We start from the raw sequence: 60,948 nt of genomic DNA on the forward strand, positions 1-60,948 counted from the left end.
GCCTCCTGTGCTGGGCTCTAACCCTCAGACCACACACTGAGAACCTACAGAGACATCAAAGAGGAATTCCAAGAGTGAATTTGGTGTTAAATCCATTCTTGACAAAGACAGGAGAAGTTCCAGGTAGGGAGTAGAAGACAAAGAGACACGCAGGGTCTCAGCCTAAAGTCTTTGCATGGGGTGAAGGATAGGATGCCAAAAGTGCTTGTTGTGCCTTGAGCACAGCAGGACATAAAGGTGGAAAGCCAGAAAAATCCAAATTAGAAATGAAACTCAAATGTCTTAACTATGAAGGCACCATCTGTCTGGAATGGCTAACCAAGGATGTGGTAAATTCTCCAGCACTTGGAGACAAAGTCAAGATACCCTGGATCTCCCACAAGGTACAAGGCTCATTTCAGAGATCAGAGGGTGAAACACTGTGGTGTGTGTTATGCAAGAGGCCAGACCAGATCATCAGTCTGGTCTGCTCTGGCCTTCAGAATTATGAATCAATGCTGTAGCAAGGGTCTAGGAGAATTAGCAGGAGATAAGAAACAGAATAATTAAAACCCCACAGTTTTTCCAAGGTCTCACATCAAAGAGCAAACCTTTTTTTCATTTTAGCAGCAGCAGCAGAGACTTGGGGGAAGATATTGGGGAGGTTTGAGGTTGCTTTGCTATCCTATTTGGAAATTTGCCCACTGGATGACTTTGGCCCCAGAGATAAAGTTGGTCTTCATACTGGAAGTTCATGAGCTCATTCATGGGCAACATTTATTGGAAAATTATGGGAATTCCAAGGTGGACTTATCGTAAGCATTACTTGCTTCCAAAATGCATTCATCAGTCTTCAGGGGTGCAGTAAGGCATGGTCTTGCAAAGAACAGCTTTACATAAATGGCTTATTAACAAAGTCAGGATTAAGGCCAAACAGATGTCAGTATGACTGATTAGCTCAAAATATACACAGTTGTGAGATAAGAAATAGCTGTGTTTTTCTTCATCTTCTTGTGGTTGCATACTCAATAGATGATGGGAAATGACATGTTAGGTATGAGGTAAAATGACTCATCCACTGCTGCAACTCACAGAAGGCAAAGCAGAAGAATTCAGGAATTTTCAGTCAATGGGTATAAAGTAAGCAATGGCTATGATCCAGGAAACTCTGCCACGGAGATGGATCCCCCCCAAGGTGTGCAACCTCCCTTTCTTAGGACTGTGCAGGTGTAGGAATTTATTTTGGCAGCTGCAACCCCCTAAGCACTGACATTATTATCACTTGCATTATGCCACTTGCATTAAAATTCTGATAAGCCAAAAATATTAGAAAAGAAGAAACAGTTCTTCTCTCATGAGACCTTATGTATTAATTGGCCAGACCAAATGAGGAATAAAAACCCCTTTAATGGTTTATCAGTCAGAGGAAAGATCTGTGCTTGGTCCATGTCATCAGCCTGTGAAATATGGGATGTACTGACCCAATCTAGTGCTAGATGTCATAGAATTGCATTATCATGAACTGGCCATGTCCATCAATATTCAGTGAAAATTACTGATCAAGTTCATTTGCTACCCTGCTTTACAGAGAACACAGAAGTCAGGCAAGAGGCATGGAGATGAAAACAGCATCAAGTGTTAATTTTTGGTACTTCTTTTTGTGCTAGATGTAGTTGCTTACCCATTTTGCATTACAAGGTACTCTGTTTTAGTAAATATTTAGACCCATGAAACCAATTTCTAGCCATTCAAACAGTTAATTCTCTAAGTTTGGATTTGGATTTTTCAATTCAATTTTCAGTGCTATTTTTTCACTTCAATGATTTAAGAAATTAGCTATCCAAATCACTGCTGTACCACCCATTGTAGAGTACCTAATAAAGTCATTCCTTCCCCCAGCCTTTTTGTTGTGAAGATGAAGCAGCTAGGGATAAGGAAGATCTGTTTCAGATCACTTGGAAATGAAACTCCTTGTGATACATACTTCTTACAATATTTCTTCCCAGCAGGTAAGCAAATCGGTACAGCAAAAGCTGCACACTTAGGCTTCCTTGAAAGCTTGATGCTTTTTGGTGCAGATTGCGCTCTAAATGATTTAGTTAGCCTTTCAAAACCCTGCTTGGATCACTTGGGATCTTATTTTATCAGAAGATTAATCCATTTATGTTACCTGAACATTATGAGAATAGCATTCTCAAAATGGGAAAAGTTGCCTACTTGATTGCAACCCTGATCTGAATCTTCTGTCTGGTAGTGCTGTCCCTTATGTTGTCACAGCTAACATGCACACAATGACAATATTTTTTCCTGTCCTACCTTGGTTGCTTCCCATGCTCCTTGTGCCTGTCTGTGCTCTGTCTCAGATCCTGGCTTATGCACAAAATTAAAGGAAAGGTCTTGTGGTTTTTTTGCTTCTCTCTGTACTGTTCTCTGCCCTTTTACCACCACATGGCCTCTGCTTTCTCTCTCTGCTTTTAGTCAATAGCAAGTATCAAGATGAAAGTTAATGAATTAGCATGCTCCCCCTGCTTGTTCTCCTTGGGACTGCTAAATGTTTTCCTATCATACAGACATTACTGAGAAGCATTTAAAGTTAATCTAGGTTCCCAGAAATGCATGGTCTTGCTTTTATATATTTACACCTCTTTTTTTTTTAAAACTGTCTTCTCTAAGAGTTGAGGAAGATCTACTTTCTTAACAAGAATGTAAGCTATCTCGAGGGGATGGGAAGTGAGGATTTACTGATTAGTTTGAAATTCGTCTCATCCCCTCTTTAGATACCAAACTGAAGCGTTTAAGAGAGCTGTTGCTCTAAAGTCCTATCTAATCAGGCGGGATGAATGCAACACATTCAGTAGATAGTTGAGTTCTTAGCTGGACCTAACACCATCATTTTTAAAGGAAAAGTGGCTTGTAATACACATTCCCCAGCCACGCCTCCAGCAGATGTGAACAGGTAGTATCTCTTTCAAAGTCAGTGGAGCCGAGTCAACTTTTTTCAGCCCAGTCTCTGTCCTTGCAAACTTTCCTGTGGATAATATTGGTGTTCCTCACTTTTACCCTCTTTAGTCAGAACATTTTTGCCATTTTCACTATGATCTCTGGTATTTGAGGATCGCCATGTGCCAAAGTATCCCTGAACGTGACAAAAGTCTGCAGACTGTTGTCTTCATATGTTCCAGATTTCATGCACCTGATGAATAGGGCTGAGGTGAACAGCAACTTGTGAGCTGTGGTCTTTTAGCCATGAATGTGGACAGTGCTTTGGGTTCAGTCAGGGCTTTGACTCAGTCTGGAGGCTCTTCACAGGGTGCTGTCAGAAAGGACGTAGATGTTCCCATGGACAGGACAGGAGAAATTAGATGCCTCTGAAAATAATTGCCACAGTTTCACAACCAGGAGTGGTAATGATTTTGGGTCAGGCATTGTCTTGATAGTTCTGTGAGTGAAGACCAATTTTCTTTTCGAGACACTGTATATTTAGTTGTTTAATCAAGCTAAATTATTCCTTCTCTGCTCACCCATAGTTAGATCACGGCACAAAATTAAGCACAGCTTTTCATTCCACCTCCTCTTGCCTCTCTGTTTGACCTACACTTTGGGGAGCCATTAAGTTGTCTGAGATATTGATTTAATAAGGGTGGGAGAATTAAAAAGGACAAAGAGACACCTGACTAATTGGCATTTCCAAGAGATCTTTATAATCAGCCAATGGGGATTTTATAAGGTATGAAGTATTTGCTTTCACATAAATTTCCTCCACATTCTTTCTCTCATGTTTGCTTGGTAAACCTTCTGGAATAAAGATCACATCTGCCTCTCTGTAAGCTTTATACTTGGGAGGTAATTGAGTTGGCTCTTTGTTCTGAGAGCATGTACTGGTTTAATTGCACATATGTGTCTGTGAACACACTATCCCTGCTTCTCTCCTAAATTTGATTTGGAATAAATCCCATAAAGGGCTGTTTTCCAACATTAATGGATAAAAGGTCCATACCAAGGGGGAAAGTATTCAAACACTAAATTTAAAAAAGCTTAGTTTAAAAGTTATTCCTTTGGAGGAAGTCTCTTTGAAAATACACAGTTATGAGAGCAATTCCTTTCTCCCTACAGTGATTTAATTGTAAGTATCTTCTGTAAGTTTTGTGATGTGTACCCAATCTTTTTAGTTGTTTTGGGTTTTTTTTTGGATATGTGGTATAATAACATGACAATTTAATGGCATGACAGCAACACATTGACGCTGTTGCAAGAGCTACTTGTTACAGTTTGTCCTGCCATGCTGAGCAATAATGCAAACCTTTGGGAAGATAAGATGCTTACAGATGAAAATGAACACTGTGGTAATTTTGATTCCATTTCTGGGCTTAAGGTGCTGCCCTTAAGGTAGTGATGCAAGCAAGTATTCATCTTTAACATGTTGCTCTTGGGAACAGCAGAGCAAAGTGCTGGGAGGGAGGTGAAATGAGGGCCTGGGGATCTGTCCCTCAGGCTAAGAAGTCATGTTATTCGAGCCACATTAGGCAATATAGATTAGGTAAACTATACTTTGTAGTGCTGAGTGTCAGTTTGATAAATCACTGTCCTGTGGGCTTTTTATCCTTCTTTATTAATTTGAACTTTATTGTATGCCAAGGCTCAGCAACTTATTGTTATGAGCTGACAACCTGATATTTTTATTCAATTTCTGCTTAGCATTTGTTTAACACTAACTCAGATAAAACTGCCAAGAGCTGAGTTCCTCTTGAAAGAGGACATCAAGATTAGTCAGCTAAATTATGCATATTTTTGCCAAAGGATGTCACTCAAGCTACGACTCTCTCTGAGCTCAGGAAAGAGGGGAAAGGAGTCTAAGAGCCTGTCTCTTACTCAAGCTAGTGGGTCTATCCTGTGATGTACTTTCATATACCAGCAACCAAATCATGTTGCTTTGTGCCAAGTGATGTTTCTGTGGGGCATGAAGAGAAAAAGCCCTCTTTGTTCACTGATTCCTCAGTCATCTTCTGGTGGTTAAAAAAAAAATGCATTGTTCCTTTTTCTGTGTCTTTTGGAGAATTTGGAGAAGTTTAGTTCTTGGATCTACTTGGTCTATCCCAGTAGCAAGCAACATATGGTGTCAAACATTATTGTTATTCCAACCAAACTGCTTACCTGGAATTCACAGGGTGTTTGTAACCGAGTACTTGATGCTCACATGAGTGGTTAGGAGCAAGTAGGAGATATGAACATGAGGCTCTCAGCTGAGTGCTGTAACCACAGTTTTATAGGGTATAACAAGGAACCAGAATCTGGTTCCATGGAGTAGAGACATTTATAAAATACTCTCAGCAAAATCATGGTTCTCATTTCAAACTTTATTCCAGCTGTAGCTGCCTGAATTTCCAGATTTTACTTGGGTACCAGTATATTCTTTAAAGTTGTGCTGATACTCAAATACTGGTAGAGGATGTTGTACAAGCAGCCATTTTTGGTGTCGTTAAGTCAAAGACCAGCCTCTTCAGGAGCAGCAGATTTCTATGTCTTCTATGCCTCAGGTGACCAATACTGGCTGCTAATTAGAACTGATGGATTAAAGAATTCAAATTTCTGAGGAGGATGAGTAACATCTTTTCTTGTAGTGTGCTCTAAGTGAAGCTGTGGTTTAAACCAGAGTTTAGGTCAGAAGGAGAAATAATGTTTTCAGAATTTGGTTGGCATTTGTCTCCTTCAAGGTGTCGAGATTCATGGCAAAGTTCAGAGCTAGCCTAGATTCATGCCTTCTTTGAATCCTAGCTTACATGTGAGTTCTTTATTCATGCTCATAAAATGGCTGCTGCTTGGGTATGTGTAGCAAAGCAATGAAACACAAATTTGATTTTGGAATATTTGTCCAGGTGGAGCCTATCAACATTTTGCTTTAGAACTTTCAGCTTTGTCAGAGAATTGGAATTCTTGCCATATTTCTGTACCTCTTAAGTGTCTGCTATCTATGAAAGTGGTTTCATTTTTTCTTTTTTCTTTTTTTCCCCTCAGAAATAACCTGAAAACTGTCATTTTTAGTCAAAGAAGATACCCTGAAGCCTTCAGGTGCTCTGAGTTGCATCACCAAAGAGAATTTTTTGGCTGAATGTGCTACGAGCAAGTTTCCATTTCTGTTGCTGATAAATTTTTGATACACATTTTTTAAAAAGGCACTGTTCAGCTGACCTATATGTGGGCCTGGCACTATGTTGGCCTTGCATCAGAAGGGAAACCAATTTGTGAACCAGTGACTTGTCCAGGCAGAGAAGAAAACAGAATCCTGAATTTCGATTGTATGGGGATCCCTGGGATGCCACAGCCTCAGGAGAGCTGCAGATGCAGTAAAGCCTCCAGAACTCATCTCAGATCTATGGTGGGACTGAGTCTTCTCTTTCTCCTTCACTCACTTTCATGAACTTGATGAAGCTCTCAATACTCATCTCATGTGAAGTGGCCACAATTCTGCTTTCTCAAAGCAGGCATCCAAAGAACAAGATTTGTTCTTTCCATCTACAGAGACTGCAGAAGTATGGCAAGGGCTAAGACAACCCAAATAATGCTGACAGCTTAATTGCAGAGAATGTCTAGACCTTTAGGTTCCTGACATCCAGCAGTTTTCATCCAGAGAGTTTTGAAACTGGGCCAGATGCTTTTTGAGTGCAAATCCACATTGCATCACTGACTTTGACAGTGCAATGCCAATTTATGCCAGTAAAGAGTCTTGGTCCTGTTCAGTGCTATCAATACCAATGTGGAAATACAATGAGGAATGGCAGTTCAGAACAACAAGATGTAACAGAGGATCTAATTATCCACTATTCATGCACACCTTCTAATCTCTGCAGTGTGAAGCCCAGTAGGAGTGCTGGGGGGCCAAGTACTTTCTGATAACCACACCTCCTGGAATTGTGCAGCGCCATGGCTAATAAATCTGGGTGATGGCAAATGGCTAATCTTGGAAAATATTAAATCAGCCACTCCTGCAGCTGAACAGCCATCTTAGCTGGGATGTTTCATCCAGAATGATGCACTCCAAGAGGTTTTCACCCCCTAAACAGATGCTGCCCTAGCACAGGATGCTTTCCATTTTTATCTTGTTCATGCTGGATTTGTGTGTTGTAGATCAGATCTTCAGCTGCTGTAACCAGACCTGCCTAGTCAAAGGCTGTCAGGGCAGGGCTGATGCTTTCAGACGTAGTCTCCCACTTCTGTCTGTGTTGCAGGCTTCCCTCCTGCTGCAGGCTACACCAGCTGCGTGGCAGCCCCAAGCTGGAGGGGAGCCACAGCGATGTGCTGCATGTGGTACTGCGTCTCTAACCAGGCTTTGCAGGAAGGCGTTTCCCGGCCAGCGGGAACATTCCCCAGCTCCTAGTCCCCACTGCTGGGAAGAGTGGGATCACACAGATGGATCCATGTGGCCTGGGTACTCTGCAAGTCAGTGTAGCACTGAGGGGCAGGACAGGAAGAAATCCCACCTTTGTGTTACATCTGTACAGACATTGCTGTCCTAGTGTGTACTGGTTTTATTATTTTGGCTCTGCAGTTGGAGGTGAAGAGATTCAGACTGGACGTGTCAAGTTATTCACTGTGAGAGTGGTGAAGCCCTGGAATGGGTTGTCCAGGGAGGTGGTTGAAGCCCCACCCCTGGAGGTGTTTAAGCCCAGGCTGGATGAGGCTCTGGCCAGCCTGATCTAGTGTGAGGTGTCTCTGCCCATGGCAAGGGGGTTGGAACTCGATGATCCTTGTGGTCCCTTCCAACCCTAACTGATTCTATGATTTCAGGAAGATAAGTGATGCCTCTTCACCATGCAATAGGAACTGTTTACATTGCAATAATAGAGCTAAAGCTCCTTAGAAGTATTTTTTTAAAGCAGTGGATATGTAACAATGTTCTCCTTACATAATTATGTGCTCAAACTGTCCAATACTGACAAATGTTGGCACTTGGGGAATTCTGTGGGGAATTCTGTAGGGGCCATCTTCCCACTGGAAAGGGAGACAAATATAGCCACCTATACAGAGGCTCTTAAGCCCAGAGTTATCCTCTAGCCTGACCTCCAAAACAACACATTTACAAAATTCATTGCATCTCCTCAAGTTTTTTCCTGTCCATGATAATGAACAGCATTTTAGCCTTTCCTTAAATACTGCAGGGGAGAGAGAATTCAGTTAATCACATTCAATTACTGTGCAGTTTAAAGAAAATGCATGCCCACAATGTGAAGTTTGGCCAGCTTTGGCTTCTACCTAATGGATTTCATTATGCCTTTTACATTAGATATGACACCTACAGTTAAATATCTCCTTCTGATAGTTATAATGGTTACTTTGCCATCCAGGTATCTGTGAACTGTGATCATGTTACCTCTTAAACTTCTCCGGGATAAAGCAGATTATGCTGCTTTGGTCTCACTCTGATTTCCAGACCACAGGTCATTCTTGTAGCTCTTTTCTGAACTCCTTCCAAAATTTGAATACAGTTTTGTAAAGTTTGGGTGCCAGAACTGCATGTGGTATTTCAGCAATATTCTCACTGGAGCTATACACCGACTCTTTCAAACCCCCTTGCTTATTTATCTAAGGATCAGAATTGCTCTGGAGGGTCATGTTCAGCTGATTACCTAATGTGACCATGCTTTTTTTTCCAAGTTAATTACATGTGAATTTCTGGTTCATAGCATCATGGGAGATATAAAGCCTTTGCAAAGACATACAACTCGCATTTGGTTCTGCAAGTGCAAATAGTTGCTCCCCACATCACTTTTATCACTTTGTCTCTTTTGAGATATTTCAAACTCCTGGTTTTGGTTATTTTAATTTATTTTTTTTTTTTGGTTGGTTGGTTGGTTTGGTTTTGCCCATGTTTTAGATACTGATGTCATTAACAGGAGTAGTTGGCACCAAGAACACTGCCCCACTGAAGCCCAGATGGAATGCCTTCCTGAATGATAGTGATTCTGCTAACGTTACCTTTAGAAATACATGCATTATAAAGCTTTCAAACTATTTAACACTAATGGATTGTTATGTGGGGGTGAGTTAACCACCTTAAAATATCTAAATATTTTTCCTTTGTGCAGCTACTTCTGTCAGCCAAGCTGGCAATCCTCACTAGGACTGTAATCAAGTCCTGCAGATTTACAAATGTTGTCATTAATGACTGCTGTTTAACATCATCTCTAATTGCCAGTGGAATAGTAAGCATCAAGTTAGGCCCTGAATATATCATTCTACTTCCCTCTGAATCTGAAAGAGAAATATTTGTCAAGTACTTCTCCATTTCCCACGTTATGATTGATAATTTTATCATTCTCTTTTTCATATTCTTTTTTCATTCCATACAGTCCAAGACCAACTTTTCCACCTGGAAAGGATGCTTCTCTGGAAGTTGTTGAGGCAATGTATCTATTTCAACTGTAATATCAACCAAAAACCCTTCCAGGTTGGTAGGGGAATTGTGAGACAGCAGATGAGTCCTGCTCTGGAGATACCCAGTGTGAGCTTTTCAGCTTCTTCAAACCCTGATGGGATACAGTCTGTGTGTGGGCCTGCATGACGAGGCTGAAGAGAATGGGCATGCCTGTTCATGTGATGGTTTCTGCACAGCAACTGGATATGTTACCTCCAATGGATTGGTTTCCTTTCAGAGCGAAACCCCCAGGAGAAGTGACTCCTCCAAAACTGTCTCAGCCTTCCTCCCACGCCAGCTGCATGTGTAAGAGCCAGTAGTTAGGAGACTTCCCTGGGAAGTGTGTGCCCAGGTTTGAGTCCTTTCTTTGATTTGGAGTGGTTCCCTGACTGCCAAGTTGTACTGGCTCTTTCACTTTCTTCCAAGGAATACTTAATTGAAATCAGCTTCAAATAGGACAGAGCAAGAACGTGAATCTACAGCTCCCTTTTATCTCCAGGGAACTTCCTAACCACTGGACTGCATACTCTCATTCTCTCTAGCTCAGCTCATATGTAATTATTTACATGGAGTGGACAGGTTCCAAGGCAATGGGGCCAGAGGGTGAGAAAGAGTTAACTAAAGGAGTGGCAGGGAGAGAAAGCCTGGCTGTCCCTAGCTTTCTACTGGGGAAGTCCCTCTCCTGTCTGACAGTACTTGGGAGAACTTTCACCTCTGGAGGAGAATCACCAAGGCACTGGCCTGCTTACTGTTGGCCTCCCCTTCTCTTTCCTCTGCTTTGGAAATACAGTGGTTTTGTTCTGATGTATAATGAAAACAGATTTGAAAAACTTTTTAAAAAACACTCTTTTTTTTCTTCTTTTTCCTTTTTTGGACTGTGAAACAAAAATCTATTTCATGGCCAGCTCTGCATATCACATCTGAGAGGCAGAAACTGCAGCAGAAAGATTGATGAAGTCAGACCTGACAAAACCTGATTGTGCATTCCTTTCCCATTCATCAGCAAGCTCCTCTCCTTAATAAATGAAGACTTTTTTGGACTAGTTGCTCATTCTTAGGTTGAAGTATATTCTTTCATTTGTCCCCTTCAGGCATGCTGCTCCTATTAGCACAATCCAGCCCATTTCCTCCATTTCCATCTCCCCGCCCTTGTGCCAGTTCACTTGCTGAAGGAGAGATCAGAATATGCCAGGGAGGGTTGTTTCATGTGACACAAAGCAAGTCTAGTTCTTCTGCATCTCCATTTGTGCACCACCCATCTGATTCAGATGTGGTTAAACTTGCGCTTTCTGTTTTGAAGCCCTAGTTTTAGGAAATGCTGTAGATTCATTATGGGGATCTATGCAGGTCACACTTTGAGCTTTCACACTGCAGTCATTAAAGCTGCAAGCCTATTCTTTTCACTCAGTACATCAAAGAATAATACCAAAGATGTTCAAAGGTATTCAAAGTGTTTAGCATAGCTCTATCTTGCCTTTAGCAAAAAATTGAAAGTACTGTGGTGGAAAATTTGTCATCATATAGAAGTTGCTCACTCTCAAATATTTGCAATAGGGGCTGCATCTGTTCTTTACTTTTTATTCAGTGGGGTGTCCCCCCCTTTATTCCTTCCCCAGGATCTCTGTACTATTCCTAGATGCATTCTTTTTGCTTATCCCTGTTCTAATAAATTAACATGTACCAGTCCATTTATATTGAGCTGTCAGTGCCACACACACCTTCAGAACATTTCTTTTTAAATCCATGGCAAGAAGGTGTTTTTCTTATAAAAGTTTTGTTTGTTTGTTTTTGGCTGATAGAGGATATAGTTAATAACATTGCTGAGTCAAACTTGGCAAGTTGAGTTAAAGAAGAAGTTGCATTCACAAAGAAATCATTAAGATCAGATTTCTTAAGTGCAGAGCCATTTTCACTCTTTGGGAGAATTAGCTGGATTTTTCAGTATGCACTAAAAGTTTTCCAGCCACTAATGTGAGCTCACTCTAACACAGGGACATGGAGTAGAGAGGTCACTAGAGATGACCTAGGCAGTTAATCTTGAGGGACTATTTTCCTTTCACAGTTACTGCAGGGGAAAGGGCAAATCTGGCATTGCTTTTGAACAAATGCTGCTTTAATGCTCTGGGCATAGTAGGTGGTGTGCATGATCCCTTGTGACAGAGGTGATGTTACTGTGAAATCCATCTTGTCTGGCTGTATCTCATACCCCAAAATATTCAGGAGTGGTAGCAGGCATTGCTTGGAGACCGTTATTTTAGCAACAACCTGGACAAATTGCTTTGTGAAAGCTGTCCTTATTCTAAGGGTCTCCGTGCACCTTTAGTACAGTGAGAGAATGATGCTATATTTATTGCAGGGTGACTGAATATCAACCAAAACTGAGTAACTCAAACCTCAAACTTGAAGATTTGGTTCCAGGAATTTAACTTGTTCTGTTACAGAGAAGAAAATAAAATGAGAAATTCAATTTTACGCTGAAGGTGACCCATAATGTGGTTAGTAGAATGCTTCAGGTTAGTTTTGCTATTGAACTTTAATGCTTATGAATGCTTTTTGCAATTGAAATGATTTCAGCCTTGATGTTTATGAAACTGTGGAAGTGCTGAGTCAAAAACACTCACATTAATAAGGAAGCACTGGAAACCACTGGGATGGTGCCAGTGTCAACCAGTGTTATTAAGCTAAGAAGTTCTGTGGCAGGGCTGAGCTACAGAAGATCATAGCAAATTTATCTCTTATGATTAGTCATTTGATTCACAGCTTTGTCTTGGACTGAAAATGTCCACTTTCTTTTTATCAGCTAAGAAAAATGGTTGGATCTTTTTTGTTGGGGTTTTTGTTTGTTTCATGGTGTGCGCGTTTTGTTTGATTTTTTGTTTGGTTGGTTTTGTTTTGGTTGGTTGGTTGGGTTGGGGTCTTGTTTTAGAAAGGTTTGACCATATTTTCATGAAATCAGAGAAAGGGTCACTCCTTTACCAGGCATGTATCTCAGTAGCAGCTAGTGCCTACATTACTTACTGCTTTTTTCCATATGGTGCTGCTGGGAGCATTGGACGTGCTGGGCTTGTACAAGGGCTCCTTTACTCTGATGTTGTCTTCAGGTGCTGTACTACAAGAAAGATAAGTCTCCCATGCATCTTTGGAGTTTCCTCATGGGAGAAAACCAAGAATATGATAAAGAGAAGTGTTTTTGTCAGTGTAGTTTCATCTAAAATATAAACTTTAAAGAGACTAAATGCATTGGTCATCATCTAAAATAAAACATTAAAGAGATTAAATGTGTTGTTCATCTGTTGTTGGTGATGATTAATATGATTGTGTTTTGTTTGTTTGTTGTTTGGGTTTGGTGGTTGGTTTGTTGGTTTTTTTTCCCCTTGGAATTGGAGAATTCTGTTTATTAAGAGCTACTAAAAAAGCAATGGTAGTTTCTAGGTGACAGGTATCTCACTTCCTTTAGTCTCAACTTTGTTTTGGATGCAACTTCATCTTTCCCCACATGTGTTTTTCAGCAGTTGAAAAGCTTTGTCAGATGCAGTAGGAAGGGATTATTATTGTTCTTTCATTATGCAGCTATGAAAGCTTTCTGAGGTTTTTCTATTCTGTGTTTTGAAGGTAGTACAGTCCCTAACATAACATACTCTGTATGTCTCTGCCAGAAACACCCAAATGGGAAATGGGGAGTATCACTTTTATCTACCAAAACTAACTGAACAACCATATCAAGACCCACAAAGGGTCACTAAAAACCTCAGAGCTTTGTGATTTTATTTCTCCAGTGGTGCATACCATTTAGCTGAAGAAGCTGGAAAACACTGTGGTTTTGGGCCTTCTTTAAGCTTAATCTATACTCAGGTCCCTCCACCCTGCCTTCTAGAAAGCACAGATTAAAAAAACCCAACTCACAATTATGCTATACCAGTTTTATGCTAATGCAATTCCTCTGAAAGTAATAACAGGACAAAATCATGGAAGGCCATCACTTGGCCCCAGAACACATATAGCCCTTCAGCAAGATGCAATTATAAGTAGGAGGTTCCTCAATATAGGTGGAGCTTGTATCTTTGCGAATCTTTTCCTCCTAGAGAGTCCCTAGGCAAGTAAGCTGTGTGGCAGACCAGAGAGGAAAGGGTAAAAACTTTCTTTGTTATGAATTTAAGGAGAGATTTGTTTGGAAAAGGAGTGAGCCCAATGTTCTGGAAAAAAACAAAAGAGAGATTTTGGTGAAGTGGTACTTGCCATAATTACAGGGGGAGACTTTTGAGGTTGGATTCAGCTGTTGTGTAAACGGGTACAAGTACAGGCTAACTCTGCTGATTACAGTGGACTCATGCCTATGTGAGAGTGCAATTTCATATCCAGCCTTTTTATTCTTGTCCATGGCAAGCTGCTTTTTGTCTTCTTTCAGCTTTCTCTCTCTAACATTTATGATGAACAATTGTCTACTCCTTGTAATTGGAAGGGCGTTACAAGCCATGAATGCTTTTGTTGGGTAAGGACTTCCTCTTCGTGTCTCCTGTATCATTGCTTTGTAAGAACAGAATTAACTCCATTTGGCATCTGAAAATAGGATAACATCAAGTTTCTGCATCTGTCCAGCTGAGCATCTGCAGGGCCTATTGTGCCAGACACATTTAACCTGGCTTGGCACCAGAACCATTATCTCTGTTCCCAGGATGCCCTGGGATGTAATGGGATGTCAGATCCCCATACATTATGCAGACCTAGGAAGATTGCTGCAGGTTTCTCCATGCGTGCATTGTCCATTCACTTTAAAAATAAAAGCTAGTATTTGGCTTTAGGAAACTTACCACACCACTTATACTACAAATGGCAGGTACCTTTGTCCTAGGACTTTTTAATACATCAATTTACATAGCCCTTTTCGTTATGCAATTGCAAATCATCTTATATGTGATTTAGCTATGAAAATCTTACTGAGATAATGTCTGTTTCTGCAGCCAAACCTATTTACATGTCCTTCTACTCCTTGAGAGAGTAATATTATACAGCCCCTTAAAAAGTCATGCCAACATGGTAACCTAAATACCAGGCATTGACCTCTGTGGTGGATTAGTGGTAAAAGGCAGCTCACTGCCTTGTGGGAAAGGCAGTTTCAGGCTGTGTACTGCCTACCCAGATTGCATAGGACAAAGCTTCTGTTCTTTTGAGTTGTAAGTACCTGTACATCCCTGCCAGTGAAGCTGCTGTCTCTACATCAAAAATGTGAGCCTCAGTTTCCTTACCTACCTTCTAAAGACCGTTTAGAAGCAGTTACATGGTGCTGGTGTGGTCCACAGACAGTGTTAAGCTAATATTCGAGCTCCCCTCCCAAAGGACAGGGATTAATCTTCCTGCTGAAGGCTCAAAACTTGCAGTCCATTCAAGTGAGATAAAATGATACTAAGGCTTTATTTTTGTTCTTGGCAGGGCTTATCTTGTTTTACTGATTCATGGAAGGATTGTATGCATAAGAAAATAGGGCTGACATATGTGGGATATCTGTCCTTGGGCCCCTGTCAGTGTTAACTGTGTTGTCCACACTTGAGTTTCTCCCTTCCTGCTCATCCATCTTCAGTGCCAGCTTAGGCTAAGGAGTGATGTGTCCCCTCTCCTTCATTATATGGCCTCTGACACCTCTGGGTCTCACCCTTTCTGTCTTAATCCTGAAAGAGCTGAATCACACTATTGATTCTTGCCCTGTAGAGTGTGGGATAATGTATCCACTAGTGCTGGGCACACAGGGAGAAAAGCTGTGGGAAGACATGAAAGGACTGTCAGCGTTGAAATGGCACTTGCCTGCATCTAACAAGGTTATATTGTGAGCTAATGAGTGGTCCTTAAATGAGTTGGACTCTGGATAAGTCAGCTACAGCTATAACTGATTATAACTTACAGGATTTAATGCAGAAGTAGCACTTAGTTTAATGGCATGTTAGTTTAGCAATGAAGGTAAGACTTTAGTGATGCTAAAAAGGAAGGGTAAATAAAATCTGAGTGTAAAGCCCAATGCAGCAAGATTAATTCTGCCAAATAGATGCTTGCTTTTTCATTGCACCAGTTGAAGTCTCTAGAATAAACAGAACAACCAATTTAAAGCAGATGCATGGAACAACAATCAGGTTTCATCTCTGGTTTTAATATTTTTAAACCATTTGGTACTTGGAGCTCAAAGCAACTGCAGACCAAATCAGGAGTTTGCTGCAACTTAGCAGCTTAGAGGAAGCAGATATGTGGTTGTATAACAGGGAGAGATGAAACAGCCCCGTTCAGATAACCAAATTACAATAAAATATGCAAGTGTTGGAATCTAGAGACAACATCCAGAGCTCCTGCCTGTGAACTGCTATCAACTACAGCTTGGGGCACAATAGAGCTAGGCAGTAAAGGACCACCTGAAGCACTGCTCCTTAAGCAATGAAAAAGTAAACTTGAGTTTTATTGGTAGTTACTATCCTGTGTGCCACCAAAAACATGAAATGTGGAGTGAATCAATGCTAGTAAAAGCAGGGCTTATGAATGAGAAGTAGTATGATCCCAGTTTTACTTCCCTTAGTGACTTTTAGGAGGCACTACTTCTCAACAAGGCAGCAAACACAAAAAAAGCCCTCAGGAAAGCCACATGGGTCTGATTTCCCATTTCTCTGCTCACTGTGCCATCATTTACCTCAGAGACTTTGCATCACTGTGTGTGACTACCCACAATTTCTGATCTCGTGAAGCTGAAGTCATTCTTCAAGCAGCAATTGGCTTTTAAGGACTTGGTGGAGGAGAAATGATGCTGGGCAAGACAGCTGACTGAAGACAGGAATGTCTTTCAGGCAGAGGAGCTAATGCTGTACCTTCCCTGGGGACCAGTCTTGTGACAGTTGTATCACATTTTCAAAGCAGTGAGTGGGGAGGATGCCTCTTGACTACCTAGCTCAGACAAACCATGCAAAGCAGACACTTACCTAGTGAGTTTGTAAAGGACACTTGCTGAGAGAAGAGGTACCTCAAAATGGTACTGAAGGAAAATTTCACAGACTTATTGGAACTTCAGCAGGGTGTTTTTCCTCCCACCCTCCCCCATTCTTTAGTGTAGTTTGAAGGGATAATTTAGACATTTTAACACTGTGGCCTGGAGCTCAAAAATATCTAAGACCAAATCCCAGCTGATGCCAGAGTGCATTACAGAGGGGCCATGGCACCCCACTTCTTAGTGTGTAAGGATCCACCCCTCCATGCCAGTGAGGTTGCAGAGAAGAAACCAGAGATCAGGCTGTGCCCAGATCTGCCAATCTTAGCTGCAGTGTCTGTATGGATTTTGAAAGGCAGCTTATTTTACATCTCTCTCCCTTGCTTTGTATTGCTGATGCAAAGTCTTGTGGTGACAAGGGGAGATACAGAAGAGAGAAACAGTGATGTGGCTGCAGCAGCTGGGGAGGGTTGCATCTCAGGGAGGCATGCTAAATGCAAGGGTAAGGAGTGGAATGGTGTACATCAGGGCACAGTCTAATCCACACTCAGCAAATATGTTTTCTCTCATTTTGCTCTCTCCCTTATGTTTCTGCTTCTTTCTTTGCCTTCTTTTTCATTATTTTTTTTTTAAACTTTGTGAGTGATTTATATCTAAGTGATTTATCTTTAAGTGCTGCTGTAAGTAGACATTAAGAAGCAGTAAAACTCTGAGTGCGTCTATGACATGGTGCCTGGTGAAACACCACTAGCCTATCGCGAAGACAACTACCTTGTTCTGTTCATTGAAGACTCATATCCTGATCCAAGCCATGGTCAACTGTTCCTGTTTTGTTCCTCCCTGGATTTACAGCTCTGGACTGTGAGATCACAGGACAGCCTATTTGTTATCATTTCCAAATGTGGAGAGCGACCGCCTCCTCCTTTTGCAACTCATGTGCATGTAATTCATTTGTGTTCACAGCCTCCCATTCTGATCTCCAGCCCTTTCTGAAACAACTGTCCTCCTCCCCCTTCTCCACTGCTTACATGTAGTTTCAACATACTTTGGTCTATTTCTGTATAAAACCACTCAAAAACAACACCAGAAATTATGAAACTACTTAAGCTTTCAGACAAAAAAAAATCTGAAACTGTTTATATTCACAAATGGTACCTATTTAGACAGTTTTGGCAACTATTGCTTCCTCTGGTAGCAAGTTTAATTGAAAAAAAATATAGCTGAATTTAATTCCAAAAGGATAAATATGACAGCAGATATTTACAGAAGATTTGGATTGTTTTTATGAAAAGAGCATTTTCTCCACAGCTTTCCAAATGGGCTCTAAACAGCTGGCCATACAAAAGATTAATCTACCAGTGCAGCACAGGAAAAAATATAACCCCAAGCATTCTCATGGCAGCAAAACGTTCCTGACAAAGAGACCAAAGACTGTGGTGCCTTTTTCCTACTCTGTATTTCTGCTCTATTTCATCAAACTGCTTGTGCAGCACAGAGAGATTTGGTGCTATATGAAATAGGTGAATAAATTCTGCACAATATCTTTCTGAAATACATGAGTCAAGAAAATGTATGTGCTTAGCTTGTAGAAAAGGAACGTAACCCCTGAGAACCATCAAAGAAAGTTGTAAGTGTGGGATGACGGGCAAGTTCTTCAACTCAAAGCTTGCATGCTTCAACCTTGTCCCTGTACCCTCCCTTTGAAATAGGAGAAAATACTCCAGGGCATGGCAGGAGACAAACAGCCGTGTGGATGTTTGGCCATTTTGATGGACATGATGACAGCCTTGGCAAGTGATAGGAACTTTACCCAGAGTCCTGCTGAGGAATACTGTTAGTGCAGGACTACAGTATTTGGATGCTACATGAATTCATTTATCCTCTTCTTTAGAAGAAATTAATGTGGCTAGGGACAAGTCTGTCTTGTTGGTTAGGTAAGATAAGAAGGAGAGTAAAAGTCACACAGCTTCCAAACCAGTGGGCTACAAAAGCAGTTTGCACCTTTCCATAGCTGCAGCTGGCTTCAGTGTTTCCCCTTCCCCCCCACTTCCTAAGAGGGATCTGGATGGTGTGGTGTATGCCTCCTTATACCCTCATCGGAAGAAGTGGAGACCACAGCCCAAAGGAAGTGAACCTGAAGGGGGGAGAGCAAAGCTTTGGTCTTTGCCTAGTGAAAAAAAGTGAGACAGTTGGCACAAGTTGTGTTGCTTGTGTGTGCCTAGGCTTGAGGGTTTGAGAAGGTGTGGTACCCTTCCTCACTGCACCCAAATCCTTAGTCTAGGTGTTTGTGGACCTGGGCCTTTGGACAGTGTGCATGCTCTCTACCTCCTCAAAATACAGCCACAGAGAGTTATGACTCCAGCAACACCTCCCTTACAATGCTGCTATTCATGAGACCAGCCTGGGACTGTTGGAGTTTCAGAACAGACTCAGTGCTTCTAGGATGGGCTCTCCTGTACTCCCTGTTGTGGATGGCTTTTCTGCAGTCTCATTTCCAGTGGATGCTTTCCAATGCACTCAACCTAAGTGTATGTTACAGGGAAAGACTTATGAAAGGAATCATACACAAATAGAGGAGAGCTGTGTTGTTTGGCACTTTTTTCCCCCTAAAGTGATAATTTATCAGCATTTGATGCCATAATGCATTTTTATTTACTTCCCTTAGATACATATTTCTGTGCCTTTTAAAGATTTGGACTGTTTCAGAACTTCCTCAGATTAACAGACTAAAACTTCTACAGAGGCTAGCAAGTGACATAAACATCCTTTACATAAACATTCTTTAAAAAGATAAGTCTCACATTCAAAGCTTTTTTTCCCCCCCTAGTTTTAATTTTAATTGAACTCTATCACAATCCTTAGTTTTGAAAACTGGTCTAACTATAATTTATTAATTAATCCTCCCTCTCCTCACCAATATTTGAGTGTTAAACTATCTTTTTGCCACTCATTTTCCTTGTTTAGGAACTGAAGTATCCGACTAGTAAGAATAATGAGAAAATATAGAAGAGGTGTTTCACTTACAGTATCACACAGAATCACCAAGGCTGGAAGAGACCTCAAAAATCAAGTCCAACCCATCATCACAGACCTCATGACTAAACCATGGCACCAAGTGCCGCATCCAATAACCTCTTGAACACCTCCAGGGATGGTGACTCCACCACCTCCCTGGGCAGCCCATTCCAATGGCTAACAACTCTCTCAGTCTACCTGGATTTCAGCAAGGCCTTTGATATCATCCCCCACAGCAAACTGCTGGTCAAGCTGTCAGCTTGTGGCTTGGACAGCAACACTCTGCGCTGGGTTAGGAACTCTCTGGAAGGCCGAGCCCAGAGAGTGGTGGTGAATGGTGCCACATCCAGCTGGTGGCCAGTCACTAGTGGTGTCCCCCAGGGTTCAGTTCTGGGCCCCATCCTCTTTAATATCTTTGTTGATGATCTGGATGAGGGGATTGAGTCAACTTACGTAGGAGGGAAATAAACAGAGGGAGGAAAACAGTAAAAAGAGTGACAGTTAATTGTCATACAACTGTGAACATGATAAATGAAAGTTTTTTGACAGAAATGAAAATACCCTCTTATCCCTGGTTATTTTGACAACTTGAAAAATCTTTAGGCATGCATAACGTGTGGGTTTGTCGTTAACCTGATATGCCTTTGATGGAGAGAGGAGTGGCTTCTTCACTGTAAAGGCATTTGACCACCTTGTACTCAGCACTGGTCCTCGTTGTACCACATGACATCATTCCAAATGCTTTAGTGGTTACCAGCTGTTTTACTGGACAGTAAAAGAAGCTGATCAAAGCTCAGCTCAAGAGATATGTTGACGATGTATTTTTTGAAGTGCTTCCCCCTAACCAAGCCCCACATTCTCCTCCAGAATCAACACAGGCGTATGCTTCACAGGTCTTCAAAGGCAAACAGTTTCAGATTTTTTCTTTCTTCCTTTCTTTTTTCTTTTTCTTTTTTCTTTTCCCCCAGGGAACCAGCTTGCTCTGAATGTATCTTTGTCCTAAGCGCTAGAAGAACAAAGTGCTAAATATTGCATCATGATACACAGTTTCTGCTGGGAGGAGGCTGCAGAGGGAACCGAGGGCCTTGGCATTCTGCACATTCCTAGTTTGCAGTCAGGTCAGCTTAAAAAGATAAAGTGCAATCTGCTGCTTGCTATCCATCATGAGAAATGAAGCCTGATAATTTTGGAGTAATGTTTAGCCTGTCATTCTTGGGCCATTACACTGAGTTAGTAGAGCTAGGAGAAGGGATTATTTCCTTCTCTCTCTCTTACTGCAATAAGTCTCAGATTAATAATGCTGCAGTCTTCAAAGTCTGTTTTGTTCATAGCTGCTGGCTGAGGAACAGGCAAAAGCAAAGATCAGATTTGCAATGAACTGGGCATTAAATCCCTTCAAAAAGTGTCTTTTTGGCACCACAGTGAAGAGCTATTAACAGCATTCCTGGATGGCTGTAGAAAAATACCACATTTTTACAAATGGCTATAACATCTTAGATTAACTACCTGACAAATAGGTGTTTTCAGTTTATTTAGGGCTCGGTTCTTCTTTCTGCTAAGGCCTTTTTCCATTTCTGCTTTGCAGAAGCATTAAAGGGAATCAGGCCTCAGTTTAAATGGAAATCAGACCTTTGGTACAGAGCCACCAGAGCAATCCAACACACAGGGCTGTGTGGATCAAATATGTCCAGAAATGCCTGGGAACCAGCAGTGGCAACATTTGATTGCATCTGCAACTACAGTGCATTTTAAAAAAGGAAAAAAATCCCCAGAAAATGAAAAACTCTAAAGAAAAAATAATAGCTGATGTTGAGGACCACAGCTACAAGCCTGATGTGGCTCAGAGTAATAAATATCTCTTAGGTTTGAATGTTCAAAGTGTATGAGCTGATGTGAATCTTACCACTTGCTTATGGCTGATCTTAGAAGAGGACTGCTGCCTATTTTCCCCTGATTAGTAAGGCAGAATTTCCAAAACCATCCTGGAAGTTTAATTTTCAAACTTGAATGAGTTCTTTTTAACTTCTGAGACATCATTCCTTGCATCTAAATATAGGGAAGTGTGTTGCAATGTCAAAAAATTTCTGCTGAAAATTTTTCTGTGACTCACACAGGATGATGCTTAGGTTACTACATTCATTGCAAGTGTCTGCTGCATAAAGAAATGGTTAAACCTATCCAGCTCACTGTTTTAAACTTTCCAGAGCATAAGCTAGCATATTGCCAGCATCTTAGGTCTTGGCTGCAAGAGGCATCACTCCCTACTAATACGGCAGTGAATGCTTGTGGTAGGTGTGCTGGTAGTAGGTGGTTTGCTGGATGGACATTAGAGCAGCCAAGAGAAATGTGAAGGAAATGGCCAGCCTCAGAAATCAGAGATTTCCTTTTACATTTTTAAGCACCCAGAGATTCCAAAGCTCACAGGGGGAAGCAAGGAAGAAAAAGGAGCTATATCATGCTTCCTTTTTTACTTTTAATTCCCAAAGGGTGCTAACCAAGTAGAGTCACCACCAGCAACCTTTTCATTAGAGGAAGAACTGAATTTTCACATGCAATCTGCTTGCATGCAGTGAAACAATTTATTCCAAAGAGCAATCTCACACACATGCGGTTCAAGGAGCCACATTTTTTTAGCTGAGGACACATAGCAGACCAGGGTAGTCATGGGAATTTAGGACACAGTTCAGAGGGGAAGTTTTGGCATTGCCCATAGCTGAGTGACAACACAGCAAGTGGGAAGAGTACAGGAAGGTCACAGAGTGGTCAGTTTTCTAAAGAAGGACATGCTAGTATCACAGAGCCAGGCAGGACTGACTGCACCCTTAAAAGGTCTCTGCAAGAATTCTTAATGTGGGGTAAGAAATTTCTTGCCTCGTCTTACTGGAAGAGGTGGGAAGGAAGGACATTCGTGGGAGTAAAATGCACCGCCTTGATCTGACCATTCCCTAATGTCTCTCGCAGTCCTCTCTAATCCTGCTCCTTGGCAATGTTGTTGTCCATCTGTGTTTATCTCTACTCTAAGTGTCCCATTGGCTTTTAAATTTGTGGATGTGCTCCAGATTCAGTGATAAATTTGTACTTTATGATATTTATATCTCCACCCTTCCCTGGTTGTTGCACAAGATTTCATGAAGGAATTTCTAACTCCAGGTTTTTAAAGAAGTCTCATTGATTTAGTGAGAAAAAAGGAGCACTTTCTGTAGAAAGGAATAAAGCTAAGGAGGGAAGACTGGACCTGAGCAGATTGTGAGCTATGTGAAGTATGGTGGGAACAAAAAATGTCCCCTAGAAAATAAGTTGTTGCAACTGGTGAAAGAAGTGGGGAATAAACCCCAAAGGATCTTGATCCTGAATGGAGAGTAGCAAAGCTTTGGCACATATCTAACATACAAAAATGCTGCAGTTGATCTGCTGATTGTACAGTAGGTAGTAAAAGAGAGAAGAAAACAAATGGAGAATGTGCTTTCCAGATGAGGTATGTCACAGGTACAAGGCCAGTTTCTCCTCTGACCCCAGCACCCTGGCCAGGGACAAGCAATCCCAAGCCATGCTTCTGCCAGCTGCAACTGCCTCCTGGCCCTTGGGAGCATGCCCAGAGATATGGGTTTGACAGGGCTGCTCAGAAGGTCTCTATCTCGTTTCTCCTTGTAGCTTTCCACTGCACCCTCTGTGCTTCTGGTCCTTTGGTGGTTGGTGTCGTGCATCCCTGCAGCAGCAGCTGCACTTTCTTCTCACCGCCATCCATCCACCCTGGAGCTGCCTTCTCTGGGCATTCAGGGGAATGAGAAAGCAGGAGATCAGAAAGATCATGGTGGGATACTGAAGAGTTTAATCCAACATTTTTTTTTGAGCACACAATCAGTAGGGACTTCTTAAACACCATAAAGAGAAATAGAAATATACTGGGAAGAGAATGAGGAAAGATTGACTGTGTCTGTATTAGGAGGTACTGTGGCCCAGGAGCAATATATCTGCAGAGTGAGACCCTTGAAGATAAGGACCATCTCTAGTTTGTCTTTGTGATGGTTAATGAAGAAGTGTAGTAAGTCCTTTAGAAGAGCATGAATAGATTAAATATAATGAATTATGATCTTTATATGCCTGCAAAAATGCAATTGCTTTGTTAGGTATTTAGGATAATGAGCAGACTGGAAAAACACACCTACTGATGCTGTCTGTAATATATTCTCATAGCACTCAAAAGCTTTATTTTTGTCTTTGCTTTTTCATTAATAATTTCTTCCACAAGGAAAGAGATTTAAGAGATCAAGCTATGACTAACAGTTACAAATATCTGACTGAATATTTTTACTTCTTAGCCTGACACAGACCTCTATTTTTATTCTGCTGGAACAATGGTAGGATTATTAGCATCAGTAATTTCTGATGTTTGTGATGCATTTTCAGAATCTTACCAAAGCAGATATTTTCCCAGGTATTTCAGTCAATACGTTTGAAAAATCCAGAGAGGTTGATCTTTTATTTTTAACTCTTATTACATGTTAGATTAGTGAGGCCAAGAAGACCACCAGCAACTTTGATATTTTGTTTTGGTTTTAGTACAATATCAATGAAATCAATCTGCTAAACAGAAATAGTGGTGTTTACACAACTGAGCAAGTTGCACAGTAGTTGGCCTCTGAGAGGGGCTGAGCACACTCATCTATTAATGAAATTAATAAAATTTAGAGTTAGCTATGTGGACTTTTGAGGATCAGACCTTGTATCTCTCTCCTTTAGTTTCCTTGAAGTTAATTGCACTTAATTGCACCTCAGGATTTAATGAACTTGCCTTCATCCTAGGAGAGTTATTGGAATTAAGATGAGACTCAAAACACCTGAATGCTTTTCTGGGAGCAGTGAGTGACCAGAATCAAGCAGCTGCATATGTCATCCACTTTCCCCCACAATAACGTGGTGACTATTCACCTTTGTGCAGTACCTGGTGCTTTACAGATGGTAAACACTCCGCAAGAAACCAATTTCTGTTGTCCCTATAAGGGCAGAAAGACAAAACTGGTTATGTGTGAATCAAAGAGATTGAATCAGTGAGTGCAGAAGTACCATAAATTCAGGTCTGCAGCTTTAAAAATCTGATTTAGTTGTATCTAATTCTTACATCCAGCTGGGTCAGAGTGTCCTCTAGAAAGTTCCACATAAACTCTGGTATAATCATACAATATTTTGAACATTTGAGGGACAGTGAATAAAGAAGTAATTTGAAAACTCCCATTGAATTCCAAGAAATCTGGAACAGAGGGCAAGATTTGAAGTGAAAAGGATGAGTAATTGACATATGTTTCAGGTAATCTGCTACTTACTAGAAAAAGAACATAATTAAAAGAGGAAAAGGCATGGGAAAGCAGTAGTGTGAGCATGTGGACATGAATCTGCACTTGTGTTTGTAGCTTCCTTGTCGTTATTCATGTGATTTTAAAAGATGAATAATTGTACTTAGTGAACTCGATACAATGAAAATATGTTGCAGAACACAGCAAGCAAATATTTTATCTTAAGAAAAAAGTGGCCTTTGTTTAATCTCTTGTTTCACTCTCAGTATGGCAAAGTGTTCAGAGAAGGTGGCTGTCAAAAACTTTTCTAATACAATCAACTCTTTTTCTCTGACCACTGTGTATTCCAATGTCACCAAAATTCCTTCCCACTCACTTCCAGCTATAAGAATTAAATAATTATTTAATTTATTTCCCCTTGTAGGTATTTTACAGTGCTGGAACCTCTGCAATTCACTTTTTTCAGCTGCAAAGACACAACATAATTGTCCTGCACACTTTTCTGTGACCTGTTGCAGGTATACAGCATTTCTCCAGTAACTTAAAAGTGAGGTCATGTTTATTACTAAGAAAGATTAAGTTATTTAAAGAACTCCAGTGAAAACAATAGTGGCTAAGTGAAAATCACTTGAAAAGATAGATACCTTTTCTGCAGCCATGACTTCAAGAACAGTTTTGATATAACTGATGTCACGTCACAACTTCTACTACAGGCAAGAAGGTGCTAGAGGCATCCTACTATTTCAGGGAGCAACAACCTCAAAGATAAAGCCAGCAGTCCTTTCTAAAGAGTACCCTTCACACCCCACTCAGTTGGTGGGTTAATTCTGGTCAAGCACCTTGCACTGACTTGCCACACCATTGCTTTCATTTAAATGTGCATCCAGCTCTTTGCAACATCTGCATTTCTGTGAAGTGCTGTGCTGGGAGTGGCAGAAGTAAAAGAACCCAGTGAGACTTGAAAAAGAGCCAAGCTGCTGAAGAATGGGGGGTTAATGTAAACAATTTTCTATGCCTGCCATTCCTTCATGCTCTCAGGGAAATAGGAATTACTATCAGTAAAATGGGAAGAATCAGCAACAGCACATAGGTGCATGCCAGCAACGTGGGTAATTGTCATCAGATGCTTAAAATACCACAAGAGACGATGCAGAAAATGCAGAGGGCTCAGTGTTAATCTGCAGCATGGCTTCTTCACAGTTCACTGGCACCGAAAGGAGAGGCGCAAATGCTGAGGAAAACGTTGTCACCTAGAATCACGGCTTCTGTTTTACAGCCCAGGGTTTCTGGGTTGCACAACAGACACAAAAATCCTACCAGCAATTCAAATCATTTAGAAGTATTTCCAACATCTGTACCAAAAATAATACGGGCTGGTCTACTTGGAATTGAGTTAAGCAAAATAGAGTTTTAATTGCAAAAGCACAGATTTTTAACAGTTGCTTCAAAACTTTTTTCATCAGGTAAGTCCACCCCACAAAGTAAGGCACAGAACTATCTGAACAAGCTGATATATCTCCACAGCACAGCATGGACACACACACAAGTACCAGCTCATATCCCAGCTGTAATATAGATGGCTCTGTGTGGGGATGCACCCTTTTTTGAAGCAAGGCCAATTAGTAATTATATACCATTGAGCTCTGAAAACAGGTAGCTCAGGGCTCTGCCTCAATGCTCCCTTGCTGGGTGTAGACATGCCTTAAATCACAGCACAGTGCTGAAGAGGTGCTGGCTCCTGCGTTGTTTTTTAAAGTTACCTTTGAAATCATGCTGGGTGTGTATGAGTGTATCCTTCAGTTTATTTAATTTTCAGTTGAAATATATTGCTAGAGGTCTTTTGACTCATCACATGTTGTCCTTGTTCAACGCAGGAGTCATCAAGGCTTCCTGTCTAGGAAGCAGACAAAGCTCTTCTGATTTAAAGGTGTCTTGTTGTGGAATATAGGCACATAGGCAGGTTAGTCATTGCAGTAGCAACTCCAAGACGGAGAAAGGCCACCCAAGCAGGAAAGAGGGGGCATGACATTTGGTTCCAGGTTCAGTCTTAGGTTAGAGAAGGAACCAGCTTATTTTCTTACAAAACACTGCTATAAAATAAGACAGTTTCAACCTTTGCTCTGCTCCTCTGCACTCTTTCCTTCCCTATATTTGTTTCCCCATTTTTATTTTTACTTCTTCCCAATTCCCTAGCTGCATGCCTACCCCAAGAAGGAAGTCTATCAGCTGGCTCAGAGCAGCAGTGCTCATCCCTGGTGTTGTGATAAGCTGTGCTGCAGGGCTGGGGAGGGTCCTGTCTCAGCCTCCAAAGGCTGAACTGCCAGCTTAGTTGTTGCCATCTGTTCCTTTTCCAAGGTTCAGGCTGTAGGAGTGGCCTTTGGTTGTCAAGTCCCCTGTTACTGCTTGCAGTTTTGCACAATATTCCCACACATACAAGCTGAGGTGTCTGACTATTTTAAGTGCACTCACATGTAGCTCCTACATTGTCTTTTCTACTGTGAACTTTTGGTCCAAGGAAACAATGTGTAAAATTGCATTCATCATTTTACCAGTGGAGCTGAAATAAATACTCATTGTATAAATTACTTAAAGATGCTGCATTTTCCACCACTGTATTTTGCTTTCATTGGTAAAAAATTGTCTTGATTGTAATGTCACAGTTACTGCTGACACAACACTGGCTTTGCTCCACTGATTTTGAGGATTTACTCCCAGGATGAATGTTTTGGGATTCTCTTCAGTCAGTACGTATTTGACACTGAATTTCTGGCTGTTTCTGAATGGTTTACTACCAAAAGTTCTTCGCTAGCTGCTTTTGAAATTCCTGTTTCTATTGTCAGAGGTGTTTGGATGGGAGTTGTCTCCCTCCCAGCCATGCTTCTCCCTTAGCTCAGCAATGCCAGGAACTCCTAATCCCATGTCTCTGACATCACAGACCATTGCCATGGCGATGTCTGAGAGTCATGCAGTCAATGGCCTGGCTTTTCTGCAGAAAGCTGTTTGAGTTTTGTGTTTTAGGCGTGGGCTTGAAACAGAGGGAGATCCTTCTGGTGTATTTCCTAAATTCTCAGCTCTTGGTCTTGTTCTGGACCTGGATAGCATGACTTCATACAGTTAGTATACTGCCAGTGCCTCCCCTTCATGAATATCACGTTGGTAGCTGGTTTGAGGCTGTTGTTTTGGCCATAACATTTTCCCCCCTTTCTTTTATATTTGTATATGTGAAAGAGGCAACAGATCAGGGCTTAGATTTGTCCTTTCCTCTTATTTGCCTTCTAGATATTCTATAGCTAATTTTCTATCAGACAGAGGAAATCCCTAGCCAGCAGAATGAGGCACCCAAATTATACCACACTACACCTTTCTTTCAGCAACACTTAGGTTCCTACTTTATTGAAAATATGTAATAATATATTCTGGGTTTTCAGATAATTTATTTTTTTCATGGACTCAGTTGTCCACCTCTGATTATCTCTATCTATCATGCTGAAATGTAATTTCCTTTGTTAAAATACACTGACTTAATTGACTGTGTGTAAATAAATACTGCAATTTAGTCACATCTCATTCATAATTAGGAAAGAGAGAGAGAAAGGGAGAAAGGAAGGAAAAGAGGAAGGGAGGGAAGAAAAAGAAGAAAAGAAAGAAACTTGTGAATAAATCTTTTCTTGTGGGAAGCTATGGAAAGGGTCAAGAACACACCCTGTGTTTTAATTCTCTTATCATGACCAATGGGTTTGTATTTGGCACTGGTATTAGGGCTAAAACTCCTGAAAATAAGGATTTGGAGTGCACAGTCTGATGTAAGCCAGTTGCATGAAAATGCCTGGACCTGGCAAATCTCATTCCTCCTCTAAAGAAAAGCTATCCTGCAAGACCTGCTTTCATTTGGTAAAGCAGCCTACTCTTCTGTATGGATTAAGTGCGCAACTTTCTTGATGACATTTTACTTAAGCTGGTGAATGACTCTCTGCCTTGCCAATTTATGATGCTATTTCCCCCTAGGCATGCCTTTTGGTTTATCTGTTATCGCCAAGATACGTGAATTGAATCATCTGGTAGTACTTGAGCTGCACATCTCACCCCAATAAATGGCTGATGGTCAAGCTGACTCAGCTGCTGCTTTATGTTATACCCCTAAGATTGTTACATTTACTTAATTAATTCATTCCTGCTTTCAGATGTTGGAAGCTGATAAGGGAAGGTTGCCCTTAGCCCAATTCCTATTTCTTAACTCAAACATTTGATTAAGTGTAATAATAAAATTACATTAGTCCTTTGAACTCCTATCTACCCATGGTTCAAAGGATTAGAAGAAGCTAATCCAATCTGTTAAGGAGGTTTTTGAAGTTTTGAGAGTATCTTTCTTCTCAGGGGCATACTTTGTTGTGTTAGGCCCCTCTCTTTGTCATTTTCTGAAAGTCACCTTTCGCTTTGCAAGGCTTGAGGGAACCACCACAGCTACCTCATCTGCCTGCTGCCTGCCTTGGCCCCTGAGCTGAGCTTGTCCATGGGTTCTCACACTGGAGAGGCTCATTCTGAATTTCTTCTTAACAAGCCTTCCAACAAAGCCCCTGCTAAATAAATGTTGCTGTGGAAGACAAATATAACATACGCTGCTTCTTCGTGTCGTCTTTCACTTCAGCAGACTGAAAACCATCAATAAGCCCTGCATCTCCATCCAGTTCACAGATGCCATGGAGGCTGTATTTTGTTGGCCAAGGACAAAAGGTTGAATATCCCTAAATTCCTCAAATGCCTGATGAATTACCACAGACAATTAACAAAAGAGAGGCCTTTCCCTCCTCCCACCAAAAATCACTTCAAAAACATGCACCTGGTCATAATCTTTTCTACTTGAACTAATTGCTATTTGCAGTGGCATATGGAACAAGGTTCCTTTGCCTAATAGCAGTATATCAAACTACAAAGACACCTCATCATATTGCTTGTTCACTTTGGAGTCTGCCTATATTTACAAGTATTTTCTTTTGCAGAAACTTCAAAAAGTACAAAAAGCAAATGACTTAGGAAGCAAGGGAATTTTCATATCTAAACCTTCCCGAGACATGGGTCAAAGATCATTCAGTTTTGCTAATGCTCTTGAATAATTCATATGTACTTACAGAGAAATCTGAAGGAGTTTCCAGCCTATGTGGGCACTATGTAAAAGTGGAAGCTTTATTTATTTTTAAGCAGACCTGTCAAATTTGATTTCCTTTCGCTACACAAAGTACATGATGTGGTTAATATTTTACCAATAAGCTTCTAGAAGGTAGATAGTAGCCTCAAAGGCCACAAGGCGTTAATGCAATCAGCTGCTCAGAAGTCTGGTGTAGCGTAAGCTGAGTCCAGAAAATTCTGCAGAAGGGGATGTTATTCCTTCTAAATGTGTTAGTACAGTGGCTTTGGGAGCTTATCTTTTAGGAAAGCATTCAGTATTCAGTATCACTAAGGTTGGAAGAGACCTCAAAGATCATCGAGTCCAACCTGTCACCACAGACCTCATGATTAGAGCAGGGAGGACACTACTGTCCACTGCAGGCTTGAACTCATGACCTTCCACATTAAGGGTCTGATGCGCTACCAACTGAGCCACGACTGCCCCTCATCCGATCATGATATGAAGATGCCATTTACAGATTAACCATTATAATACTCTACAAAGTGTAGTTCATGGCCATTGTAAAGTAGAAACTGTCATGCTCTTGTTAACCTAACATCCACCTATTTTTTTAGAGCAGAAAATTTCTTTCCGCTTTTCATCATCAGCCTGATGATACTGGGACTGAGCCAGCCAGACCCAAGTACCTTCAGAGGGTATTTGGCCCTGCACCCCTCATCTTTTGAACAGAGTCTCTAATCTGTGTTTGAGCTGGAGCTGTCACAATGTCTTTTGTGAGGAGGCTCAGGGGAGACCTTATTGCTGTCTACAACTACCTGAAGGGAGGTTATAGCCAGATGGGGGTCAGTCTCTTCTCCCAGGCAACCAGCACCAGAACAAGAAGACACAGTCTCAAGCTGTGCCAGGAGAGGTTTAGGCTGGATGTTAGGAAGAAATTCTTCACAGAAAGAGTGCTGCCCAAGGAGGTGGTGGAGTCACCATCACTGGAAGTGTTTTAAAAGAGACAGGATATGGCACTTAGTGCCGTGGTTTAGTTGATTAGATGGTGTTGGGTGACAAGTTGGACTTGATGATCTCGAAAGTCTTTTCCAACCTGGTAAATTCTGTATTCTGTACATGCCACTTTGCAGAGTTTAATGGAGTGAGGGCAATCTCCCCTCTCTCATGTGGTTTTGGTGCTTTTTCAGGTGTTGGCTTGGGTACAGGAGTGGAAACTGCACCCCACCCAACTATTTGAGCTATAAAACCATGGGGCTATGTAGCCATTCTCTCTCCTGTGTCCAACCAGTGTTGAAATAGTTAAGTAAAATGAGACAGGTCCAAAAGGAGGGGTTGGCAGAGCCTCACATAAAATGATCACATGATGGGAATGCTCATCAAGGAAGGTGGGTAACATGCACACAAATGCCCCCAGGCAGATGCTGGAGCTGTACCTATTTCCTAGATGAACAGAGATTAATTATCTTTGGGGCTTGTGACTAAAAAGCAAGTGAGCCTTTCACCTATATTTGAAAGACATAAACCCAGCTTTGGTTTGTGAATTCAAAGAATTATGAGTCTGGCTCCAGTGAATGAGTCAAGGTTATAAATTGCTAGCAAAGATAGGCATTTCCCTGAAAATCAGTTAGGAGCTGGGAAAATACAAACAACAGGGCTTGCTTGTCAGGTCTTCATTCCTCACAGGCAAGCGAGACTAGCACCATATTAACGTAGTTTCTATAAATCCCATCATAGAAGAATAACTAAAGGGGTATCTGTTTGGGTCAGCCATAACTCTTTCTTCAGTTTACTTTTTTTTTGTGTGTGTCTGTCTACCCTGGCGAGAAAATGTCTGCAGGGAAGAGATTCTGGTATTCTCAAGGGTGTTCCAGGGGTTCCTAGGAGGCTAGGGTAAAGTGTGGCTTAGGGTAAAGCTCACACTGAGGTGGTGTACTTTCAGCTGACTGAGCAAGGTAGGTTTAAGCTACCATGAGCATGCATCCTGGCTGCAGAAAGGACATGCTTTGGGGTCGTAACTCTTCTTTGTGTTGCCCTGACTGCACTGTTAATTGTGTTAATGGCACCATACTCTGCTGAGCAATGAGCTCTGCCACTGGCTCATGAGAGTGGCGGTGGAATGAATGAACACAACAAACCCTGACACAACCGTTTTTTCTGGGTTATGTGATGTAAAAAGCCTCTTTTCTCTCAAATTTCTCTGAACAAACATGCATACAACCAAATCCTGTTCTTCATCTTCAGTGCATGTCTCTCCTGTATGGAGCACTGGCCACCCATCTCACGGCACCTCACCACATTGTTGTCTTCTCTTTACTGATCTCTACATCTCTTATCTAGCTCAAGTAATTGTAGACTGCCCAACTCATTAAGGCATTTTATATTGAGATAAGAAGGGAGAAAAAGGCCCTGGATTCCTGCACAGACAGGATGTCTGTTCCATCTCCACATTGGAACAATCTGAGTTCAAAATGCTGAAGTATCACTTGCTGAGTGGCTAGTGGCAAGGCTGATATTACATACAGTACAGAGATTATCTTGATTCTTCTTATCAACTAACATGCTTTTTTGATGTAAAACAGATTAGTCTGATTTCATTTCCCACTTTGATTACAAAGGCTGTCCAACTAGGACAGCAGTACTCCTGCATGGCATCTAAAGTCCTTGTTGGAGTAATTGCATGCTGCAGCAGTAACTGGATTGAATTTGCTGTTTCTATGATTCACCTGTAATAATGATGTTTGCCAGCACTTTCTTTTGTAGTAGATAGATCATTTGAAGCACACCCAGTATATTTGACCTACAGAAAAAGAATGCTTCTCATCATTAAATTACCATCAAAAGGAGAGGGCTGTTGGTATAAAGATTATAGATATAACTTTGTGGATTAGGGCTTAATATAAATAAAGCTCACAGAATTCCTAATTTCTTCCATCCCCACTCATGCAAGGTAATGAGCAAAAAACTTATCTTGTGGAAATTGCTCTGCACATACAAAGAGAAAAGATGATTTAGAAAGCCTTGGCACACAGCTCACTTCAGTGTCATTGCCTGAAAGGGAAGGGAATAGATTTAACAAGGGTAAGGAATAAGTGGCAGAAGAGCTCTGGTAAGCAGACACTCCACAAAGAGATGAGGAATTAAAATTTTAGGAGTGGGGTTTTTTAGTAGACTCTTTAAATCCTGTTTGAGTATTCCTTCCTGGGTGCTGTTTTTATTCAATATCAAATGGATCAAAAGAAAACGTTATAATTGACTTCACTGGGCTTTTAATGAGGCATATAAATGTTGGGTATCTTTGGTAGATTCCTTCCCTGCCTAATAACTACAGTTATTAATGGCAGCTTTTAGTTTCTTTAGGGCCTGTGGTTTGTAAATATAAATATGGTGATTGAAATAGGTTTGTGTATAGTGGTGTGCCCAAAGGCCTAAAAGAAGGAGACACTCTGAGTCTTGCTGCAAACTTGTTTTCTGTGTGATTTATGAATCATGTGGCAGCTGTGGAAAGCTGACACTGTGTTAGAAACTGGCTTGATAAAGTGTTTGTATGAAGAACAGTTCTTACAGTGTTTGTAGAAGATTGTCATTGCTTAAAAATGCTGTGGCAGCCCAAGAAGTGGCTTTGAGTGCAAACATGAGAATCCTCCTGGTTATGACACCAATGGCTGTGCATGGGGAACAATGCCAAGACAGCATCCAAAACAGTCGTATGAATATCAGTAGGTTAGAAATGAGACATAAATGTCAAATTAGACATAAAGAGGAAGTAAACACAGGGCAAACAGAGAAAGTGAAGAAATTCAGAGGAGGCATCCAGCAAAGGAAACTTTTAGCTAGATGTCACTTTTTGGTCTGGGAGTTATCTGACATGACTGCAACTGTTATGCACTGTGGTTGCAGGCATATAATTTTCCACAAATAATGAAAATGTATTCATGTTTCTTTCTTAACCTCTTTCATTGGAAAAGTACTGGGTTTTGTTTTTAAAAATGTATGGATAATGACAGCAGTTTTATGTTGGAAATTTAGTCTGGTGTTACCCAGTAGCTACATCCTGTCTGTGGCTGTGCCAGGCTGAGGTAAGTAACAAAACAAAAGTACACAGCAGATATTGACGCCCAAAGCTCCTCGGTCTCTGTAGCATTCATAGATGTGCTGGTCTTGTCACTCCTTCTAGCTCAGCAACATTTCAAAATCACATGGTTGTGTCTGGCCAGATTCCTTTGAGATATCAGTTCTGAATTCCTTTCAAATGTCTCATTTAACATGAAGTTCCATACAAAGACAAAAGATGTTGCTTCTTGAAGGAAACAGGTTTTCCCCAGGGGATTATATGACTGCTGTTATTATCTTCCTACTTACACCTCTTTCTCAACATCATATTTCTTGTTATGTTTTAAGTGGTCTTTGACAGATTAAAAGGCACTTTGACGTATTTGGAGGGAAAAAAATTGAGGCTATAAATCTTTGTTTATGAATAATGAGTTCATGAGACCTGAAGAGGTGTTCATATGAAAATTTCAGATAAGATCAAGGAGGTCTGGGGGTGCTTTTACAAGGCTAAAACCAACAGAAGTTAAAATTTGACACAAACTCTGAGTGACTTAGGATAAGGCAGCTGTTGGCAGTCAAATAATCTCTTTGCTTTCATTGACAAAGATCTGATATATATAAATCAGATTAAATCAACAGACAACGGACAAACGTATTGCACAGAGTTTCCACTGGGCTTTTTATGACTGAACTAGCATCATAGCTCAGTTCAGAAGTGAAAAATCTCTGAAAGCTGGTAATATCTGCCCTCACAAATTCATTTTAAAAGCTGTTGTGTCAACCTTACAATCTTCCATAGCATCTTTATGAAATAATTGTCGGTGTAGCTTGTAGATAATTACCAGGCAAAATAGTACTGCAAAGCAGTACCATTACACTCTCAAAGAAAGAGAACTCCAAGTTCTACCAAAAAAGATCCTGCACATAGTTTTCAGGATCCTTTTTGTTTTCACTGTCCCCATAGTGCCTACAAAGCACCAGAACTTACCTCAAACAAACTCAAAGACCTCCAGCATCCAGTTTTAGTGTTAACTGGACACAAAAATCTGTATTTCAACACATTTTTCATCATTATGCTTTGCTTATGCCAGGCAAGTGCTGCAGATCTGCTGGTGAGAGATGGAATAGTCTTTGCTACCAGAACAAGGCTGTGTTCTCAAGATGAAAAGTCATTCTATAAGCAATTTCTTTTCAGTTCCTTCTAATAGATTTAATTGATAGAAAATAAATCGGCCAACAGCTTTTGGCTACTGTCGTACCTACAGTCCCTGTGGGAGTAAGCATACCCAAGCAAGGAAGATATTTACAACAAAAAACCCCACACTCACACACACAAACAACAACCAAAAAAAAACCCCAAAACAAACAACCCCCCCCCCCCCCCAACATTTGTGAATGTTACTACATGGGAAAACCCTTTTTGTTTTTATTCCTAGACTGGTCCATGTTGCTTCCTTCCTCTCCTTCCTCTCCTCAAGGAGTTTTATGATACTTCAAACCCAGATGATATATCCTTTCCCATTTGATTTCAGCACCCATGTATCATTTAATGCAAATGTACAATGTTTTGACTCTGATAGCATAGTTATGGAGTTGGAGGGGGTTTTGTTTGAAAATTAGTTATTTCTGAACAAGCTATTTAGAGATTCATAGATTGCATTGAGTTGGAAGGGAGCCTCAAAAGTCACCTTGCCCAACCCACCTCTATCTAGATCAGGCTGCCCAGGACCACATTGAGTCTGATCTTGAATGTCTCCAGGAACAAGATCTCAACCACATCCCTTGGAAACCTGGTCCAGTATTTTGCCACACTCTTTGTAAAGAAATTCCTCTTTATGTGCAACCTACATCTACTCTGCTCTAGTTTAAAACTATTGCCCCTCGCCCTATTGCTACAAGCTCTTCTAAATAGTCCTTCCCCTGCCTTTCTGTAGGTCCCCTTTAGAAATTGAAATGTTGTTTTAAGGTTTCCCTAGGGTCTTCTCTTCTCCAGGCTGAACAGCCCCAGTTCTTTCAGCCTGTCTTCACAGGAGAAGTGCTTTAGCCCCCTAATCACCTGGACCCACTCCAGCAGGTCCATGCCTCTCTTGTGTTGGGGGCCCCAGAACCGGATGCAGTACTCCAGGTGAGGTCTCACCAGAGTAGAGTAGAGTGGCAGAATCACCTCTCTTAATCTGCTGGCCACACTTCTTTTGATACATTTTGCTAGCCAATAATTGGATATTTCTCATTTTCAGATGATAGAAGCTGCAAACTGCCATAAATCAAAGGCACCAGCTTTTATCTGCAAACGCCTCTATTCTGAAAAGCCTTGATACTTTATTCCAAATGTAGGCTTGTCACCATAGAGATAAGATTAATTCAATGATTTAAGACTTGCCAGAAAATATTATGCACCATGTTTAAGACAAAGCTTTGCTTGCTTAAAACAGCAGTGGAAGCTGAAACTATTACCTACCATCTAACAAAGAAGGATTGTGAGAAACAAAGAAAGGATTCACATTCTTTAAATAAAAACTGTCTGTTTTTAACCAAAATGAGTGTAAGTACTGAAGCAATGTTTGTCCTCAGACCTCTTTAACAACTGTAATTACTGTATATTTTAGTGACTTAGTTACATTATTTTTCAACTTTTAGGGCATTTTGTTCTCCCTTTTTCTCCATCTTCAAAAACTGTAGCAGTCTCTCTGCTCCTAGAAATTGTTTTACTGCACCCAGGTTTGGGCTAAGTATCCCCAAACACAGATATGCCATGTGTCCTCTAAACAGGCATTTAAACAATCTGCTCTCTCCTATTAACTGTGACAGAACAGCTAGAGTTTTCAGATGTGCCTTGGGCACTGAGGCACTGTTGTAACTGTGACTCGTATTATTAAAGCCTATTCAGGGCTAAGACATTTTTTAAACTGAGCTTTCTTTTGAAAATGAGGTTTGGAAGGCATTTCAGTGCTCTGGAAAATGTTCTGCCATGCTGTCACGAGGGGCACTGCCCCTCAAGGTTGAGAAGAAGCTTTAATGTAAAGTTCTCAACAAAGATCTGGGAGATATGGAGAGATGGAGACAGCAGCATCTGTCCACCACAAGGAACAGCTGGTACCCCCCAAAAGCCACTCTGTCCAGTGTCTCCCTGTCCTCCCTTCTGGCAGTGGAATTGCTCCAGGGTGGGCACCATGAGACAAGGTGAGCTGCTATTTGAGGCACTGGATGTGGCCAGGCCAGTTGCTGCTGCGGGATGCAGTCACCTCAGAGTTGCCTACACACAGAAGACTGCTAGGGCATCCTAAGGGCATTCCAAGCTGTTGTGGGCCCTGACACAGCATTTAACCAGATAGGTGAGGATTTCCCATCACCTCCAGCACCAGTTCCTTTACCAGGTGTATGGAGAAGGGCCACAAAGTTCATGGGTACACAACTGGGCAAATGGGTTAAAAGCTTTGGGGCTTCTGAGCTCATAGGGCTTGCTTGGTATTAGTTACAAGTTACTAGTATTAAAATAAATAACAATAACAAACGAATTGAAATAGTTATTTTTAGTTCCCCATGCAGTGCCATAGATACTGTAATACATAATAGAAAGTCCCATGAAGTCCCCACATCAGAATGAGGGGCTGCCTTTTAATCACAGTAAAGCCATTTTAACAACCTTTGGCAAGCTCAGCAGCAATGCAAATATTCCAAGTGGTGCAATATGTGTTTAGGGGAGAGGGGAGAAAGGGCTTAAAATTAATTTAAATTGAAAAACAGCAGTCATGCATTTCTCTAAATTATTGTTTTCAGTACCATAAGCCACATCCTTTCAAATTTCCTCTGCTTGGCCACATCATTGGAATGAAGTGTCAAAACTGGTTAAGTCACTTTGACATCATCCTGATGATGTGTCAAACACAGGAAATTTGAAAGGACAGGGCTCAGTAAGGTCTTACCCCAACTTGCCTTCTTTGACAATTCTTCCCTCCTGCCCCACACCCTCCCTGGTCCTTTTTTTTTCAGCTTCAGTGTTTCCAAGCTTGGTTAACTCTTAAAAAACCTATGACAAGGCTAATACCACCAAAAGCGTGGCGACTGCACTCTTCAGGTCCCACACCTTACTTTCAAAGATAGCATTTTCAAAGTGTCCAAATATTTATGATGTTGGGTTGGAAATGGAATCAGTTATATTGAAATTGTCACAGAGAAGCTGTGCAAGTGGGCCACAGCTGGTAAGATGCACATGGCTGCAGCTTTGGGGGGTAGGGCTGGAAGAGATCCTGCAAGCTGAGCCCTCTTCCCAGCTGCATCAGGCCACTGGTAGAAGTAGAGTCCATTGCATAAAATGATTAACAATGAGCTAGTGAGGTCTTTTTTCCCTTCAAATGCTGCTGGGAAGCTGTTCCAAAAGCTTATAGCTCTGAGTAGGATGTGTTGTACATGCCTCTTGTGGCAGAGCTGTCCTTCAGCTTAAATAGCTCTTCTTCCCTGATCTCCTTTCTCCACCCTAAACACACATAGAGAAAACCTCTTCTCAAACTTCACTTTGCTGACCTAAACAATTATATTTTCTCAGGAAATAGTCTCTCTACTCTTTGTCCCTCACTGCATTTTTTTTAAGTTTCAGTGCTTCTTTATATATATATAAATTTCTTTCTTCATATACTTTCTGTAAAAACTCATTCTGACTGTTCCAGTTAGGCTGGTCTCTAGTAGGATATTTCCATCTTTTCACAAGCAGCAGCACTTTACATCAGCTGTGTTCAACCACAATACACCAGGCCAATTTAACATCACCTGTACAAAAAAATTTTTACCTGATCCTCAGTTTCTTCTGTCAGTTGTTTCACAGGTCCAGGAAGGACTTTGTCTGTCTCAGAGATTCCTGCTTTAACTTCCACTGTGTGTATTTTTCAATCTAGGGGTCTCGCTTTCATTATCCACCTTACTCCATTTCCTTTTTATTATATTTATTATATATTGTATTATATTTCTTTTATTATCTATTTGATTATATTTATTATAAGGCAGAGTTTTGAAACTATACCTGAATTGCCACTGATTCTTACACCAACTTCACTCCAGTGGTGCTTTGCTTATTCTTTGATTGTTTCACAGAATCACAGAATGAACCAGGTTGGAAAAGACCTTCGAGATCATCAAGTCCAACCTATCACCCAACACCATCTAATCAGCTAAACCATGGCACCAAGTGCCTTGTCCAGTCTTATTTTAAACACTTCCAGTGATGGTGACTCCACCACCTCCCTGGGCAGCACGTTCCAATGGCAAATCACTCTTTCTGTGAAGAATTTCTTCCCAACATCCAGCCTAAAATGAAAAATTGTTTTAGAAACATAGAATTGTTGGGATTGGAGGGGACCTCAAGGATCATCCACTTCCAACTGCCCTGCCATGGGCAGGGACACCTCACACTAGACCAGGTTGCCCAGAGCCACATCCAGCCTGGCCTTAAAAACTCCCAGGGATGGGGCTTCTATATCCTCCCTGGGCAAACTGTTCCAGTGTCTCACCACCCTCATGGTGAAGAACTTATTCCTAACATCCAATCTGAATCTACACATTTCTGTTTGTTTGCTTTCTGTGTTGTGTTTTTTTTCTTTTCCCCATTCCCCCTAGTCCTATCACTACCTGCCACCCTAAAAGTCCCTCACCTGCACCTTTTTCCCTTCAAATCCCAGAGCACCTGGGCTCTGTTGGAGTCTCCTCCCACCCCAGGTGTGGCCACTTGGCCCTTCCCACCCACTCCCCTTTTTAATCCCCCCCAGGAAGCGTAGAAGCCCTAAGCTGAGCCCATTTGGGCTGAGGGATCCTCCTCTCATCGCTGGTGAGTGCCCCTGGTGCACACTGGGTGATGGTGGTGGTGACAACAAAGGCCGGGGGGCCTGGTGGCCCCCCGGTTAGGTAGGGCAATGATTGATGACTACTCCAATATTATCTGTGGTTGCTGGCTGGGCCTCTTTACTGGGGCTGAGCTCCACTGTGGGGTATCTTGGCTGGTTGAGGGTCTTGACTCTGGGATGGGTGCAAAAAATGGTGGTGGTGGAGTAGGAGCTGTTTAGGTGGGGTGGAGGACGGTGTTAGAGGGATTAGGAGCTGCCTTGGGAAGATGAAGGGTGGTGTGGGGGGAGGCAGGGGTGTTAAGCAAGATGACCTTTATCCCTTTGAATAATTCCATGCTTCCTCTGCACTCAGGTCCTTGATTTCTTTTGGACAGTTCACTAATTAGATACCTTCATTTTTCAGTCTTTATCCATTTGAAATCTAAAACCTTAATTATAAAACTGCCTTTGTTTATCCTTAAATAGTATTTAACCTGAATCAACCCATGATACACTTGAAACAAGTTTTCATTTCTTATCAGTTATAAAAACAAAGTTTTAATTAAGAATGCCCTCTTGTCCAATGAACTTGCTCTTGGGTGAGAAAGAAAATTGTTTGCTGTCATACAGAGGAAAACCTGGACCTTATCCTTAATATCAATATCTATTTTTCATCCTATACTTTTGCATAACAAAATACACTGTTCTTAGTATTATTAGTATACTGTGTACTTACTTCACTTCACTTTTCTTTAAAAAACCATCTTTTTATCACAAACCCTTCAATATTCCTGTTCTCTCATCCTCAACCAAGCATCTTGTATTTTTGGTGAAACATCAGGAATGACCCTCAGCTACACATTCTAATTTTTTGGTTCTTTAGAGAAAATATGCACACTTCAGTAGCCCCTTCATGATCACTGGTTTAGTAACCAGGCTGGAAATTGTCTTTCCTCTAGCAGTGATACAATGTGGATGACTTCTTTCTGTATTAATCCTCCATTTTTTCTTCCCTTCTGTTATTTGCTGTAGAGCCTGAGGAAGGTTGATGAGGATATTACTGTTTTATGACGGTGGTCTGGGTGCTCAGAAACAAAGAACCTGTATCTCATGCAGTGTTTTGTCCCTCTTCTCAGTGCTCCTCAGCTCAATTCCCTAGCTGACTCAGGATTTCTAACTAAGTGACTCCCTCTGGGCTTGCCATTCATCCTTCACTGGTATGCTGCTTCTATATTTTGATCACTGAGCATGGTGTGTATAATCCTGTCCTTCTGTTTGTATATCCTTGTCTCAGTTGTCTTCTATTCAATCCATGACTGACTTTGCCATCAGCTCAGCAGAATACCCAAACCACCCCTGGACTGAAGACATTTCCAAAGAGAATCAAGTGGAAGACATGATCTACATCACCTTTAGTGCAAGAGATGGACAGCAGGCCATTTTTGTGTTACTTTGGATTAAGACCACTAGTCATTTGCAATTTCCACCAGTGTGAGTGGTCAGTCAGGGTTAGTATTTTCAGACCTTGAAATACAGTGTAACTAGGTGCAGACCCTGGTTATAAATTAGAGATAATGTTGGTGTAGCTTCCCTCTCTCTCTCTAATAATTTTGGTAAGTGGACTGTATTCAAAGTGCCCTCTGCCTGAACTCTCCAAACCTGGCACAGAAATTTCTGGTAAAGTTTACAATACAAATGCTTTATGGAAATAAAATGGCACTAGAAATGTTTTGACTAGCTGTGCCAGTTGAAACCCACATAATTCATACAATGAATTGTTGTGGTTTGAAAAAAAGTTGTTTCCATTTTATTTCTTTAAAGCATTAATTAAATTACATATAAAGCTACTAACATCTCGGGTCAGAGAGAGAGTGCCAAAATGGACATTATAAAAATGTTCACATTGGTATTAATTTCGTGTTTATGGGGCGTCTGATGTCTCTAAAACCTCCCTAGACCGCTATTAATCATAACCTATCAAGTACATTCATCACATATTTTTCCTGTCATGCGCCAAAGAATGTCTTATTAATTAAAGGGGTGAAAAATTGGAAAGGTTCCTTCTCTGCCCTATTGTTTTGTGGAAGAGGAAATGATAAAGTTCAAACAGTAAATATGCTCCTTTCCAGAAAAATGTTCTTATTGGAAAAGCAGACTTCAATCACATTCAAAGCAAAACTGTTTTGCAAACTTCAGGCCAAATCTGGCTTAGGCTTCTTGCTCATCTACTTCTTCTGAACTCAATTCGCTGCAAAAGCAGGATTTGGCCTTTTAGCACTTGTGCTGCAAAATCCATGACTGTTATTAAAGGCATTTTAATTAAACCCAGAATTAAAACTACATTTTTCTTTAAAACCATCTATAACCAATACTTAGCAGCAAAGGGTTTTTCAGACCTCAAAAGAAATTGTTTGGGTGATACGTTGTATGTGGTTTATAGATTTAAAATCCCTGGGGTTTTGTGTTCTGGGAAAAAGAAGACAAATCTCCATTTTTAAGTTAAAAGGGCTGAGTTTTCTGTTCATTCCCTACTGGACAGTCGTCCACATCTCAAAAGCTGAACATAGCCTTAATTTAGGACAGCTGTTTTCTTTACAATAGAATTTAATTTTATATAGCTCCATTCATATTTGAGGTGTCCCAAAGCATTTAACAACATGGAGTCAGTGCCAGATTTCATGGACCATTGCAGCATGTCAGAGCTTTGCTTGGTGGAGGTCCCCAGGATTTTGGTCCTTGGCTGGTGGTGATACTCTGGACATGGGGACCACCGTAGTAGGTGTTCTGCACCCAGAGGCCCCTCTCTTAGCTGTGAGAGGCAGTAGTGACAGGACTCTGGGGTTAAGTTCATGCCAGTTCAGAAAGTACAGAAAAAAGTCCTTTCCTTTAATAACTCTAAGCAGTGGCACACTCAGGTCTATGAGCTTTGCTCTAATAAATTTCTATATTTTCTATGTTTTCTGTTCAAAAGGTAACCAGCATTGGATCAGCTGCAGAGGCTCAGTTGTGTTAATCTGATTGCATTTTTACCACATGTAGCAGCCTGAGTAGAGCAGGGCAGGTAGGATCCTTCCACCCTCAGAATGAGGCTGTCGTATCACAGAGAAATCCTGAATTAGTCACTGCCTGCTTATCAGAGTCAGTCCATGCATATCTGCTGAGCAAGTCAGGCTCTCTATAATTAAACATTCATCTTCATCCTTGTCAACAGATGACAACTTTAATCACTACCTGATAGTAGCAAAAACATATATGTTAAGTGTTAAGGTTTGAAGGCATAATAACTCAGATCCAACAGGTTTGAGAAAGAAATGTCTCTTAGGTGCCTATTTACTTCTAACTGGGACTTCAGTGTAATACAGTAGTTTTGTGGTCACAAAAAGACTATGCCACAAGAGAAAAAAACCAAGAAAACAGTTACTTCTAACATCAGCAACAGGCCCACACTACAGCAGGGAGCCAGTTTGTAAATCAGCTTTTCAAGTAAGAGAAAGGAGATGACAAGGACTACCTTGAGAAATAACAGACCAACATGTCTCTCACCTATATCCAGGCAACTTACTAACATTCAGGATTGCCCAGACACAAATTTGATTGCCTTCATTGCCTTGGATAATTTATTCAAGTAAAATTGATGAAAATTAATTACTCCAGAAAGCCTTTTTCCCATGTAAATAGCACCAGTTAGTATCATTGTCTTTGAAGCAAAGAAACTTCCTAGAAGAGTGGGGTAGTGCAAAGTCTTTCAGGTTAAGTACTTAAAGTACAGGTTCACAAATGACATCAGAAACCAATAAACAAGCTACATCAAGCTGGATCCCAGTGGATCTACTTCTTCCCCAGCATAGTGACATTGGGGCATTCAAATACCAGTTTTGCTGCATGGATTCCAGTTGTCATCAAACAAATAGTTTTCAAGAATGATATTCAAATGAAATCTCTTAAAAATGAGCTGAGCAGAAGCTTGCATCACCATTACACATTTATACTAAATCAACATGATAGGGATGTGCTTAAGGATAGGTAGGAATCTTGTGCTGAACAAGCTTTGGAGGTTGAAGTCACATGTGGTCATTGAATCATGAGAAGGAGGAAAGAAGAAATGAAAGGTACAATGAATAGATACCAAGTAGTTTCCTGGTTGGAAGAACTGTGATCTTCTTGCCTGACATCCAACATAACACACTGCACGAATGCAGCAGGGAAAAGCAGAAGTGAGAATGAGGTGGGGTAAGAAGAAGAATAAAGTATCAAACTGCTCTGAGTAAATAGGCTAAGAAAGCAAGATCTCAGCAAAGGGACATGTTACAGAGCCTTCCACATGTGTACTGTTTTCCAAAGCCCGTTTCTCATTTCCCATGTCAAGCTGAAGGGTGCAGCATGCAACATTAAGAAGGGTGGGGGAAGGAAAAAAAAAAAAGGGGGTGGGGAAAAAAAAAGCTTTCAGTTTTATTTCCAGGAACAAAGTTGTTCAAGTTTGGCTCAAGGACTGCAAATTCTTTTTACTCATCTTGCTGTAGGTAGATTTTAGTGGGTGATGACACTCATCTGTTGTAGCAAAGGATAAGTAAAATTGTTCATTCCTATTTTTCTCATAGGAAGAAATCCAGATGTGCATTCTTAGTATTATCTTTATCCTTATTCCAAAAAAAATCCCATTCACCTCCAGAGCTTGCCTAGACAACACAGAGTAAGGATCCAGACTGTGTCTTAGTCCATAACAGTTAAATGCTGCAAACAAGCCAATGAATGGGAAGATAAATGTAAATAAGCTATAATTTGCAGAAGGGCTCTGCTCTCAGCTTCCTACTCACTCTAATCACCAACTGGTTCTTCAGGAAAAATCCTCACATTATTGGTCTCTTTTCATGGAGTTTGTCCCACTAGCTAAAACCTGGGCATCCCAGTCCAAGCCTGTCCTTTAAAATCTCTACATAAAAAGAAGTAGCCATGTGTAGAGGGTGAGTAACACCAATTGTGCACAGCCACTAACGATATCTAGGATATATTGCCCTCTGGGGGCACTTATTTTTCTCTACTGCTTCTAAAGGAAATACAGATTAGTCTTAGATATATGAAGCTGGACAAGTGGAAAATACAATATTTTTTCTTTTTTCTTACAGAAGTGCTATACATACATTTCTTTTTTTTTGTCCCTTTTTGGTGCTTAAGCTATAGATCTCAACAGCTTCTGGGGGACAAAAGAGAAAATGCTGATTGCTTCCTAAAATATGATCAAATGTAACCACAGTCTTTATCATTCAGAGCCAAGCACCTAGTAGCCATTAAAAGTCAGATGGTTACAAAAAAATGACAGTTTGCTGTAACTTCTCTGCTGTATGTGAAAACGGGTGACCATCTTTTCATGGTGTTTGGGGCCTTTGCCTGGAGAAGAGGAGACTCAGGGGTGACCTTATCACTCTCTACACCTACCTGAAGGGAGGTTGTAGACAGGTGGATGATGGTCTCTTCTCCCAGGCACCCAGTACCAGAACAAGAGGACACAGTCTCAGGCTGCGCCAGGGGAGGTTCAGGTTGGATGTTAGGAAGAAGTTCTATACAGAAAGAGTGATTGCGCTATGGAATGGGTTGCCCGGGGAGGTGGTGGAGTTGCCGTCATTGAAGGTGTTCAGAAGGAGACTTGATGGGGTGCTTGGTGCCATGGGTTAGCTGTTGGGTGGGTTGGATTGGTTGATGGGTTGGACACTATGATCTTGAAGGTCTCTTCCAACCTGGTTTGGTTTATTCTAATTAGTATTTATTCTTATCTGTGTACATAAAGGTTTCTAGATTCCTCAGAGCTCCCCATAGGCTTTAAGGCATTCAAGGACCTTGCAGTAATGACTTCCATGAATGTGGAAATACCCAGTCCTACAGCTTCACACCTCTTTAAGCTAAAATCATAATCTTATTAATTAAGATTAATCTTAATTCCATGGAGGAAATGGCAAGGAGAAAGCAGCTGAAATCTCATTGTTTACATTTGTCTTTGCCCATCCAACCTGGCCTTTCAGTTCCTTGGCATCTAGACTCCTACATAAATAAACCCATCCTTAATTTTAAGTCCCACTGAGACCAGCTGGCAGGGAAGTCCCAGAGCATCTGCTACTGAGCACTCAGAGTCATCGCAGAGGATGACATGGGCTTCTGGTCTGACTCAGCACCAATGCCCTTACTCCCTGCCATGTATGAGTTTTGTTGATTCAGGGCATAAGTCATATAATGATTTACCTACAGTCACTGCTCTCCTTTCATTGTGGACAACTAAAATAATTCTTCTTGCATAAGGGTGGGATCCTGGATTAAGCCCAAGGTAGAGCTAGCATTATATGACATAACATAATTATCCTACTGTCAGCTGTGCCTTGCCTGAGCATCTGGTCTTTGGTTTTTCAGATTGAAGGTCCAAGTTAATTACAAATAGCATCAGGATTGCAATGCAACTTAATTGCACTTCCCTCCTAAATGTTGTTTAATTGATTTAGAAATCCTAGTTCATCATTTTTTTGGTTGTGTTAATTGGCTAAATCTGTCATTAGAAAGATGGAGGGAATTGGCTAACCCAACTAGACAACAGAAATTAAAAATCCAACATCCAGATAATCCTCTTGTTGCTGTCACAAACTTCTACTCTATCCTTTTTCTTAGAAAAACATTTTTACAATTAAGATTGATTATATAAGGCTGATTATTCCAAGGCTAATTACTTTCCGTGCTTCAGAGAGAGCTTTTCCTCTCTCTTCTTCCACTCAAGTGTGGCAAAGGCAGCGTTAAATGCAACCGTGGACTCAGAAATGTTTATGGTAGGCAGAGGCTTCAGATTAGCATGACACATGGAATTTTTGAGCTGTTAGATTCGATTTCAAAGCATTAGGCTAGGATTTCACATTTTGTTTTTATAAAATGCAAATAGACTTCAGTTGCTTTGTTATTAAGATGGATTTGAAATGCTAGTCAGGGAGCAGACATGGAACCCATAGTGGTTACACAAGTCTTGCTTCCCTGAGCAGATTTTTTTTTTTTGTCTTTTTTTCTTTAGTATTTCTCCCAGATGCTCAGTAAACTGCTACTGTGAGACAGGCCAACCAAAAAGCTGTTCCTCTCACTCCTAAGGGGAAAAGAGGTAAGGAATTAATGAACTCGGAGTGAGGGCGCACAAAGACTTTTCTGAGAAAAGGTATCAAGGGAAAAGAATCCAGTACATTCTGGCAACAGAACAGTGGCAGATATTCTCTGCATTAGATCTTAAGGCACGTTGGCATCAGACATCTTTATCATTACTGGTGCTTACACTAACTTCTAGAGCTACATGCAGGAGTCACTGCTGATGTCGAAAAGATCCCGCAGTTCATAGCACTGATAAACAATGGAGCTCCGTAGTATGGTGCCAGCATTATTGGCTATCCTTAGCACCACAGTTTAGCTTTGACTGTGAGGAAAGGACCTAGTGGTGAGTGTGTATAAGACCTAAAGGTATACTGAAGACTCTGTTAGCTGTGTACTTGGACAGTGGGCCTCCCAATGGGGTCCATGAGCTGCAAAATGGCATTCTCCAGAGGACATTCAGTCGCAAGAGTAAGCAGAGCCAACAGCTCCCTATTCTGCCACGTGTTTCCAAATAGATTGCCAGAAGACTGCCTGCAAGCAGTTGACAGACTGTCAAGCGGCTGCAGGAGTAAGAGCTGGGGAACTCCCAGGTACTCCTAGATTGCTCCAGAGGAACAGGGTTGGAGTGACCTTCAGTGTTGTTTTAAGCTGTCAGATTTCTAGCCATTAAACTTCAAGCAAGACCTCAAATGTTATTTAAAATTTCAAGTTAGCTTCTAAGTGGGGTTGCTGAGGCAAAATCCCTATCTGATGAGTAATTGAATAACCCAGTTTTCTAACAAGAAAAAAGACCAGCACGGGCTACTAAGAACATTTTCATGGTTTTATCTTTTAATTCTAGTTTAAGTCAAATTGGGAATGCACGCAAATATCTGTGAATTCCCAATAATCTGCAGACAGCTCTCAGCATCCCAGGCTTCCTGTTGTAATCCATGATAAATAGGAAAGGTAGCACAACCACTTAAATTTCTTGTTAACTGTGAAGAATCCTCTCTGCATACCTCAGAAAAACATTGTGCTGGCTGAACCAACCAGGAAGGCTCGCTGATCCATGCTTGCAGTGATCTGTGCATGAGTTAGGAAGGAAGCATGACTGACTGTTTCTATGGAGATTAGAAAGAACAGGTCTTGTTCCCTAGGCAAAGCCTTAATTAGCAAATGCTTAAAGTTAGGAAAATGTGATGTTTTTACAAGGACATTTTGTCCCAGCAGTGGTTGTTTTCCTCCCCTTCCTTAAGCTGCAAGAGGCTGTGAGTGCCAAAGGAGTCCAGGGTGAACAAGAGCTTTCTGTCTCTCACATCCACAACACCTGCCCAAGAGGTGCCACACTGCAAAGAGACCTGGAGTCTGAGGCTACTACTTTGTCATAGCAGATTTAGGAGAGTTGTCCCCAGAACGGGCTTCTCCAGAGCAAAAGGCATCCCCTTTAAAACAGAAGGGTGATTTGTCAGAATAGAAGTTAAGCTTTCAGGGTGTATTTCTTTGGCCCTCCCCTGAACATTACCAAAAATAGAAGAGTGGGCTAAACGCAATGAAGCCTGATGCAGCTATGTACTTACTGATACTTTCAGAAAGATTCATATATCTGTAGGCAGCTATATCCTGTAAAGATAGAAGCAGAGCTCAGTAACTAATTTCATATGATGCATCAACCAACCATTTTTAGTCTCATCAGTATGACCTGTGCTGGGCTGGAACAGAGTGTCCGAGGGAAGGGGTTTCTCTTGAAACCCTGACATGAATCCTCTGCGCCTTGCAGAGTGGAGACAGCTTGTCTTTAAACCTGAACAATTCTGCTTCCCACTTCAGCTGTGGTTCATTAAGCCACTTTCTGATGCTGGATCAGGATGGAATTGGTTATGTTGGAATGAGACCCGTTTGCAGACAAAACGTTTATTTTCTCCATATTCCCTTTCACTGCAGATTTACATACCCAGTCTTGCGCTTGACAAAAGCACGCCTGCCCCTTTGCTTGTGCTTATGAGGATACATTTACTCAAAATTTGAGACCCAGCTACATTTTATAGCTCAAAAATACAATATAGATTCTGCTTCTGAGCACTGAAGCAATATTTTAACAGGGCAAGGCTGAGCTCTAGCACTCAAGTGAGTTAGAGAAATGTATGTGTAGATCCAAGCTGTTTCCACGCTCTGTTTGAAGTCTACTGAGACCAAGCCAATTTCTTCTATCTGTCCTGTCATTTCTCTTACACTATATGCCCAAGATGAGGTATTAAAAATATTGTTACTTCAAAGTCCTACCTCTCCAAAGTCTTCATGTTCAGCCAAGCTTGACAGATACAGATGTCTTAAAGAAAAAATTATTCTCATCTGTTCCTTCTGCTTCTTGGATGCCTTTTCCAACTGCTTTTCACAGAAATATATTATTTCAAATATCTCACAGGAAAAAATATAATAAAAAATTACTTCTTCCAGACCTCTGAAGCTGCTCTCACAGGTTGCCTCTGGATGCTACTGCTTCTTGAAAGGACATATGCAGTAGAACCATGCTAGCTGACTCAGCATGAAGAGGCATCTTGTACCTAAATGTCTCAGATCTATGCATCTATAGGGGGCGGGTTTTGTCTTTGTGACAGACCATTTGAAAAACTGAGTAAGTAAACTTGTCTATCCATGTCCTTTGGGACTGACACCGATCAAGTGACAAGAATATTTTTGGATTAAGTTTTCAGCCTAGCTGGTATCCCTATACTGCAGTTGCTGCCCTGCAATGGATAAAAGTCACCATCTGTGAAGATCTGTACAGGCAGGGCCCAGATCTCTGCTAATGTCCCATGCCCAATATCCTTCAGCCAGAGCATCAGTGTTCTGTTGTACTCTAACAGTTGCTAGCTCTGGAATGCAAGTAACTTCCTGGCCTCTTTTATGGGGCTCTGAGGAGAAGCCTTGCTGCAGGATGATAACATTTAGCAGGATTCCCCAGGGGCATTGCAGTCACAGGCGCCAAGTAAATAACCCCTGACACTCCTAATTGTATGATAAGGAACTTTACCAGTGTATGTTGCAGCCTGATTTAAGATTGCCTCTTGCCTTTTTAAAAGCTATGTGGCTTGCCTTCACAGGACATCTGTGAGTGGTGGGTGATCTATACAGTGCAGGAGAAATTGTGTAAGAATAACAGGGCTCAATTCCACTGCCATCATGGATCTCATCAGCTGTACAGCCAAAGGCTAAAGCAGCAAATACTTCAGCAGTAAAATCTCTCTCACCATTGTTCAGGCATTGGTGGTAACTGCTGCAACTTCATTTACCTTTCAGAGGTGCACAGGACCGCTGCCTCACAGTCTTGTGCCCAACATATATGAAGAGGAGAGGATGGAATTCTGTACTAATTATCTGCCCTGAAGTACAGAGGATTTTGCCTTAGCCGTATGATAGATCATTCTGTTAGCTGGGGGAGGAGGTGGTGAAGATGGAAGTCACTTGCTGTGTGACAAAGAATGTGTGCAACACTGATTCACAACCATTTTCCATTTGCTTTTTTTTCTTTATCTATCACAGGTGCAGCATCCTAAGCAGCATTTCTGCAAATACAACTGTTGCTCTGTTCCAAAGGAACAAGACAGCAGACTTTGGTAGACATCACTTGTATTAGTACTGTGATAAGCATGCTTTGTTCTAGCATTGCATACACATGACAGCTGATGTTTCATAACAGATCTCAGAGCATAAAAAAAGCCTGGGTGCAAGATCTCAGCACACTGTTGCGCTGTAAAATGGATTATGTCTTGCAGAAAACTGTCCTTCATTTAAGACACTGCAACAGACTGCTGAGCACATTTCCACCCTAAACAAAGGCAGCTCAGGAATTTGAATATTGTGGGAAGCCAGGCTTTGTCTAGATATTATTTTGGGAAAGGAATATTTGTGGGTGGATGAGAGACAGTTCAGGTGGGGAAGGAAGGAGACAGCGTGTGGGAAACAGGCAGTGAAAGGGAGCTACAGCACAGCCAACTGTTTGGATGTTTGTCTTGTGAGAAGCCCAAAAGGCCAGAGAGCTGGAAAAGATCTGCTGCTGTGAGAAGCTGCCTCTGGTTGTTTGTGTCCTACTGTGCTTATGAGCAGACTCTCGATATTGTTCTACATAGCAAGAATTGCATCAAAAATACTGGTCTCTGCTATTAATATATTTACTTGGGAAAAAAGTTAAGGGCTCAAATTTCACACAGCTGGAATGGTGTGGGATTGCCTTTATTTTCATGTGGCATATTTTCTAAAAAAGCTTTTGCTTTCTTCTTTTCCCTCTTAGTTTTTACTTGTTGTTCCTGTTGTTTCTACTTCTCAGGAAAGGCAGTAGGTCTCAGAGCAGGCACCCTGTCATCTTAGTGAAGTCTGGCTTCAGTAGCACAAAAAGAGACGTCCTGTCTGAGGGCAAAACTTGGCCCTACTACTGGACTCAGCTCTTTTGTATTAAGAGCTGATTTGGACACCCACAGGAGAAGCTGAGTTTCAGGTATATCACACTCCTCCATCCAAATAAGTGTAAGAAGTCTACCTGTCCAGGCAGTCATTTGTCTGCTCTTCTGATAGACGCCTTTGCCTCAGAAGAATAATATCCAGAGGGGAGATACCAAAGCAAAGGTTATTCACGGGTTTATGAGAAAATGACCATATTTTCCACTTGGAAGAAAACCCCCAAAGTCCTGGATTGGTCAGGCTAAACTTAGAGTGCACATAGCAAGTGAGAATGTGAAGTGCCATTTGCATTTTGCTGACAGGTAGTGGTCTGGATCAAGTCCTCCAAGTCAGAGTGCCTTCATTGAACTCCCCTTACTTCTCCTTAGACCTAAGCAGGTTTCTGTGGTTGTTGCTAACTTCATACTGTGTCTGGGGAGTTTTTATGTACAGAACTGACTGTCCTGAACCTCAGGAGAGTGGCTGTCCACAGTCAATGGGTAGCCCAGGCATACAGAGGCATCTTCTAGTGCAACAGTGACGCAGTCCAGCAAATAAGAGATCTACAGACGCACAACCATCTCACCAGTGAAATGACACCTCTTGAAGAAAATAGCAATGCATTTGAAACTGAGCCAAAATAAATTTGCACAAATTTGGCCAGAAGTCTCTTGTGATTTTGGACTACACTATAGTAGTTAAAGCAAAGGAGTAATATGGTGAGATCTGAGAGCAAGGATCATACTGTGCCCATAGCCACAACCCTTTAGATGAAGCATGTTGAGACTTGAAAAGTAATTTATATAGAAAAATCCCTATGGCGTCCTTCCCCCCATCTCTTTGAGCCTTAATAATGTTCTGGGAGGTGCCATACTTTCTGCTTGAGATGTTTAAAGCAAAAGTAACTAAAGAGATCACCTAATAATGGAGATGCCATTTTACTGGGCTTCTCTAATGGCAACCAGCAGTCAATTCATTGCCATCTTTCTGCGTCCCTGCCTGCAGCTGTCAGGCAAAATAAAACAGCAGCCACATAGATTCAAAGAGCTGTGTGCAATTTGGATTGTGCATTTAAAGAGTGTTTATTTTAAAAAGCTATTATCTACCAGCTGCTCATAAACTCTGTTTTGCCCTGCAAGAATCTTTGTACTGTCCAATTGTCTTGACTTGCTCTAAATGCATATTCCACTGGTTTGAATTAGCTGCTAGCTTGTAGTGATTATGGTCATCATTCATCTAGACCAATTCAAATCAGATTTGGAAGTGGTGACATCACCTATGTATGAGTATTATCTGTAGGGTAGAGACATACTGTCCTCAAACTAGGCCAAACTTGTGTTCTGTTTTGTTGTGGTGTCTTATAAAGCATATAGTTTATGCAGGAAAGCCTTTCCCTTTCCAAAATATGTGTTGTCTCATTATGTACTAAAGCAAGTCAATACTGCCAAACTGATGGCCCTGGTTTCCAGAACAGCAAAAAGATGGCTTTGTAGAGTCTCTCTCACATTCCAGAAATGCTACCCATAACGAAAAGCTGTCTTCTGGAAAGTCTGCATAGTAAGTAAAACTTCTTGTTGTCATTTGTACCAATCTCAGTATCAATAGCATTTGCTATTAGGGGTTGGTCCCTAATACACAGTTTTTATACTGAGACAACATGAACCATAATTACACTTCAATTTTCATATGTAGAATAGGCAAGGAAGCCCTATCACTAGGGTACTGTTGGCTGTTTCTCAGAGAGTTAAGGCTGGACCAGGATACACCTTAGATACTCCTTCTGTCTCAGTGTTTTGTACAAGAACTGTAGGAATCATTAACAGTGAGAAACACCAAGTGAACTGAGTCCAGTCATAAGCAGGGCAGGTAGGAAGAAAATAGGGAAAGAGCAGCTATTAACAGAACAGTGGAGATGATGGTGTTGGAGGGACAAAAAGCTATCTCTAATGGCTTTAGAAGTACAGTTTTTAGCACTCACAAGCACTCAGAGGCACTTGAATCTCTTTTCTGAAAGCCTGCTTATTTGAAAACTGCATCTGAAAGATTTTTAGCACCTTTCCAGGAGTGGATTGATAATAAAGTATCTTTTTCTAAGTATCCAAAGAATAGAGCCTTTCCAGTGTAGGTAATAGTAATATTGAAGGTCCTATTGAGCAAAATCGTGTCAGTCATTACCTGCAAAGTAAAAATCAAAGTAAAGACCAAGTTTTTGTTTTAATTGATATGACTGAGTCAAGTTTAGCTTGAGGGGTTTCTGGGGAAAAATTTTCTAGTGTCAAAGAAACAAAAATCTGGATGCCCAGCTTCCCCTTTTGCTTGTCTCACTGCAATCTACTCACATAATTAGAGAAGCTGGAATCTCATTTGTACAAGGAATTTGTAAAGAGAAAAATGACAACAGCAGAGATTTAAAGTTCCAGCTCTGAATTTCCTCTTTACTTTTGGCTTGTCAGAGTTAGGAATATAGATCCTGCAGCTTTTTGTGATTTACAAGAGTCATATTCACCTTCTGCAGAAGGCCTCATATAAGTCTGTTTACAAGACTGAGTTTACTCAGGTAATTCAAACAAAGCAAGTCTGATTTTTTCCATCCAAAACCATTCTCCCAGGAAACAGATGCAAACCCACCCAATCAAGCTAAGACAGCCCTCACAAGTGCTCTTATCCACAGAATGTTGTCATACAGCGTCAATCAGAGACTAGGCAGCCACACAGCACTGTAATTAAAAATGGTTTTGGCGCTTCCTGGACTATTTACTGTTTTATAGAATACCACACTCCTCTGAAGGGCGACTGCAAATTCCAGGGGACAATCCAGCCTACTCTCCCGTCAAGGTTGGAATTTTAATGGCTCCGATAAGAGAGAGAGAGTCATCTTTCATCAGATATTGTGGTGTTTATTTTAGCTTTTTGCCTCTTTGGTGGCAACTGTGTCTGTACATACGCCTGAAGTATCAACCGATGACAATCAGTCCTTTCAGAAGCCTCACCGAGGCACTTGAACTACCCATTACATGGGGCAGTATGAGAACACTTGCACAGGCCTCCAGCAAATGGAGTTGTGCACTCTGCATTTTCTGCAGGTTTGGTTAGGAGCACAAACAAGACCAAATGATGAAAAGGCCTGGTTTGTAAGAAGTTTGTTCAAGTACAAGGGAGTCCACTGGGAATTTAGTGCCTCTGTGTGGATATGAATATGTGGATGAAAGAAATAAAAGACTCGGTTATGTTTAAATTTGTTTTACTTTTATATTTCTTGTCATTTGACTTCCTAGGCTTTAAACCCAGAAAGATTAATGGAGTATTCTAAGCTGACATTCCACTTGTTCAGGACACTGTGACAGAAAGACCAGTATGTACAAATACTTGTGTTTACAGACGTTGATTATTTGATCAAGGATCATTCTACTTGCAGCTTTTAGTGTCTCCAGCTTAACTGTCACATATCAGTGTGTGTATTCTTCTTTCATAAACAGATGCTCATTAATGTCTACTTTGGAAATAATTTTTCCCTTATTCTTTAGACAAAGAAATACTATAACAAGTCACACCAGGACATGCTGATGGATTTGTCATGATGTTCCTTCAACACATCTATCAGTGCTTCCAAAGAATACTGGCTACAATTTCTAAAGTCAGGCTTCGTTCTCAGTTAGACACCCAATGCTTTGAAGCAAGCACCTACCTTTGATCAAAATTATGTGTATACTCATGATTTCTGTGCTACAGTTTGTGTGCCTCAATCTAGGAGAAAGGTGGAAGAAGCAAACACCCATGGCAACTATTTATTGGGAAAAGCCTCCTCCCAAGCTCCTGGTGGGAACTGATCTTGTTGCTTTGTCAGTATCTTACTGTGATGGAGATGTTCTTTCTCTACACATAAATCCAAACCCTCTCAGAACAGTAAACTGGCCCTTTTCAAAATGCCACAGTGCTGGAAAAGATGCAAAGCTTTTCACAGTCCCAGTGGAACATGCTTGAAGTCCGCAAGCAGGTTCATGGCCAGTATGTTAGATGCATAGATAGGTCTCAGCTGTGGTCTGGCTAGATATTCTCCAAGGTCAAGTGCTTTGCCTCAGGGAGCCTTCACATGGCCTGTGTTTGTACCTTTTAAAGGTTATGCTGTTATATCTGTCTGGGATACTGTTACAGAGTTTGATGGTGGTAGCTCTGCCAGGGTCAAAGTGCCTGGCTTGGTTGAAAGTAGTGTCCCCTCAGCACTACTGAGAGCCCTCCATGGCCGCAAGAGATTGGAGCAGCCTCCCACTGACCCTGACCCTGGCAGCAGAACCCTGAGGAGAGTGCCCTTAAGGCCCTGACAGCCAGAGGTTTGGGTCTTCTCAGAATTAATAGCAATAGTGTTGCTAAATGCTCAGGAAAATTGAGAGCAGAACAGGAGGTTTGACACCTGGTTTCTGGTGGTTTCAATCGCAATTCATGTCCTAGCTGCTCCCTATACCTTTGGAAAAATCACCCCATAAAGGCTAGAATTTTCCAATGACCCTAAGCAAATGCAGAATTTGTGCAAACACCTACATTTCTGTGGTTCCCATGAAACCCTCTGTTTGTTTTGCTAACAATTTTTGTGATAATTTATGTTTTCCGAACACTGGCATAGAATTCTTAAGAAAAACATAATCTGCTTGATTTTCCAGGTGGATTTAAGCACTCAGTACTTTGAGCCATGAACTCTGGAGAACACTCCCCTAAGGTCAGCAGCACCGGGTCAGGCTCTGCAGAGCACACGGTGGAATGTGGGATGCACCTCAGGTTAATGACTTGCAATTGCACACAGCCCTTCCTAAAGCTGCACATGTTGTTAATGCGTATCAGAACTCAGTGAGACTATTCAAATTACCTCAATTTCCCAGTGATTTATGATATATGTTCCTGCCTTCATTGGTTATTTATCTGTCCTCTTAGTATTGCTAGCCAAAGCAAAGAGGGGAGAAACAGATGCAGTCATGTTATGTTTGAGCAAGGGGTCAGATGTTTTCAGAGACAGTACAAGCTGGGTAGAAGAACACTTAAAGGACTTTAAAATCAGAAAGCCAGCAGAGACATCAGTCCAGTGCAGAGTCAAAGAGACTGAAAGAGCCTTTCTTTATTCTCTTTCTAAAGTGAACAATTTCCTGACTTTGGAAGGTGGATTCTGTTCATTTAAGTAGTTTTCCAGGGTGTATTTTATACTGCAGCCTGGAAGGTTTTTATGATATGCCAACTCTGACTTTTTGTAACTCTAAAAAGTTAGGTTTCGTTGGTAGGAGACAACTCACTTCAGACACAGCACACACTGAATTGGCCAAATTCTGTCCTCAGTTACAGCTATGCAGCCCTCATCCTTAACCCATGTGAAAACTGAGCTTACTAGAGGTAGCAGATTGAAGACCAGGGGTTCCAAAATCCACCCTCAGATGCTTGTGTGTGGCTAGGACTGAAATCAATGGGAGTCCCATGTGTACATCCAGGGTAGACTTTGGCTTGTGATTTTTATTGTTTGTGCTATTGGATAAAATTGATTCCAGCATTACATTTCTCAGTAAGAGTTATTCCTACATCATCATGCATCAAAATGTTGGCTTCAATCTCTTCTTCTTGATGGTAGCTTTGAGAAGTATTTGTTTTCTGGTTAGTTTGGGCCCAGCATTAATCATTCTCAGGCTTCCTCTAACCTTTTTTTAATTATTTTACTGATGGCAGATTTAGCTGTTGGCTCACCTTTATTTCCAAAACAGATGAATTTTATTATTCTCTAATATTAACCAGATCCAAGTAGTTGATAGAGTTAAACCAATGTGGGCCAGACACTCACACAGCGTGTTCACTGTTGGTTTGGGTACACTGTGTGGGACGGTGTGATAGGGTGCCCAGGAAAGAGGAGAGCCCCAGCTTGCAAGGGCAATCATGTGGAGCTGAAGGTCAGATTTCTGAGCTCCTATTGGTGCTCTAAATTAGATCAAAGACATTAAATCTGCATAGCCTAGAACTACCACATTTGTAATGAGGAGCAAAGGTGGAGTCACCATCATTGGAGGTGTTCAGGAGGAGACTTGATGGGGTGCTTGGTGCCATGGGTTAGTTGATTAGGTGGGCTGGATTGGTTGATAGGTTGGACGCGGTGATCTTGAAGGTCTCTTCCAACCTGGTTTATTCTATTCTATCTTTCAAGGGGTATGTTTTCTTTTAACACTTGGAGCTCAGGGCTTTGTATGAAATACATTTTAAAGTTCCTAGATTTGTGTAGGACCTTTGAAAGTCATCTATTCCTACCCCTTGTATAAGCAAAGACATCTTCAACTAAATCAGGAAGTCATGGTGCCATGTGGGCAGTGCAATTTGCAAGACTTAATGTAAAGGATAGGGATGAAAGGAGAAAGTGGTGAGGAAAGGAATTTTGTGTTGGCACCAGGAAGGTATGTGAGCCTTCTGCAGATGAGGGTGGAAGATATGAATAGCTAAACATTCAGACTAGCAGCTTCAAATGCAGCAAAATAATTCTACCTCTTTCACTGCCTTTAGGTTTCAGTAGCTGCTGCTGATGCAGCCTACTTTTGATTATTCATTTGTTCACTATGAAATATAAGAGACAGACCTGAATGCTTCTGAAGTAGATATAAGGCTTACTCTAACTCAGCTTGATTTAAGAGCTCTCAGTTCTCAGGTTATTATCAATTACAAGATCACAGGAGGATTCAAGCTGGAAGGGACTTCAGAAAGTCTCTGAATTTCTTGCTCAAAGCAGGGTCAGCTATTATATAGACATTTGGAAAATAAGAAGCAAATATAACTGGAAATATTGCCTGTTAAATGTTAATTTTAAACGTAAGTACAACTTCTCTTAGAGCTCATATGACTTTTAAAAGAAAGTCTAATATTCAGTCTTATGGTTTTGTTTGTATCTCTGTCTGCAGCAGTTGCTTTTAGAACAGTTTGCAGTGGAATTGTATGTCCTTTACCAGGTGTGAATCAGGCATTAGTGCAGTCCACTAGTGCTTCACGGTTGGGAGCTGTTAGTGCAGACAGAACAGATAACAGGTTCCAAATTGAACAACAAACTGATATTGATTCTGGTACAATTCTTGTGCTCATTACCTCTCAGAAAGCCCAAAGAAAGGCAAAAGGACTCCTTGAGTGCAGGGTCTGCAAGTTGCTCAGACAATGACAGGTTCTGCATTCACAGACAGCAGTTATTTTGCAGTGGGTAGCTGTTGTTCCACTTGCCTTCACGTTTACTGATAGTGAAAATACTTGTGATGTGGAGATGAATTCCTGCAGAACAGACATAGGAATGGTTTCACTCAGCGGCCCTGGCTGTAGCACACGTGGCCATTGCCATACTTCTTGGAACAGACTCTGTTCATTTTCCCAGTTTATTATGAGGTCTTTGTTCCATGTCATGGATGTTCATGTCAATTCTTATGGACCTTTGTCTACAGCTGGTGAACTGAGCTATATGAGGTCACATCATGGACTTCTGAGGAGAACAAATGGCACTTTACATGGAAGAGCTGTACACTGGGTTGTTTCTGCCTTGTGAACAAGATAGTGATGTCCTTCACAACCAAGCTTGGTACCTGTGTGACAGAACGCTGTCATCTACACAGAGATCTATTATGCATGAAGAGAAGACCTAGAGAAAAAAATCAAGTTACTGAAATGTGTAGTCTTAGCTGAAAACCTTATCCGCTGAAGATCTTTTATAAAGTTCTGTTTCAAATGATCCTACTTGCTTGCCACATCACTTACTGTTAATGAAAAAGTCTCCACTAGACCAGGTTGCTCCAGGCCTTGTCCAACCCAAGCTTGACTGCCTCCAGGGAGGGGGTGTCCACAACCTCCCTGAGCAACCTGTTCCAGTGTCTCACCACCCTCAGTGTAAATAATTTCTTTCTAATGTCCCATCTAAATCTACCCTTCTCAAGCTTTACTCCATTTCCTCTCATCCGATCACTACAAGCCCTTGTTAAATGTCCCTTCACAGATTTCTTGTATGCCCAGTTCAGGTACTGCAAGGCCACTGTCAGGTATCCCCAGAGCCTTTTTTTCTCCAAGCTGAACAGCCCCAACTCACAGCCTGTCCTCAGAGGGCAGGTGCTCCAACCCTCTGATCATCTTTGTAGCCCTCCTTTGGACCTACTCCAGCAGTTTGTTATCGTTCTTATGCTAATCATTTATTTAGGATGCCTATGCACTGCATATAAAGCACTTTCAACACTTCTAGAGGGTCTTATCTATAAAAACAGTTCTTTTCCCCCCCTAATTTTATCAGGGAAATACTATGAGACCGAGCTGTTTCTAACCTCAGATGTTTTCTTGAGCCCAGTATTCCAAGCAGTGCAGCTGCCACAGTGCATGAATGGCCAGCTCGAATATTCTAAAGTATCCTTCTGCACTTTCTTGTTCAGAACAGTATAATGGAGAACACAAACTTATACCTTCATTTATCTCATAAGATTTAATCTAAAAACATTTACAATGGAGCAATAGGTTAGTGTTCACTTGCTTTAAAATCTACCTAAAAATCTTTTATTAAAAAAAAGGTTAAAAATTCCCAAGCAATAAACATGCAAGAACCATGTGTGAAATTGTCCTCAACCAATATACATTAGTTGAGCAAAAATGGCATTGTCATTCAGCTAAGGCTTAGCTTGATGTCAGCATTACTCAAGCAACAACAAATCACATGGGCCTTGATTGTATCTTAGAGAATTGGGTTGCCCAGAGCTTTCTCGTTATCCTCCATCAACAGGGAATGAGAGCTCAGGACTGTTTGAATAATGCCAAAGGACAGTGTAACAGCATTCTTTTAAACCTTGGAAATGCATTGTGCATGGATGGATGATCAGACCTTTCTGAAATCCCATTTATGAGCATTGCTATTCTCACACAGTGTATACTGAACTGCCAGTGATAAGCTGGTAGAGAGAAGGAACCAGTAGCATACAGCATGGAAAAGATCAGATTTCCCTGCTGTGGTGTAATTCTGTCACTGTTTGGTTACTTGCAGTTCTCTTAAGAAGAATTCCAGGAAATCAGATGGATTTTGTGCCAGACTGCACAGCCACTAAGTCGTAAGGGTACACACTCCATAACTATCCTCAAGAATCTACTAAAGCCCTTCTGAAGCATGACCTACCACTGATTAAAGGGCATTAAAAGGGGAAGGAAGAGCTATCTGAGTGTAATGCACTGAATGAAAGAGGTCAATAAATGAAGCAGGGAGTTCTGAGAGTCAGCTTGTCCTTGCAAATGTTTTATTTCAGTTTCACTGAGAAATTGCACCTGCAGTCTTCCCAACATCTCTGTGGGAATCAGATGAAGTTTATGGGTTTGCAGGGAGGGTGGGGAGGTTCGTACCATTAATGGAAAAACACTGACAACTGTATCAGATGCTGCCCTTAATTCAAAACACTAGCAATGCCTTTCGAAGTAATGCTTTACCTTAATTGCCTTAGGGAATAATTTAGCCGTAACTGGAGAGTAGCTTAAAGTTATGCGCATTTCTGAAACACAAGAAGGAAAAGGAACGTGGCAAGGAAGAAATACCCATCTATTGAGTTTACAGGGAAACCATTAACTTGGCAAAACCATAGGTGAAAGTTCAGTGATTGAGCAAGCTGGCAGCACGAAGTCGGAGAGTAGGAGAAGAGAGAAGAAGGCAGTGAATCCGTGATTTGCAGAGGCAGGATTTCCACTGAAACCAATGTTGTACACAAAGGAGGCTGGTGAAGTACAGCAGAAGCATTTGTCAGAGAAGACAAAAAGGAGAGATGAATGGGAGTAACAAAGAG

General features: G+C 41.2%; 1 long non-coding RNA gene across 2 annotated transcripts; it reads left to right on the forward strand.

The window, feature by feature from the left end:
• The first annotated feature begins 39,607 nt into the window (after positions 1–39,607).
• On the forward strand, positions 39,608–60,372 carry LOC137442727 (uncharacterized). Of its 2 annotated transcripts, none has more exons than XR_010987757.1 (3): positions 39,608–39,639; positions 55,813–55,868; positions 58,594–58,663. It is a non-coding gene; the product is annotated as an uncharacterized lncRNA (long non-coding RNA). The 2 variants fall into 2 exon arrangements; XR_010987758.1 differs by lacking the exons at positions 39,608–39,639; positions 58,594–58,663 and adding exons at positions 54,431–54,509; positions 60,165–60,372.
• The last annotated feature ends 576 nt before the right edge of the window (positions 60,373–60,948 follow it).

The sequence above is a fragment of the Melanerpes formicivorus genome, unplaced genomic scaffold (assembly GCF_026170545.1).
Source record: "Melanerpes formicivorus ecotype bairdi unplaced genomic scaffold, bMelFor1.0.p_v2 SCAF_8, whole genome shotgun sequence".
In the NCBI taxonomy this organism is placed as follows: domain Eukaryota; kingdom Metazoa; phylum Chordata; class Aves; order Piciformes; family Picidae; genus Melanerpes; species Melanerpes formicivorus.